Source organism: Mus musculus, chromosome 12 (assembly GCF_000001635.26).
Source record: "Mus musculus strain C57BL/6J chromosome 12, GRCm38.p6 C57BL/6J".
Taxonomy (NCBI): Eukaryota; Metazoa; Chordata; class Mammalia; order Rodentia; family Muridae; genus Mus; species Mus musculus.
Window position 1 is genome coordinate 49436398 of NC_000078.6, and position 72089 is coordinate 49508486.

General features: G+C 38.2%; 2 long non-coding RNA genes and 1 pseudogene across 3 annotated transcripts; 2 read left to right on the plus strand and 1 right to left on the minus strand.

Annotated features, from left to right (window-relative positions):
- The first annotated feature begins 16395 nt into the window (after positions 1–16395).
- On the plus strand, positions 16396–39640 carry Gm34381. Of its 2 annotated transcripts, XR_381577.3 has the most exons (3): positions 16396–17223; positions 30780–30905; positions 39185–39640. It is a non-coding gene; the product is annotated as a predicted gene, 34381 (long non-coding RNA). The 2 variants fall into 2 exon arrangements; XR_001780607.1 differs by lacking the exon at positions 16396–17223 and having other exon boundaries at positions 29491–30905.
- Positions 39641–40595: 955 nt separating this feature from the next.
- 1810007C17Rik (RIKEN cDNA 1810007C17 gene) lies at positions 40596–44465 on the minus strand. Its single transcript, NR_045472.1, has 3 exons — positions 44133–44465; positions 41613–41760; positions 40596–40822 (listed from the first exon to the last, which is right to left on the minus strand). It is a non-coding gene; the product is annotated as an RIKEN cDNA 1810007C17 gene (long non-coding RNA).
- Positions 62469–63150, plus strand: Gm19599 (predicted gene, 19599; annotated as a pseudogene).

Genomic DNA, 72089 nt, shown 5'->3' on the forward strand with positions numbered 1-72089 from the left:
CTTATATCTTGGGTATCCTAAGTTTTGGGCTAATATCCACTGATCAGTGAGTACATATTGTGTGAGTTCCTTTGTGATTGTGTTACCTCACTCAGGATGATGCCCTCCAGGTCCATCCATTTGGCTAGGAATTTCATAAATTCATTTTTTAAATAGCTGAGTAGTACTCCATTGTGCAAATGTACCACATTTTCTGTATCCATTCCTCTGTTGAGGGGCATCTGGGTTCTTTCCAGGTTCTGGCTATTATAAATAAGGCTGCTGTGAACATAGTGGAGCATGTGTCCTTCTTACCGGTTGCGACATCATCTGGATATATGCCCAGGAGAGGTATTGCTGGATCCTCCGGTAGTACTATATCCAATTTTCTAAGGAAACGCCAGACTGATTTCCAGAGTGGTTGTACAAGCTTGCAATCCCACCAACAATGGAGGAGTGTTCCTCTTTCTCCACATCCTTGCCAGCATCTGCTGTCACCTGAATTTTTGATCTTAGCCATTCTGACTGGTGTGAGGTGGAATCTCAGGGTTGTTTTGATTTGCATTTCCCTGATGATTAAGGATGTTGAACCTTTTTTCAGGTGCTTCTCTGCCATTCGGTATACCTCAGGTGAGAATTCTTTGTTCAGCTCTGAGCCCCACTTTTTAATGGGGTTATTTGATTTTCTGGAGTCCACCTTCTTAAGTTCTTTATATATATTAAATATTTGTCCCCTATCTGATTTAGGATAGGTACATATCCTTTCCAAATCTGTTGGTGGCATTTTGTCTTATTATCAGTGTCTTTTGCCTTACAGAAGCTTTGCAATTTTATGAGGTCCCATTTGTCAATTCTCTAGATTTTACAACACAAGCCATTGCTGTTCTATTCAGGAACTTTTCCCCTGTACCCATATCTTCGAGGCTTTTCCCTACTTTCTCCTCTATAAGTTTCAGTGTCTCTGGTTTTATGTGAAGTTACTTGATCCACTTAGATTTGACCTTAGTACAAGGAGATAGGAATGGATCAATGCACATTCTTCTACATGATAACCACCAGTTGTGCCAGCAGCATTTGTTGAAAATGCTGTCCTTTTTCTACTGGATGGTTTTGGCTCCCTTGTCGAAGATCAAGGGACCACAGGTGTGTGGGTCCATTTCTGGGTCTTCAATTCTATTCCATTAGTCTACTTGTCTGTCAGTATACAAGTACCATGCAGTTTTTATCACAATTGCTCTGTAGTAAAGCTTTAGGTCAGGCATGGTGATTCCACCAGAGGTTCTTTTATCCTTGAGAAGAGTTTTTACTATCCTAGGTTTTTTGTTATTCCAGATGAATTTGCAGATTTCTCTTTCTAATTCGTTGAAGAATTGAGTTGGAGTTTTGATAGGGATTGCATTGAATCTGTATATTGTTTTTGGCAAGATAGCCATTTTTACAATGTTGATCCTGCCAATCCATGAGCATGGGAGATCTTTCCATCTTCTGATATCTTCTTTAATTTCTTTCTTCAGAGACTTGAAGTTCTTATCATATAGATCTTTCACTTCCTTAGTTAGAGTCATGCCAAGGTATTTTATATTATTTGTGAGTACTGAGAAGGGTGTTGTTTCCCTAATTTCTTTCTCAGCCTGTTTATCCTTTGTATGGAGAAAGGCCATTGACTTGTTTGAGTTAATTTTATATCCAGCTACTTCATTGAAGCTGTTTATCAGGCTTAGGACTTCTCTGGTGGAATTTTTAGGGTCACTTGTACATACTATCATATCATCTGCAAAAAGTGATATTTTGACTTCTTCCTTTCCAATTTGTATCCCCTTGATCTCCTTTTGTTGTCTAATTGCTCTGGCTAGGACTTCAAGTACAATGTTGAATAGGTAGGGAGATAGTGGACAGCCTTGTCTAGTCCCTGATTTTAGTGGGATTGCTTCCAGCTTCCCACTATTTACTTTGATGTTGGCTACTGGTTTGCTGTAGATTGCTTTTATCATGGTTAGGTATGGGCCTTGAATTCCTAATGTTTCCACGACTTTTATCATGAACGGGTGTTGGATTTTGTAAAATGCTTTCTCAGCATCTAAGGAGATGATCATGTGGTTTATGTCTTTGAGTTTGTTTATATACTGGATTAAGTCGATGGATTTCCGTATATTGAACCATCCCTGCATCTCTGGGATGAATCCTACATGGTCAGGATGGATGATTGTTTTGATGTGTTCTTGGATTCGGTTAGCAAGAACTTTATTGAGGTTTTTTTTTGCAAAGATATTCATAAGGGAGATTGGTCTGAAGTTCTTTATCTTTGTTGGATCTTTTTGTGGTTTAGGTATCAGAGTAATTGTGGCTTCATAGAATAAGTTGGGTAGAGTATCTTTTGCTTCTATTTTGTGGAATAGTTTGTGAAGAACTGGGATTAGATCTTCTTTGAAGGTCTGGTAGAACTCTGCACTAAACCCATCTGGTCCTGGGCTTTTTTTTTTTGGTTGGGAGACTATTAATTGCTGCTTTTATTTCTTTAGGGGATATTGGACTGTTAAGATCAGCAACCTGATCTTGATTTAGCTTTGGTACCTGGTATCTGTATAGAAACTTGTCCATTTCATCCAGGTTTTCCAGTTTTGTTGAGTATAGCCTTTTGTAGAAGGATCTGTTGGTGTTTTGGATTTATTTGTGATCCGTTGTTATGTCTCCCTTTTCATTTCTGATTTTGTTAATTAGGATGCTTTCCCTGTGCCCTCTAGTGAGTCTGTCTAAGGGTTTATCTATCTTGTTAATTTTCTCAAAGAACCAGCTCCTTGTTTGGTTGATTCTTTGCATAGTTCTTGTTTCCACCTGGTTGATTTTGCCCCTGAGTTTGATTATTTCCTGCAGTCTACTCCTCTTGAGTGAATTTGCTTCCTTTTGTTCTAGAGCTTTTAGGTGTAATGTCAAGCTGCAAATGTGTGGTCTCTCTAGTTTCTTTTGGGAGGCACCCAGAGCTATGAGTTTTCCTCTTAGAAATGCTTTCATTGTGTCCCATAAGTTTGGGTATGTTGTATCTTAATTTTCATTAAACTCTTAAAAGTCCTTAATTTCTTTCTTTATTCCTTACTTGACCAAGTTATTGTTGAGAAGAGTGTTGTTCAGTTTCCATGTGAATGTTGGCTTTCTAACATTTATGTTGTTACTGAAGATCAGCCTTAGTTCATGGTGATCTGATAGGATGCATGGGGCAATTTCAATAGTTTTGTATCTGTTGAGGCTTGTTTTGTGACCAATTATGTGGTCAGTTTTGGAGAAGGTAACATGAGATGCTGAGAAGGTATATCCTTTTATTTTAGGATAAAATATTCTGTAGATATCTGTTAGATCCTTGTGTTTCATAACTTCTGTTAGTTTCACTGTGTCCCTGTTTAGTTTCTGTTTCCTTGATTTGTCCATTGGTGAAAGTGGTGTGTTGAAGTCTCCCACTATTATTGTGTGAGGTTCAATGTGTGCTTTGAGATTTACTAAAGTTTCTTTAAGGAATGTGTCTGCCCTTGTATTTGGAGAATAGATATTCAGAATTGAGAGTTCCTCTTGGAAGATTTTACCTTTGATGAGTATGAAGTGTCTCTCTTTGTCTTTTTTGATGACTGTGGGTTGGAAGTCGATCTTATTAGCTATTAGAATGGCTACTCCAGCTTGTGTCTTCAGACCATTTGCTTGGAAAATTGTTTTCCAGCCTTTCACTCTGAGGTAGTGTCTGTCTTTTTCCCTGAGATGGGTTTCCTGTAAGCAGCAAAATGTTGGGTCTTGTTTGTGTAGCCAGTCTGCTAGTCTATGTTTTTTTTATTGGGGGGTTGAGTCCATTGGTATTAAGAGATATTAAGGAAAAATAATTGTTGCTTCCTATTATTTTTGTTGTTAAAGTTGTCATTCTGTTCTTGTGGCTGTCTTCTTTTGGGCTTGTTGAAGAATTACTTTCTTGCTTTTTCCAAGATGTGGTTTCTGTTCTTGTATTTTTTTTTTTCTGTTATTATCCTTTGAAGGGCTGGATTTGTGGAAAGATAATGTGTGAATTTCGTTTTGTCATCAAATACTTTGGTTTCTCCCTCTAAGGTAATTGAAAGTTTGGCTGGGTATAGTAGCCTGGGTTGGCATTTTTGTTCTCTTAGTGTCTGTATAACATCTGTCCAGGATCTTTTGGCTTTCATAGTCTCTGGTGAAAAATCTGGTGTAATTCTGATAGGCTTGCTTTTATATGTTACTTGACCTTTTTCCCTTACTGCTTTTAATATTCTATATGTATTTAGAGCATTTGTTGTTGTGATTATTATGTGTCGGGAGGAATTTCTTTTCTGGTCCAGTCTATTTCGAGTTCTGTAGGCTCCTTGTATGTTCATGGGAATCTCTTTTTTTAGGTTTGGGATGTTTTCTTCTATAATTCTTTGAATGTATTTGCTGGCCCTTTAAGTTGAAAATGTTCATTCTCATCTACTCCTATTATCCGTAGGTTTGGTCTTCCCATTGTGTCCTGGATTTCCTGGATGCTTTGTGTTAGGATCTCTTTGCATTTTCCATTTTCTTTGATTGTTGTGCCGATGTTCTCTATGGAATCTTCTGCACCTGAGATTCTCTCTTTCCATCTCTTGTATTCTGTTGCTGATGCTCACATCTAGATTTCTTTCCTAGTGTTTCTATCTCCAGCTTTTCCTCACTTTGGGTTTTCTTTATTATGTCTACTTCCCTTTTTAAGTCTAGTATGGTTTTGTTCATTTCCATCACCTGTTTGGATGTGTTTTCCTGTTTTTCTATTATTACTTGCAACTCTTTAGCAGTGTTCTCCTGTATTTCTTTAAGTGAGTTATTAAAGTCCTTCTTGACGTCCTCTACCATCATCATGAGATATGCCTTTAAATCCGGGTCTAGGTTTTCGGGTGTGTTGGGGTGCCCTGGACTGGGAGAAGTGGGAGTGCTGGGTTCTGATGATGGTGAGTGGTCTTGCTTTCTGTTAGTAAGATTCTTATGTTTACCTTTAGCCATCTGGTAATCTCTGGAGTTAGTTGTTATAGTTGTCTCCGGTTAGAGCTTGTTCCTCACGTGATTCTGTTATTCTCTACCAGCAGACCTGGGAGACTAGCTCTCTCTTGAGTTTCAGTGGTCAGAGCACTCTCTGCAGGCAGGCTCTCCTCTTTAAGGAAAGTGCACAGATATCTGGTGTTCAGACTTGCCTTCTGGCAGAAGATGAAGGCCCAAAACAGGACCTGTCCCAGAAGCTGTTAGCTTCTGTAGTCCACACTCTACCTGTGCTGACTATTCTTGGTGGAGTCTGGGAACCAAGATGTCTTCCACAGATGCTCCGGCAAAGCCCTCCAGGGCCTGGCAGACACCTCTTCTCTGGCAGGAATGGTACCCAGATGTCTTGAGCCTGAAAAGAGGGGCTGCCTCAGAAGCTCTGTGGCTCCCGCCTGTCCCAGATGCTGTTAGCTTCTGTAGTCCACACTCACCTGTGCAGACTAGTCTTGGTGGAGTCTGGGCATCAAGACATCTCCTGTAGATGCTCTGGCAATTCCCTCCTGGGCTGGGTGGACACCTCTCCTCTGGCAAAGAAGGTACCCACGTATCTGGAGCCCAAAAAGGGTGCTGCCTCAGAAGCTCTGTGGCTCCAGCCTTTCCAGAAGCTGTTAGCTTCTGTAGTTCACACTCTCACCTGTGCAGACTAGTCTCGGTGGAGTCTGGGAACCAAGCTATCTCCTGCAAATCTAAAATAATCATTTTTAAATAAAGTAGTATATATATCTTTTATTTTGGAAATTTTTTTTTCAAATAGAATTAAATCACTTCTACCTTTACTTACTTCAGCACTAAATTTCTTATCTGCCAATTCAATGAGGTGGATGAATCTGTAGGACAGTGTGAAATAAGCAAAATGCAGGAAGACAGAAACTGTCTGATCTCATTTGCAAGCTCAAAAGCAAAACTCAAAGAAGCCAACAGAAGAGTGGAACCACCAGGGCTTTGAAGGAGAGGAAATGTGATAGCACTGACCAAGTTTACCGACTTTCAGTAAAAAGGACATTGAAGCACTAATGCACAGTGTGATGGTTGCGATAAAGACTCAGTATTGTGTCTTTGAGAGGTACCCATCACTTGTCTTCCCATCACTCATACACAGTGACCATGAAGTAGCGGATGAATTAATTTTCTTGACCAGTTTTAAATATGTACAGTCTCATGGCAATTATATACCAACAAATAGGATCATTTAAAATATGTAGCTATCCTAGTGTTGTCCTCTCCCTTCTCTTCCGTCCACCCACCCTTCTATGTATTTGTGTGTATCTACCCATATGTATACAAACATATATATGACATAGTTTGTGCTTCTGGGGCTTGAACCTAGGGAATCATACATGCTTGACAAGCATAGATTTTGCTAACTTATTCTTTAAGAATTACTTTTATCAACCTCTTTCTCCTTTTATAATTTCAGCAGACAGCATTTTACTTCTTAAGATTCATTCAATATTATTTAATAATTATTGAATGTAGATACATTTTAATTACAATATTGTATATTCATCTATAACCTTATTTACTTTGGTGCTCAAGCTGATTTCAACAGAGGAAAACCCTTTTTAGCTGAGTCTGTGTGCTTTCTACATTTGCCCATTATAGTTTTAGTTCTGTTTTGACAAATGTCTTACTATGTAGTCCAGGTTGTCCCGGATTTCAATATATAAATCAAGTTGGCCTCGAACTTGCAGAGATCTGTCTTCTCATCTTTTGATAGCCCAAATTAAAGTTGTGCACCAACACACTCAGCAGCCCCATTATATTTTGGAACACATTTTAATCACAATACGGTTTTTGGACTTATTTTGTACATTTTTTTGATCCTCTCTTGGTTTCTACTTTAGCAAATGATACTTAGAAATCAAGACCTGGGTTGCAGTAGTACTCTTTACTAATATGTAATAACTTCTAGACACTTTCCACCAGCTGATCTTTGATATGTGTGTAAGAAATTATGTGTATAAGATACCATATTTATATTTTCAACCAAAAAAAAATCGCTAATTCAGTGTTCTAATCTATTTGTATTGCTCTGTTTCCACAGTGAAAACCTAGGCTCAAAACACATTTGCTCAATATTCTATACCTTCCTCCCCCAAAACTTGCTAGTGAGGATTTGTTAAGAGTTGTTTCTCTTCCATGGTTTGAGGGGACATTGCTGTGTTCAAAGGTCACTTTATAATATTTGTTGTTGCATGCCCCCATCACTGTGTTTTGCATTTTAATAAAATGTGTAGTGATCATTATTTGCTTTCATTTACATTAAGTTTTAAATGCTTTTCCCTTGTTGTAAAATGTCTATTTAAAGTATTGAATATGTGGAATATTTCTATAATAAAACAACTTGGATAGACTTTGTGGACAATGCTGCTTTGACTCACATCCCATTTGATCCCTTCTACAATGCACATAGGTGGCTGATCTTAGTATTATCTGGTTTGAATTTCCTCTCTCTTTAAAAGCACAGCAAAATTTAATACCCTTTGTGCATATTATGTGTACTCTGTTAATCTCTGAAATATTACTTTCACTGGTGTGTGGTTTGTTTTTTTTTTTTTTTGTTCTGACTGGCCCCGAGGATGTTTGTCACTATTGGAAGGAACAGAGCTGTCTACTCTTTGTTCCATTTATATTTCCTTTCTTTCTTTCTTTCTTCCTTCCTTCCTTCCTTCCTTCCTTCCTTCCTTCCTTCCTTCCTTTCTTTCTTTTTTCTGAGACAGGGTTTCTCTGTATAGCCCTGGCTGTCCTGGAACTTACCTTGTAGATCAGACTGGCCTTGAACTCAGAAATCCGCCTGCCTCTGCCTCCCGAGTGCTGGGATTAAAGGAGTGCACCACCATGCCCAGCTCCCATTTATATTTTCTGATGATAGTGTCTCCTTGTTTTTTTCTTTCCTTTCCGTTTTTTTATTAGATACTGTTGTCCTACAGGTCACAGAGGCTCTGTTCTTTACTGTTTTTTAGACCTCTTTGTTTCTGATCTGATGTTTGAGTAGATTGTACTCCTGTCTTTGGTTTTATTGATATTCTTTCTAATGGATCTAGTATAGTATTAGTTTCATCTAATTCATCCCTTCATATTTAATAATTTCTCCTTATATTATCTACTTTTCTTTTACATTTTCGCATCATAGTTATGTTACTCTTTAAAGTCTTGGTCATTGCTAATAGCTTTTTTTTTCCCAAATTTTTATTAGGTATTTTCTTCGTATACATTTCAAATGCTATTCCAAAAGTCCCCTATACCCTTCCCACACCCTGCTCCACTACCCACCCACTCCCACTTCTTGGCCCTAGCATTCCCCTGTACTGGGGCATATAAAGTTTGCAAGACCAACGGGCCTCTCTTCCCAATGATGGCTGACTAGGCCATCTTCTGCTACATATGCTGCTAGAGACACAAGCTCTGGGGGTACTGGTTAGTTCATAATGTTGTTCCACCTATAGCGTTGCAGACACCTTCAGCTCCTTGGGTACTTTCTCTACCTCCTCTATTGGGGGCCCTGTGTGCTAATAGCTTATTAAAAAGAATTTTAGATTTTTAGGATGTGTTAATCTCCTTACTGTTGACATTGGTAGTCTGTTTCAAGTGATATTTTGCTCCTAGAAAATTTAGTATTTGATTGAGGGCTAGGAACTATACATTTTATGCTGCTTAGAGTTGAAAAATTTCTCCTTCCTTGAAAATGTGTTGGAATTGTTCATACAAATGGTTAAGTTATTTGTAATTCAGTTTTGTCTACTAATAGCACTTCTTGATGATAGGGTAGATGTAGAATATCTTCATTTCAGTCCAGGGTTTGTCCATTTGCTGTTTCCACAGACAATACAGAGTGCAGTGAGGAACCTGCTCTCTGGCTTTTGGAATTCTGCACTTCTTAAAGGCCTATGTGAGAACTCAATAGTGCTTAGTGTACAGCTTTCTTTGCTTTTGACTGCATACTCTACAGCATGACATAATGCCAAAAACCATCTTAGAGGGAGGTTTGAATGTTTATGGGTATGTGGTCTGCTTTTCTTTAGTTTTCCTTACAAGATATCATATAGCTGAGTTGTTAAAAGTGCTTGCCTAGTTGCAGAAAACTGGGTGTGATCGCATATACCTTTAATCCTAGCTCCCAGGAAGTGGAGACATAAGGATACAAAGTTTCAAGTTCACTTTGGTTACATTTTAAGTTCAAGACTAGCCTGAAATACAAGTCTCTAATGAACAAAAAAAGAAAAATTCACAATTGCAACGTAGACATTCTGAGCCCCCTGCCTCTGTCTCTATTTTAAAGTTCTGAGGTGTATTTTATCCAACTCCCATGCAAATCCGGCTTAGTGCTTTTCCAAACAGAAATACAGCTTAAATCTGAATTCGCCCATTTCTTCCTCTTCTCTTAGTGATTGATCATGGTGACATAGAATTGTTAGAACATGTCTGAAAATATTTTATATTATTCTTCTTGACTTTTATGAGTGGACAAGTCTTGATTCAGCCTCCATCATACACTCCTTAATTTGTCTGATTTATCTTGGCTGTCCTGCAATTTGTTCTGTAGACCAGGCTGGCCTCAAACTCAAAGATGCACCTAACTTTCCCTCTCACATGCTGGGATTAGAAGTGTGCACAGCCAACAGACAGTTTACCATTTAAAGAATGCAAGCTGAAAATTTTCATTATTTTATTTCTACTGCAATAATAATTTGTTTTAAATTATCTTTCTCTTTAAGTGTCTACATTTTAGTAATTTCCCTTTTAGTTTCTGTTATTTATAATAACCCACAATGAATAGCATACTATTTAGAGGTCTATTTTCAAGAGATTATTTTATGAAAGATAAAAAGTCACACGAGTACTGTTAGCTTGCTGGTCTTTACAATAGAACTCTTTGTTTAAGTGCCACAGAAAGGCAATATAGGACATGAGTGGATTATGTTACCTTCTGTATGTTCTTGGCCACTCTGTTCATGCACTTGGTGAGCTTACTTCAGTTTTTGTACTGACAGTAAAATCAGAATTGTTGACCTCAAATTTGACGTATCTATTCCAGTTGGAATTTGTTACACACACTGGAACATTGTTAGATTCAGTGTTTCCTATTCTCTGACTTCCCCTCTTTGCTGAAACTCTCCATTGCTTTTAGTTTTGCATTGTCAAATTTATTGATATTTAATCTACTTGGAAGCTATATATTCGAACTTTTGGTTTTGCACAAATTGAAGTTCTGAGGGTTTTTTCCCCCTTCTTATTGATATTCAATTATTTTCAAGGAGAGGTGTGCAAAATATTGACTTCTGAAGCCATGTTAGTACTGCAGTGGAAAGTGCAGTCTGGGACTCACTGGAACACATATCTCAGATACACTATGTAGATCCCTGATATGAGATTAAAATGATGGGCTCAGAGATTCCAGATGGAGGCCCATAATCATCTCCACAGCCAGGGTGAGCAGAGTCTCAAAAATAGGATGAATGTAAGCGGTGGTGCTCGAAGGGAAACAGAAGTATCAGGATCCAGTGACTGCTCAGAAACCCAGACACCTCAGAGGGCAGTTTTCCAGATCAGACAATGATGCTCTGCTGGGCAAGAATCATGGAGCTATGCCAGCAAAAAGGAGATCTTGGAGCTGAGAGACATCTGCAATTGGTCTTTTACTATTTTGTGGGTTCATCTTTATTCCCCGCCCCTTATCCTCCCAGTTTCACCCCATATTACTAGATAGGAAAGAAAGAAGGATACAGGGAGGGAGGAAGAGAGAGAGAAAGAGAGAGAGAGAGAGAGAGAGAGAGAGAGAGAGAGAGAGAGAGAGAGATCGAGATCTGAATTTAATTTCTCCTTGTTTTTCCTTTGAGTATGACTACTGACAAATTGGAACCCCTCTCTGATCCACAGCCCAATCCCCAACAATCACCTATGCTGGCTGGCTCTGAGGGCTCTAGCATTTACATTACCTCTGAAACATTCCCAGAATTCCAAATATCACACAATCATAGAAACTACCTGAAGATGGCAAAACTATGCCTCTGCTAGATCACAAAGAAAATCATTGTCAGCTGCTTTGAAACAGTCCCTTGTCCCCACACCTGGGATTAAAACAACAATATAATCTTATGATGTTACTGTTTTTTTTTTTGTTTGTTTGTTTTTCTTTTAAATTTTTTATTAGTTATTTTATTTATTTACATTTCAAATGTTATCCCCCTTCTAGGTTTCCCTCTGTAAACTCCCTATCCCACTCCTTCCCCTGCTTCTGTGAGGGTGCTCCCCCCACCCACCCATGAAGTCCCCCTTCATAGCCCTAGCATCATCCTACACTGGGGCATCAAGTCTTCACAGGACCAAAGGCCTCCACTCCCATTGATGCCAGACAAGACCATCCTCTGCTACATATGCAGCTGGAGACATGGGTCTCTCCATGTGTATTCTTTGGTTGGTGGTTTAGTCACTGGGAGCTCTGGGGGGGTCTGGTTGTTTTATATTGTTGTTCTTATGGGGTTGCAAATCCCTTCAGCCCCTTCAGTCCTTTCCCTAACTCCTCCATTGGGGTCCCTGTATTCAGTCCAATGTTTGGTTGCAAGCATTTGCATCTGTATTTATCAGGCTCTGACAGAGCCTCTCAGGAAACAGTTATATCAGGCTCCTGTCAGCAAGTACTCCTTTGCATCAGCAGTAGTGTCTGGGTTTGGTGTCTGCATATGGGGTAGATCCCCAGGTGGGGCAGTCTCTGGATGGCCTTTCCTTTAGTCTTTGCTCCACTATTTGTCCCTGTATTTCCTTTAAACAGGAACAAAATCTGTGTTAATATTTTTGAGATAGGTGGGTGGCCCCATCCCTCAAACTGGGGCTATGCCTAACCATTGGATATGGTCTCTACAAGTTCCATCTCCCCTTTGTTGGGTAGTTTAGTTAATGCCATCCATGTTGGGTCCTGGGATCCTTTTGCTTTCCTAACATGTTGTGACTTTCTAGTGTCTATCCCCAGTTTTCCATTCTCCACTGCTACACACCTTTTTTCAACTTCCTCACCCTCTGTACTTCTCCCCATCTCCTCCCATACCTAATCCTGCCCCCCCTTTCCCTCTCCTTCCTCTCTCCCTCCCAAGTCCCTCTCTCCCTCCCTCTCCCCGGATAATTTTGTTCCCTCTTCTAAGTAGGACTGAAGTATCCAAATTTTGATTCCTTCTTGAGCTTCGTTTGGTCTCTGAGTTGTATACGAAACCAAAATTCCAGAATTGTCACTACAGAAATCTTCTCTTGCTCTCCAAGAGTGAGATCCAGCAGGCAGTCTATTAGTGGGAAGCTATCATACACCTGTTTGAATTAATACAGAGCTGATGCTCTGAGAAACTATATTTTGTTAAGAGTGAGCCATGGAGACTTCAAAAAGCTGATCTATGCCTGTGTCCATAATGAGTAAAATTTTTACTTTTTAATTTATCCCTCTAAGATACCAATCCTGCTCTGTGGTATCAAAATGTTCTATCGGCAAGCATCAATGTAACTGCTTGATGGTGCAACTTCCAAATTTTTATTATTATGTAAAATTTTTAACTTTATGAAACTTTTCAGGAAGATTATTTGAAGTGAAAGACAAGAGCAACTTAAGCAGGACAGATGTCTTAAGATTTTATTTCAAAACCCAAAGGAACACCAACCAACTCAAATATAAAATTCTAAAAGGTGTGTGCCCATTATTTAAGAGACCAAAACACTCCTAAAAAAAACAAAGCACTATAGCATAAAATTTAGAAGGTTCGAGAAGAAGGTCTGTAATTTCAATGTGACTCCCTAATAATAGTACTTTACAGGACAAGTTTACAGTTCCCTTTAGTGATGTGAAGGGAGCTCACAAGCAGTCTCCTAAGAGATGACATTGAATAGATTCATTTTACTGAGTTTGAGTGCTTTATTTTTATTCATATGTAACTTGTCTTTTTTCATAAAGAAATATAGTTGAAACAAAACATCATGGGGATGTAGGAACCATTATAGCATTGCAACAAAGCAGGGTGCCTAATGCAAAATGGTGGGAGAGACAGTGTGAGGCTGTGCAAATATACAGTATGAGCCCACATACCATGAGAAGCTAACAGGCGGGGAAAGAAAAGTGGTGGTGGGGTCAGAGCATTTATTCCTGCTTGATAGTGGCATTCCTGCACTGAGAAAGTGAAAGAGCAGCCCCCACACTTCCAGCATGAGTCAGTTTTATGTCTCAAGCTGATTATAAACCATTCAAAGGAGACAGCCTCCCACAGCTGACTTTAGCTGTGATTAGAATAGAGAGAGGATGGTGGTTTACTTGGGCCACATGGCCTTGAAAGCCTCAAAGCCTGATCATCTGGTAAACCTGAAGTTTCTCCAGGACACCCCCCACCCCAAAAAAAGTCGTCGCCAAGGAAGTTTTCACATATATATTGTGGAAGTGAGTTCACTAGTCAAGCCAGCTACATGGAAGTTAGCCATACTTAACAAGAGGCACACATGCAAACATTTTATGAGCTAGGAGGCTTCATATTAATTTAATACCTCCAGGGATCAACTTTTTCTCCTTGGTAAGAGAAATGAATAACAGGTACTGAACTTCGGTCGTGGTTTTCTATATGAATTCCCAGTTTACTCATAATTAGAATTTTTATCAAATAATGTAAATTCAGGACTTCTTATCTATAAGGGGAGATTCTTTCCAATTAATGACATAGTCCTTGATGACCACATTCTAAGCAGAGATGCTTTGTAATGGTTGTAATGGAAGGTTTGGGAAGAAAATCCTTTCTTCACTCACACTTGTCAATGTGGAAACCAAATCAAAAGAGCACACAACCCAAAAGTTATAGAGTGACATCTAAAAGGAGATTAAAAAATTTGGAGATGTGGCTCATGTATAGGAGTTGTGTGGCCTAATTTTTCACAGCATCTTTGCAGTGTGGCTTGCGATGGCAAACATTTTAAAAGTAAGCAGAATTATTAAGGCTCCAGAGAGGCTTAAGATCCCATACACACCACTAACTTCACAATTCTGATGTCTACACGAATACAGCATCACTGTTCATTTTCCCTAACCTTGGAGGTTATGGCAAAATTAAGCTTATTTTCCATGCAAAGTAAAATGCAACAATGGCCACTACTCCATTCCACCTCCCACCTAATGTAAAACAAATAAAGCATATAATTAATACAGGAAGGTAATCCAGGATCCACGTAAGTGGCACTACACATTTCTTAAATGTCCTTCAAACCAAAGGTTTATAATGAGTGAGACAAGAAATTATAATTCACTCTATCAAAAAATCTGAAGAGGGAGGGAATATTTTTGCTATGCACAAGCTGAATCAAGTTAATGAGGCATCTAACATTGCAAAAAGAACGTTGTCTATAAATAAATTCAGTCTGATTGGGATGTATTAGTTGTCTGATAATATTCTGTAGCCTACAGATGCTTTGGGTAGAATGTAGATTTCTCAGAGGAGGCCAGTGAAATTATTCTGGCAAAGTGTCAGGACATTTCCTATAAATGGCATCAAAATAAAATTTCTTTTTAAAATAAGACTTTTTAATTCACGATAATATTTTAAAAATAGCAGTTAGTTTAAGACAAAATATGTTCTTCAAACAAAAAGCAACCGACCTCAGAATGTATTTTCCTTAGTATGGGTTTTGCCATTGATCCCTCTCTCTTCAAGTACTGCTGAGGGGTAATTCACCTAGACTCTAGGGTTTAGAAGATGCTATGGCTAGAAACTGAGCTGTTCTTATTCTTGAACTAGATCCTATGCAGATGCTATGGCTAATGTTGATGAAAGGGCTGGAATGTTATTAATTTATTACTTAACACTTGGTGTTTTTCACCAGCTACCAGATACTTCTGTATAGTGATGTGAATGTAATTTTTCCAACAGATTAAAAGTTCATGTTAACAGAGCTTGTTTTTAATCTTTGTTTTTGTTTTTAAGTAAAGCCTAGGAATCTAGCTGCAGAATATATTTTAACTTGGCTATTTCTCCTGGCACTCTTATATTTACATAATTACCCACCTTATAACTTAGAAGATATGTCTCTTTAAAAATGTTTTGCATATATTTAGTATATGTTTACTTTGATTATTTTTATCATAAGCATGGGATGTATGCATCTTCATTGAGAAATAAAACCTTGAAGAATAAACTATTAAGGGTAAAGTATGACTCCCCTCTCCCGATGCATCATCTTAAAATTTTCCACTAGTAACACATTTTCTTTCTGTGTGTGTGTTCCAAAAATATATCAAAAACTTTTGAAGCAAGAAATATTTTAAGAGTAATAAATTTAGCAGAAAATAAAATATGATCTTTAACTAAAATTTCTTCTTACTCATTTGGGTCGAAGAGCGTAAGTACTCTGAAAAGGGAGTTTGCATTCTAGTTATGACTGTCTCATGTCCTGCTTTTCCTGATTTAGTTCCGTCGCTTCACGTTCTTTCTTTGGCTTCCTTTTGGTGTCGTAATAGTCTTTCTGAATAAAAGTTAATTTATGAGATCTTTCTCTGTCAACACGAAATTAGGAGAAAAAATGTAATGACCTATAAATCATTTAATTTTACTGATTGATTTTACACATTTGATTTAAAATTCAAGGAGTCACTGAGAGCAGAGGATGATCTAGTTTAGTCATTCCTATGAAATACAGTGCTAAGCTCAATGAGAACTGGAGGGTGACACCCGTGAACGGAGGAGTGATCACAGTTAAGCTTCCTTGATGATTAAATAAGGTAGCATCTTTGAAATTTCTCATAGAAGTCAATGTGTTAAAAGCTTGGTCCCTGCTCTGTATTGTAGATTTTGGTGTACTTAGCAATTCTACTTGAAACCAGAAGTGACACCATCCTGCCATTGTACAATAGACTGCCATATCCAGGGATCCACCCCATAATCAGCTTCCAAACGCTGACACCATTGCATACACTAGCAAGATTTTATCGAAAGGACCCAGATGTAGCTGTCTCTTGTGAGACTATTCCGGGGCCTAGCAAACACAGAAGTGGATGCTCACAGTCAGCTATTGGATGGATCACAGGGCTCCCAATGGAGGAGCTAGAGAAAGTACCCAAGGAGCTAAAGGAATCTGCAACCCTATAGGTGGAACAACATTATGAACTAACCAGTACCCCGGAGCTCTTGACTCTAGCTGCATTGTATCAAAAGATGGCCTAGTTGGCCATCACTGGAAAGAGAGGCCCATTGGACACGCAAACTTTATATGCCCCAGTACAGGGGAACGCCAGGGCCAAAAAAATGGGAATGGGTGGGTAGGGAAGTGGGCGGGAGGGTATGGGAGACTTTTGGGATAGCATTGGAAATGTAATTGAGGAAAATATGTAACAAAAATATTTTTAAAAAATTGGACATAGTACTACCAGTAGATAAAAAAAATAAATAAATAAAGCTCCAAAAATTGTCAAATATCATCCAGTGCCAAAGTCACTGGCAGGCATTTTGAGCTAGAATCAAAGCCTATGGATCAAAAGAATCACAAGACTTTGTAAGTATGTCAGCAGATTTTAGGGACTAGATAATTATGAATGGCTTTTCATGTATTAAGACAAAGAATGTATTAGAGAAGACTCAGGACAATTTCACACTTTTGAAGAGCTTGGAAATGCAGTGCGGTGCCTTGGAGAGCTATCTCTAACAGCTGACTTGAGAGGCTGATTTCATAGGATTTACTTTCGGGATGAAGAAGAGATTTGAAATTATGAAGACTGGAAATTTGAGGCGGCTCTGTCATGTACAATCTATATTCTCATTTCCTAATATGTGACACAAGAAGCCACAAGCGTTCCTTCCACCCAGGGACTGATGTGAATAAAAGGAGGACCTACATATTAGAAAATACCTATGGTTGATTTCCTTTATAAGCTAGGTGAGAAAGGAAGGCTGGGCAATACTTTGATGGCCTTTATAATCTACAGGGGACATTGATAGTGGCTCATTAATTACGTACCCTAACAAACTCTGAAAATAAAAGAGATAGGTAGTCCACTAGATTGTTTCTTGGCTTACGGTAAAAACTAAATCTAGTATTATAAATCCTGACTTGAGTGATCATGAACTTTCTCATACCTTCAAGTGTTAGGCCCAGAGACCCTTGATGGGAAAAAAAAGCAGGACTTGTTGAACAAGATGTCAAACACTGCTGCAATGATACATAACACATCTTCCTGCAAGCCTCCTCCTGAAGAACAAAGCAGTAAGTAAATAAATGTGTACATGTATGTGTGTGTATGTGTGTGTGTACGTGTGTGTGTGTGTGTGTGTGTGTGTGTGTGTGCATGTTTATGTGTGTGTATGCTTGTCTATATTTTATGAAACTTTGTCCCTTGTGTTTGTAGCACTGAAGTAGCATTTCTTTTCTGGTTGTTGGTTGAGTCACTCCTCCAGGCCATCTACATTTGTCATTCTATTGCTCTCTCAGTCCCAAGCCCTGGCATGTACAGTTGATGATTCTCACACTACCTTCTTCTACACTGTTCTCTTCTTCAATGACAGGGAGTCTTGTACATTTTAGAGTTCAAGTCATTATGTTCTACTCACTTAAATAAGGGTCTGCTTTCTTATTTGAAGGTCTTTAATGTTAATCACATCTGAAAAAGATCTGCACATTATAAGTAGCACAGTCACATTGAGCTGATGCTGTCTCCCCGAGGTCAAACTTACCTTTCTCTTTTGGATATAGATTCTTTCAAGTGATTCTAAGATAACATACAAGTTATAGCAGATGAGTGATTTTCTGAACTCACATGTTTTTGCTCTTTGCTGAGCATATGGCAAAGGAGTAAAGCCAAACTCCTAGTCAGGTGGCGGAGCAGATATTTACAGCAGGTGATGCCTCAGAATGCTAATGCTATACAGACCTTTGATTTCAAGTTCTTCTAGAAGTGTGACATTAGAGATTAAAAAACCTGAATGAAAAACAAAATGTGGAAGAGATAATTGGCCTATCTCAAGAATGCAAAGAAGAAACATTGTATTTTGGCAACTATGCACTTAGTCTACAAACAGTGAGTCCAAACTGGAATGGAAGTCAGTGAAATGAAAAGAATACTTTTCAAAAGGACACATTTATACCAAATCATATGACTGAAAAACTGTGGATGTCCTTAGGAATGGTGTGAAGGCATAGGATTCTGTTGACAATGAAAAAGAATGAATCAGAAGCTCCTGGAAAAAATAAAATGCTTTGAAAAGTAATTGCTTGAATGTGCAATGAAATAGAACGTACTGTACCTTGAGCAATTATTGTTATTGTATCCCTTCATTACATACACAGGATACCTTGAATTGCTGAGCATTTGAGGACAGCATCCTATTCAGCATAGGAAAGCAACATAAACGCCTTTAAATTTTCTTTCTATACTACTCGATTTTCCTAAAGTGACTTTATCAATTGAAGTGTTAATCTTTTAAAATGTTAAGTATAGGGTTAAACAGATGGATTATTGAATAAAAAATTTACCACACAAGTGGTGAACCTTGGTTTGGATTGTAAGAACACACATTGCGCTGGATGTCCTAGCATCCATCTGTAACCCCGGTGCTTTTATGGAAGGCAAAGACAGGAAGATCCCCAGAAGCTTGTGTCATACCTATGGGCTAGCATGAGACCTTGCCTCAAAGAAGGTGGAAACCACGAGATGAAGCCCTTCTGAGGTTATCTTTGCACTTACACACATGCATGTATACCTTCACATACATCACATCACATGCAGACACATATACAATGCATACAAAGAGGTTTAATGAAAAACCTTAAAATTTTAATGAAGTAAAATTATAAGATATATAAATGTTTTCAAGTTTGTGTTCCATATATTTACTCCTAAATAATTTGATATTTAAAGTGTTCAGTTAAAATATTGGAAGGTATGTATAAAATGGTTACAATTTCAATTTGTTCAGATTTAAGGTATACCATTTTAAATATATATCTATGATTTAGATTCTGATTATTCTTTATAAAAGAGTGTGATTTTTTCTTTGAACATGGTTACTTGTATTAGGTCAACTAAATAGAATGATGTCATGGGTACGTGGTTTATTGCATGAGCAGTGGTGCCCATGGCTTACAAGCCCCGCAGACTCAAGCTGTGCTGTGTGGATCTGGTGACTTCTACAACACTCTTCATTTCAAACCCATGCATCCCCAAGGACAACTGCTTATTGACAACAAAAAAAAATGTCTTTTGTTTAGTTCTTGTTCTAACATTTGTCATTGCATCTTTAGTGTCTCAAAGATGATAATGATCTGTAATTTTGCCGGTTTTCCTGGAAGCTTCCTCCATGGTTGCAATGTGAGTGAGTTCGTGAATATATTTCTGCCCCTTCTGCTTCAGCAGAACTTATGCTGTGGAGGTGGGACTGAAAAATTAAGGGGAGAACCCAACCCCTAGTCATTCGGATGTCTGTCTTCCTCTCATCAGGAATTTAGTCTGAGAGCAGGATGAGTTGTGTTTCAGAGCTTTGGGATTTCATCACAGCTTTGCACTATTTGTTGGTTCACAGAGCCACAATGACTAGACCTTCAGATTAACTTTTCTTTCTTGAGTTACACAAATTTCTTCATTAAAAAAATTTAAGTAGGTTTAGGGTTTTTTCTTACATTTAAAAAAGTTGCTTGATGTGCTCCTGTCTCAAATAAATGGTCCATCTGTCCTATAGACGCTCTGGTTGGATAGTCTGGATGGAAAATCGTTGCAGGTCATGTTATATGTCCCTTCATTATTCTCCATGGTGACTATCAAAGCCTAGATTAGGAGAAGTCATTAAAGTCGTCTCTGGATATAACTGGTGAGGAGAAAATGGACTTAAACTGTGACAGGAAATGGGATGACATTAGTCCATGACTATAGAACACCACAGTCAAGGCATGCTTTAAAGAAGATTTAGACGAGGAGAGGAAAGAGGAAGAGGAAGAGGGAGAGGGAGAGGGAGAGGGAGAGGGAGAGGGAGAGGGAGAGAACATGAATCAATGTGTATGACTCAAATATCTGTAACCTGTCTCTCCTTTGGTCTCTCTCCCTCCTCTTATAGAGATTTGACCCTTAGCAATCTCACCCTAATAAATTTATCTAATTCTACATACCTCCAAAACCTCACCTATAAACAATGTAGCTAAATTTCCACCTTCTTTTTAAAAAATTATTTTATTTGTTTGATGTATGAATGCTCTGCTGCTTGCACACATGCATGCCAGAAGAGGACATGGAGATCCCTCTATAGATGGTTGTAACCCACCATGTTAGTGCTAAGAATTGAACTAAGGACCCCTAGAAGAGCAACCAGTGTTCTTAATTGCTGAGCCATGCCTCCAACCCAATTTCCACCTTCTTAATATCTCACAATTGAGATGGATATGTTTTGGGGGAGCAAACTATATAAATTATAATTTATGGAGAAATTTTGACAGAAAGGATGGAAGAATGTAGATGAGGATATCCTAGGCAGTTTTTGATTGTAGCATTAACTTTCGGCCACAATGTTATCAGGTACACAATGTTCATCTTTACTCCTGTAAGACTGGCTTCCTCAAAATAGGCAGTATACAAGGCATGGTGGCCATTCTTGTAATCTGCAACACCCAGGAAGCTGAAACAGGAGGATAATAGGTCAAAAGTCAAGCTAGATTACATAGTGAGACTGTCTCAGCAAGTAAAACAAATAAAAAGAAAAAAAAAAAAAACAGAAAGCAACAAGATAATGTGTTGACTCTGAATGTTTATACCACTTCCTGATAATTTCTGCTACTGTCAGGGTGAGCTTCACTCATGAGCTTCAGAGGTTTTGGGTTTGTTTGTTTGTTTGTTTGTTTGTTTGGTGTTGGTTTTCAGATGGTCCCTGAATTATTTCAGTTTCCTTCTACTTTCGTTTTTTCTGTCTTCTGCTCAAGAAAGAATACACATTATAGGACAACACTTTCAGAGGTATCTCCATCATTGTTTTCTTCTCCCCATTTTCCTCCATGCTCATGTAGTTTCTCACAGAGTCTGGCATGTTAGAAAGATTCTAACCAGAGCGATGGTTTGAGCAACATCACACTTGAGGATAAACTTCTATTAATGTCAGAATCCAGACCAGTTTTTGTTTAATATTGTTTTCCCTGGTCAAGGCCTGTTTTCTTTATTTCCCCCACCTTTTTTTATTAGATATTTTCTTCATTTACATTTTAAATGCTATGCCAAAAGTCCCCTATACACTCCCCTCACCCTGTTCCACTACCCACTCACTCCTACTTCTTGGCCCTGGAGTTCCCCTGTACTGGGGCATATAAAGTTTGCTAGACCAAGGGGCCTCTCTTCCCAATGATGGCCGACTAGGCCATCTTCTGCTACATATGCAGCTAGCGACACGAACTCTGGAGGTACTGATTAGTTCATATTGTTGTTCCACCTAAAGGGTTGCAGACCCCTTCAGCTCTTGGGTACTTTTTCTAGCTCCTATATTGGGGGCTCTGTGTTCCATCCTATAGATGACTCTGAGCATACACCTCTGTATTTGCCAGGCACTGAAATTCTTGGGCAAATGGATGTATCTGAAGGCCTGCTTTCTAGTGATTGCACAAACCCCTCCATGGAGCCCAGGATCAACATGGAGAGGAAATACATTTGGAAAAAGAAGGTCAACCAAAGAGAAGTGATCCCAGTGTGGGCCTGAGGATATTGAAGCACTCAGTATTTAACTCAAGATGTAGGGACTCTTAATTGAGTAATTCACAAACTACTGAAACCTCTAACTATAACTTCTCCAGGAAAGTTTTTTTTTTCCCCAGTTTATATGGTGCACATGTTATAACATTCAGTTTTGGTAGTTCTGTCGATTTGATCAATATTAATTAATCTATACCAAGCACATGAGTTTGTACAACAGCTAAAACATAGGTAAGAGTTGATTTTAAAAAGAATTTTATTAGTTATTTTGCTTATTTACATTTCAAATGTTATCCCCCTTCCAAGTTTACCCTCTGCAAACCCCCTATCCCATCCATTCCCAATCCCCATGATTCTATTAGGGTGATACCCACCCACTCACTCCCACCTCAACTACCTAGTATTCTCCTACACTGAGACATCAGGTCTCCACAAGACCAATGGGTTCCTCTCCCAGTGATGTCAGATGAGGCCATGTGCTATTTATTTATTTATTTATTTATTTATTTATTTATTTTTTTTGGTTGGTGTTTGGTTGGTGGTTTAGATCCTGAGAGCTCTGGGTGGGGGTCTGATTGGTTGATATTATTGTTCTTCCTATGGGGTTGGAGAGATGGGTCAGCCATTAAAGGCTATGCTCACAACTAAGAATATAAGAGGAGATATTTTTAAAAAACTATTTTCAATGTTAATAGATTATTTTCTCATACAATACATGCCAACCACATTTTCCACTCTCTCCATTTCTTCTAGTTCTCTCCCACTTCTCCTCTCCCCCAGATCAAGTGCTCCTCAGTCTCCCTTCAGGAAAGAGCAAGCCTCCAAGACAACAGCCAAATAGTACAATGCAAGATACAAGACAAGGTGACAGCCTTCACAAGGCTAGACAAGGAAACCCAACAGGTGGTAAACAGTCTCTAAAATCAGGCAAAAGAGTCAGAGATACACATGCTCATACTGTTAGGAGTCTCACAAAACACCAAGCTGACAACCATAGCCTATAGGCAGAGGATCTGATGCAAGCCTCATGCTTGCTATTTCAGTCTCAGTGAGCCTATAAGAATTGTGCTTAGTTGATTTAGTGGACTATATTCTCCTGGTTTTCTTCATCTCTTCTTATTCCTACAGTCTTTCCACATCATCTTTGTCAGGGGTCCCTGAGCCTTGATGAAAGGGATTGAATGGAGGCCTCCAATTTAGACTTTCTTTGTATAATGTCTGGCTGTGAGTCTCTTTTGCACTAGCTGTCATTTGTTGCCAGAGAAAGTCTCTCTGATGACTACTGGAAAAAGCACCAATCTATGAGGATAGCTGAATATCATTAGGGATCATTTCAATGATTAAAAAATATTTTAAGACTAGTTTTGTTCTACCATAGGTATCTGTGCTATTCAGTCTCTGATTCCTGGCCATTCAAACAGTGATGGACACAGGCTTCTCATAGAGTAAGCCTTAAAGTCAATTGGATATTGGTTGGCTACTCTTGCAAGTTCTGCATCACTGTTTCTCCAGGACATCTTGTAGGCAGGATAGATTGTAGGTTGAATATTTTGTAGCTAGGTAATTGTCCATGTTTCCCTTTTTGTACCCTGCAGAGTGACTTCCCCACTAGAGTGTGGGGAGAAGGCTCCAAGCAGGCACCTGCTCAGCCTTTGTACATTCAAAAGACTGCATGGATGTTATTCTGCAATGGAGTCTCACTTATCTCTTTGTGGAGAGCAACCATCTGTACAGGCATCAGCCTGGATTCTTTGGGGATCTCAATGGAACCCCTTGGACAACAACTCAACCGAATGCAGCCCAGTCCTAACACTGGCAGCCTTGTCTGGCTGTAAAATATTATCAGCTCAGACTCCATACCTCTCATTACTAGAAGTCATCAATAGTATACCCACCTAGAATCTAGAAAGTTTCCACTGCACTACATTTCCACACCACCAACCCAGAAGCCCCTCATTTCAGCCACCTCTCTCTGCATTCTCTACCTCCTTTCTATCGTTTCTACTTCAACTCCCCTACCTCCACCCCTCCTACCTAATCCCTCCTGCTACACTCCCTACCTAACCCGAGTCCCCCAGCAACATATATTATATTTCAACTTCCCTGGGAGATCCATGCATCTCTCTCAATCCCTTCTCTTTACGTAACCTCTCTAGACCTACAGATTGTAGCTTGGTTATCATTTACTTAATGGCTAATATTCACTTATAAGTAAATATATACCCTATTTCTCTTTCTGGGTCTAGGTTGCTTCATGCAGGGATGGCTTTCTCTTGTTCATTTATTTGCCTGAAAACTCCCTGAAGCCATTTTTTAAAGAGCTGAGTAATACTCTGCTGTGTAAATGTACCACATTTTCTGTATACATTCTTCAGTTGGGGACATGTGGGTTCTTTTCCAGTTTTTGGCTATTATGAATAAAGACACAGTGAATAGGATTGAGAAATTGTCCTTGTGGTAGGATGGAGTGTGCCTTTTGGTATATGCCCATGAATCATGTAGCTGGGTTTTGGGATAGATCAACTTTCTGAGGAACCATCATATTGATTTTCATAGTGGCTGTACTAGTTTGCACACTCACCATCAATGGAGGAGTGCTCCCCTTCTCTACATCATGACAGCATGAGCTGTTACTTGTGTTATTGATCTTAGACATTCTGACAAATATAAGATGGAATCTTAGAGAAGTTTTGATTTGCATTTCCCTGATGGCTAAAGATGTTAAACATTTTAAGTGCTTCTCAGCTATTTGAGATTTCTCTTTTGACAATTCTCTGTTTAGTTCCATATCCCATTTTAAAAATTGGATTATTTGCTTTTTTGATATCTAGTTTCTTGAGTTCTTTACATATTTTGAGTATTAGTGTATTTCTGGCTTCCTTACCAAAACGTAAGTGTCCATAGATGTGGATTTATTGGGTCTTCAATCTGATCCCATTGATCAGTGTGTCTATTTTGATGCCAATGCCATGAAGTTTTTGTTTTTGTTGTTTGTTTGTTTTTTTTTTTTTCACTGTAGTACAACTTGAAATCATAGTTTGAGATACCCCTAGTAGTTCTCTTATTGTTCAGGATTGTTTCAGCTATTTTTTTTTCCGTATGAAGTTGAGATGTCCTTTCAAGATCTATAAAGAATTGTGTTGGAATTTTGATGGAATGTGTTGAACCTGTAGATTGCTTTTTGGAGAATGACCATTTTTACTGTTATTTCTACCAATACATGAACATGATTTGGGAGATCTTTCCATAGTCTGATAACTTTGTCAGTCTGTTTCTTAGATTAATCTTTTATCTAGCCACTTTGCTGAAAATGTTTATCAGCTGTAGGAGTTTCTTGGCGGAATTTTTTGGGTCACATGCATGCTATCATATCATCTACAAATAAAACTTTTACTTCTTTCTTTCCCACTTATATCCCCATTGATCTTCTTAAGTTGTCTTATTTATCTAGTCAGAACCTCAAGTACTATATTGAATAATAATTCAATATCTATGGAGACGGTGGAAAACCTTGTCTTCTTTCTGATCTTCATGGAATTGGTTGGCTTTCGTGGAACCCTTGCCCTTTTATTTGATGTTGCTATAGGCTTGCTATATATTGCCTTTAGTATGTGAAGTCATTATGTTTTCAGGGAATAGTTAACCTCCTTAGGTGGGAGTATTTCTCCTAGCACTTTCTGTAGGTAGACACTGTTTAGATTTGATTCTTTTCATGGAGTATCTCATTTTCTGTTTCTGGTGATTGTAAGTTTTGCTGGATCTAGCAGTCTGGGTTGGATCTGTGGTCTGTTAGAGTCTGCAGTTCTTCTCTCAAGGCTCTTCTCCATTTTGTGTCTCCCTTGAGAAGTTAGGTATGATTTTAAGAGTTCTGCCTTAATATATTACTTGGTCTTTTATCCAGCAGTTTTAAAGTTCTTTGTTCTGTATGTTTAGTGTTTTGATTATTCTATGATGAGGTGACTTTTTTTTTTTTTTTTTTTTAGTCCAATCTATTTGGTGTTCTTTATGTTTCTGGTAACTTTCTAGGCATTTTTTTTTGTAGGTTAGAAAATTTGTCTTCTATGATTTTGTTGAAAATATTTTCTGGGCCTTTAAGATGGAATGGAATTCTCCTTCCTCTATGCATAATATTTTCAAGTTTGGTCTTTTCATTGTGTCCTATATTTCTTCAATATTCTGTGACCGGAGAGTTTTAGATTTAGCAGTTTCTGGGACTGATGTATGCAATTCTATTATATCGTCAATGGCAGAAACTCTCCTACAACTTTTGTAGTCTGTTGGTGAAGCTTGCAAATGTAGTTCTTGTTTGAGTTACTAACTTTTCATTTCCAGCATTCCCTCCGTTTGTGTTTTTTTCATTACTTCTATTTCTATTTTCTGGTCTTCAACAGTTTTATTAATTTTCTTTAACTTTTTCTTGGTTTTCTTCAAGGGATTTGTTTTACTTTTATCTAATTGTTCATGTTTCCTTGGCTTTATTTGAGGGATTTATTCACTTTTCCTCAGTTGTTTGTGTTTTCTTGGATTATGTTAAGTATTTATTAATTTCCTCTTTAAGGAACTTAATCATCTTCATATAGTTGGGTTTACCATTTGTGATGATTTGTATATCCTTGGACCAGGGAGTGGCACCATCTGAAGGTGTGGCCTTGTTGGAATAGGTGTGACCTGGTTGGAATGGGTGTGTCACTGTGGGTGTGGGTATAAGATCTTCATCCTAGTTGCCTGGAAGTCAGTCTTCCACTAGCAGCCTTTGGATGAAGACATAGAACTCTCAGCTTCTCCTGTGCCATGCCTGCCTGGATACTGCCATGCTCCCACCTTGATGATAATGGACTGAACCTCTGAACCTGTAAGCCAGCCCCAATTAAATGTTGTTTTTTATAAGACCTGCCTTGGTCATGGTGTCTGTTCACAGCAGTAAAACCCTAACTAAGACACCATCATTTTCTTGAACTTCAGCTATGTTGGAATATTCAGGACTTTCTGTGGTAGGATATGTGGGCTCTAGTGGAGTCATATTATCCTGGCTATTATTGATTTTGTTTATATGCTTGCATCTAGGCATCTGTATTTGGGTTGATTATAGGTTTAACTGCTAATTTCTAAGATGTCAAGAGAGGATAGTCTTTGGGATCCACAGTAGGCATTGATGGGGAAAGAAAGACTGAAGCTAGGATGAGTCTGAGGAATTCTGTCTGCGGAGGGAACAGAGAGCACAGAGAATTGAAGTAGGTTATCTGGTTTTCTAGCATGTGGGACCTGGGATTGAACAGGGATGTCCACCTTATCTTGGGGCTGGAGCAGAGTAACAACTGGAGAGATGGAGGCCAGGAGGGATGGCATATGAGGTTCACAGAGTTGTGAACTGGAGGGGGAGGGAGAATGAATCTGGTGTTGTGTGCAGCACTTGGGATGAGCCTAAAAGACTGAATTTTCTGGGAGAATAAATAGAAGAAGGAGATATTTTTCCATGACTTTCGAAACATTTACTGAGCAGTAATTGATATGCAACAAAGTGCATATATTTACTGTGATTGTTTCTAATAAATTTTAACATAGATAATTACCCATTAAGGTGTTATCACCAAACAAAACTGATCATGCCCACAAGTGATCATCAAGTGATGTAGAAATATCACTCCAATCCTTCAATCACTTCCTTGTGCCTCTTGTTAAAGTTACCTCTTTAGGTCTGAGCACAGTAGTGCAACCTTTTAATTAAGTTTTTGTGAGGCAGAGGCAGGTGTAACTCTGTGAGTTCAGGGCCAGCCTAATCTACATAGCAATTTGAGGCCACATAGAGCTTAATGATATGACAATGTCTCAAAACAAGTTAACTCTTCAACAGTTTTCATAAATTCCTATGCAAGTCTACTTTATTCCAGATAATTTTGATGTGTGAGAAGAGCCGCCTGACTTGTGTCTTGGACTGTATCTTCTGTTTTGCTTGTTCTGTTTTCTTAAATCTTTTTTCTTTATTTCCCCCTCCTCTTTCTCTTCTTTTCTTTCTCTTCTTATACTTTTCCATATTTTTACTTGGTGATCTTCCTTATTGGCCTTTTCCCTGCCCACTCCTACATACCTTAGTTTTGACAAGTTAAGTCTGCTTTATTAATTTATATTGTGTGAACATCTGATACTCAAATGTATTTGAAAAATCAAAGAAGCCCCTTCCTTCTTTGAAACAGTACTTGTAATACTATTTTGAACAAATGATCTCATGCTCTCTATATATACATCTGCAATAAGCTTTGCTTTCCATACTATGTCTACTGTGATGAATATATTCTATGCCAGGAAAAATATAACCATGTTAGCTATAATTTTTAGATAGTCAAAGACCATTTCATCAATCTTCTGTTAAATAGCATATATAGTATCAAACAAATCTGATACAAATGCACATAAGCATGCTTGCATCTGGATCCACCATGTCCATCTCAATTGTACTGAAGCAGAAGTGTTACAAATATGGTTTTTTATAAGTATATTTAACTATATTCAGAAATGGAAATCTTGATATTCTAACAAAAATATTCTTGAATAATATAACGTATTTTTGTCTTTTTGAAAATAATAAATATTGAAATATCTATGGTGGCTATACCATAAAATTTCAGTTAGTATAAAATATTTTAAATAATAGAAAAACTTAAAAGATTTGCAAATTTATGTTGTCTCTCAATGCCACTTCAATAAGGGTTATGGTTTTGAAAATATAGATGAAACATGGGCAAATACTTTTCAATATAGGCTTGTATTAAAGAGGGATAAGTGTGTGTGTGTGTATGAGAGAGAGAGAGAGAGAGAGAGAGAGAGAGAGAGAGAGAGAAGATACATACATAAAGGCATTTTTTTTCCAATGATTATTTTTGTAGAAATATAAGGTTTTGTTGGTAGAACTTAAGACTTGGGTTTGGGAACATAGCTTAAATAGCGTGCTTTCTGAACATGCTCAAGGCCTTGGGGTTCATTCTCAGTTCTGTGCATGTTCCCCAAAAGGTTATAGTGGATAACAATAGCTGAATGAAAACTTAAAAATGAGAATTTGTTTCATTAGCAAGCACAATATCTTCACATATCTTTGTAGGTAGGTTTCTCTTTTTCTACCCCCCCTTTGCAAATGTTTATAAATTCATATACAGAACAAAAAGAAGTTGAAAGGCCTGTAGTTTCCTAAGAGAGGGAATGAAGTTATCCAAACAGCACTTAAGGAAGATTACACGAGCAGCTGTGTTAGGCTTCTGTAGTTGCCTTGCTGTTTATTGCCTGATTGCAAGTGGCATTTGAAACTATGGCAGAAGAAACATTTTGTGAGCTGTTCCAAGTATCTCTACTGTCATAAGCCATAGCATACATTATATACACTCAAATGAATTAATAATACACTTTCAGATAATGTAAGCTAATCAAAATATCCATGTCCCACACAACAGAAGAATATCCTAGGCAGGATTTACACAAGATTTTTAAAATTTTATTTCTTTAATAATGAAAACAAGTTTTGCTATTCAATACAGTTCAAACGTTGAACAGGTTCCCAGTGTGCAACTTGTCTAAATTTTCAACGAAGTTTAAATTTCTTTTAATGAATTATTTTGAAGAAAAACAACTATAAAAATAACAACTATAAGAGTATTGCTTTCCTTCACTGAGTTTGCAATTTATGGGATGATATTTGATTAAATGTATTCCCATTTTAAAAATACTCATGCCAGGCAATGGTGGCACATGCCTTTGATCCCAGCACTTGGAAGGCAGAGGCAGGCAGATTTCTGAGTTCGAGGCCATCCTGGTCTACAGAGTGAGTTCCAGGACAGCTAGGGCTATACAGAGAAACCCTGGAAAATTCCTGAAGAGGTGCTGTTTATAGTCAGCATTGGGAAGTGGGAAAACTATATTCTGATCAGTACCACCACCAGCAGCAGGAATTGCATAGACATACCAGCCAGAAGCATAAGTAGGTGGCAGGCAGGCGTAGGCAAGCAGAACAGCTTTATCCTCTGATTTCTTTGCTTGGTATGGGCCTTTTCACTTCAGATACACATTCCTCAAAATGACCTCACAGACCCACCCAGAAGCTCTCCTCTTAGCTGATTTCAGATCCAGTCAAGATGACTATCACTATTTAGTATCTCTCTCTCCAAAATTTTACATGTTGAAATTATAAAACAGAACTTTAGGAATAGGAAAACATTGCCTGGGTATTGGAAACCTATGAAGGTTTTATGTGAAGGTACTAGAGTTATATCATAAGAGTTACATCTAGAATAGGAATCATGGCCATATTCTCAGTACTCACATAATATTCTGGGTTTGGAAATTCGTGTCAAAGTGAACAATCACCAGGACCTTCACAGTGCTCACTGGAGTGAAGACACTGAGGACTGTACCACAAGAACTGTGCAGACCTTGACAGTCTCTTCCCTCTTGGCTTGCTAAGAGTATTTCTGGGGTTGGGACCTTAGTGTTTCTGGACCACTTGACTTGGACTCAGAAGTGAGTAGGTTTATCAGACTCCAGTTATAGAATGGTTACTACTTGACACTTTTATTTGATACTCATTGCCAAACAGGGCAAAATGTTAGTCAAGATACTGGAAGAATAGGGAGAAATTACTCTGCCCACCCTTGCACTCAGCATATAGGCATTAGAAGGACTAGACCTGTTAGATGGTAATATCATCTAACAAGCAGTGCAGGAACCCAGATCTGCTACTTACAATGGGTCTAATATGCAGCATACTTAGACCATGAGAGAGAATATGGAGTTTGGCAATGAGGTACATGTAAACTAAGCTCAGTAGGCCAGCATCTCACTAATGACCTCTCTTAGCATGGTGAAGCAGGACATCAGGCTAGTAAGGCCTTCTGTGCCCATAAGAATGCTGAGATAGAAAAACTCTTGGAACAGGGTCTGAGCCATGTGATTAATCTGTATAGTGTGCTCTGGACCACAAGAAACTCCCAGACAACCTTGAGATCTCTTGTGTTGCCACTTTCTTTCCCCCATCTTAATAGTAAGGCTGCTTATAGTGTTGGGTGTGGCTGATCTGATGTGGTGTTCCGTTGTTGCTGGAGATGCCTCTTTCTGATTTCAGATGCCATGCAGCTGCCACTGAACAAGAGGAAACTGTAACTCGCAGTGGCTTACTCAGATCATGTGACTGTTAAGGTTTAGACCTTCAATGAGGAGGCAATCTCTGTTCCACTTTGTACTTTATCAGGTATGTATGCTCTTGTTTTTTTTTTTTCTTAATATCACCCTAAGATTTGTAATAATCAAATAATTAATGTACATTATCTTCTGCTACTTCAGAGCTCCTTGAAACTATACCACCAATCAAAGAAAACATATGGTAGAACTTGTGGCTCTAGCAATAAATGTAGTAGAGGATGGCCTAGTTGGTCATCAATGAGAGGAGAGGTCCTTGGTTCAGTGAACTCTCTATGCCCCAGTATAGGGGAATGCCAGGAATGGGGGTGGGTAGGTTGAGAAGCAGAGGGGGGTGGATAGGGGATTTTCGGAGGGGAAACTAGGAAAGGGGATAACATTTGAAATGTAAATAAAGAAAATATCTAAAAAATATTTTTTAAATATGTACTGGCAAAAATCAACTGTTTTGTTTAGCTGTTAATTAAATTTTTACTGCTGTATATCATAAGAACAGTATTTACACATTTCTCTTAATCTACTTGTGCATACCAAAGTACTAGTCAGAGGTATTAGCCATAGGAGTAACTGATGTTCTCAAAGGTGGATGTTCTATTCTGTGTACCACAGGCTAGCACCATAAATGATTGAGGTTTATATTGTGAATGTACTATTTAGAAACCATAGGCTAGCCATAAAAATGAGTGAAGTTTCCATAGGTAAATGTTCCAACTACAGTCCTAATGACAAGCCATGAAAATGAGTAACTTAATATATGAATGCTGCTGCCCAAGTGTCACCATGCAAGATAGTTTGTGTTCTGGAAAGTTTGATCAACTTCAGAGCTTTCAAAATTTTAAAATATAATTATATAGCTCCGATGAGGTTCCTCCTGCACACAAGCTGAAAGTACTACCAGAACTCCTCATGACTCTATCTTGGTTTGTCTAGTCCTAGTAGTACTATTCCCTGGGCAAACCAAGCCACACTTCAGCTTTTGCCAGTACTATGGATTATCTCCAACTCCACATCCCATCTGTTCTTAGTCTGTGGCAGTAACACCAAAGCCTGTAGTTGTCTAAGAAGCTCTTCAGTTATCTTCCTTCTCCCCAACTCCCCAATGTTACAGGGCATTTTCCATGCCATGAAGAAGCTGAGAATGATTGGTGTCACTTCTTTTTTTCTAATAAGTGCCACAAAGATGTTTTCTTCCTTAGTTCTTCCTTCCTTCCTTCCTTCCTTCCTTCCTTCCTTCCTTCCTTCCTTCCTTCCTTCCTTCCTTCCTTCCTCTCTCTCTCTCTCTCTCTCTCTCTCTCTCTCTCTCTCTCTCTCTCTCTTTCTTTCTTTCTTTTGGTGGGCACTTCCATATTGGCATAGTGCCACTTATTCTCAAACTGGATGCTGGGTACAAGCTCTAAGTAGTCCAAGTTATTAATAATGTCCATCCAATCCATAACTCAATATTTCATTTAGTAATAGTACAGGATTTAATAGTCTTAAATGTCATAATATGATTTTCTCAGTTTATATTGTTATTGGATTATTCCCCAAAACAAGAAAGAAAATGAATGTCAGAATATATGTTTGCTCCTGCTCTGTTTTCTTTATCCTACAATCTGCTTGTGGTAGAAGAGGCTAATCTATCCATAGTCATTCTATGGAAACTTCCTTTGTATTAAATTCTTTGGCCCAGCTTATATTTCTAACAGTCAAAATAGAAAAAAATGAAAAAAAATCATTGCAATCACATCTTAAAACTTGAATATACTTTTCAAACCTATTTTGGAATTCATATTTTATTTAAGAACTCAGAATTTAGCTTAGTGGTAGAGTTTGTGTTTAGATCCTATACATTCTACACATCATGTATTAAAGCAATATCTTTGTATTTTTATTTCTGCTAATTCAAATTCTTATTTATGGGCCTGGAGAGTTGGCTTGATGGTTAAGCATTCTTTCTTCTCCCACAGAGGTCTAGAGTTCAGTTCTCTGCATGAAACCAGAGTGGTTGGCTCAGTAACTCAGTATGCACAGAATCCGATGCCATCCTTTGTCCTTCTTTAAAGTCCTTACACTCATCTCTCTCTCTCTCTCTCTCTCTCTCTCTCTCTCTCTCTCTCTCTCTCTCTCTCACACACACACACACACACTCACACATTCACACACACAGACACAAGTAATAACAATAATAAATAATACAGCCATAAACAATTAAAGTTATTGTTTCTTAGTCTTCCTTTCCATTAACTCACCTCTTCTCCTTCCTGGAGCTAGATATCTTTATTATATTGAAAAGAGATCATTTCTAGAAATGATCAAATGAGGGATGCTAATGTATTTTTAATGCACCCTTTCTGTAAATTATTTGGACAAAATGTGAAAATTTTATTTCCCATAGATATTTTTAACTACTACTCACAGTCTATGTAGCTAATGTTAGGTAAAGTGAACTGTGGTCACAGAATCACATAGTCTTACATTATTGGTGAATGAATGCTTTTATTCCCCCAAATAGGCATAGATCACCTTGTCATGTCTTAGTGCAGAATGAAACAAATCACAGGCTTTATAAAAAGGATTTTTCTAACTGCAGGAGGAAGCTTCTATGATGATTGCTAAGCAATGTACAGATCTATGAGCATAGAGGAATGTTGAGGGGGATCATTTTATTGCTATGTTCCTTTAGCATAAGAGTAGACTTTGATTTTTTTTCTAGATCCCTGTGCTATTTAGTTACAGGTCCTTGACTACCAAAGTCTTGTTGAGGATGGGCTTTAAATCCAATCAGATCTTGGTTTGTTACTACTACAAACTTTGTGCCACCGCAGCCCTAGTGCATCTTGTAGGGAGGTCATCATTGTAGACTGAAGAGTTTATAGCCACAGCTGGACAATGTGATGAGGGAGAGGGAGAGGGAGAGGGAGAGAGACAGAGAGACCTTGGAATATTCAGTCCTGAAAAGGATGTCTACGTCAAATACCTCACAGACATGGGGGGAGCACGCAAAAGCCTTCTCAGATCTGTTCTAGATGAGGTCCCATTGCTGAGAGGAGAGGAAGACAACAAGCTCCTATCACCTAGAAGATATCTCTAAGTGATGACCACTTGCAAATTAAAAAATTAGTTTTACTCAATAAAATCTCATCATGGATCCAGGTCACTCTTAAGGGTAGGCCTCATGCCCAGCAGCAGATGGACAATACAAAACTAAACCAGTAGTATCTTTGGAGGTTCGTGTTTCATAATGTTTTGTTAGAACATTTATTCTTTTTTTTTTTTTTAAACCTACCAGTTCTTTGTACATATATTAGGTCTTCCAATTTGGCGTTTTATGGGATTCCTGTGTGCACGATCATGTGAGTCTCTGTGTCTATATGCTTTTTCTTTGGCATTTTTGTTTTGTTTTGTTTTGTTTGTTTGTTTTGTTTTATTTATTTGTTTGTTTTGCTCTATTCCAGTTTTTTTTTTGTTCTTGTTGTTTTATTTTATCATTTTTCTTTAGATGCATGATTGTTGTTTAAGGAGAGATTGAAAATGTGTGTACTTGGTTGGGCAGGAAAATGGGGAGGATCTTGGAGGAGTTGAGGGTGGGAGATACCATAATCAGAATATATTGAATGAAATGAAATCTCTTTTAAATTTTAAAGAGATAGAAACAATTTTAAGTAAACATTATTGTCAACAAAACAATCCATAGAGTGGGAGAAAGTCATTATTCTCCAAATTTTGCCAAATAGGAAGCAAAAATAGAAATAGAAACTAATACATTATGGAGGCAAAAATATGTGGGGATAATTCCTAGCATTGTCTGGTTTAGACTTCTCTTGACCTTTGATTTATCATGGGAAAAGATGAGAATAATTTGAAAGAATTATGAGATTGTATTAGAGCTATTCTACTCAGTGGTGGCTTGTGTCCTTAATATCATCATTTGGGAGGTTGAGGCATAGCTGGAATGTCAAGACCTACCTGAGCACAGGGTAAGATCTTATCTCAACAAAACAGAGAGAAATGGAGAGTTAGGGACCAGAGAATAATCTTTATAACCTTATTACTTCCATTCACTTTGGAACTAGTATTATTATTAGACTTGAGAAAATATTGTCAACAATGAAAATATGCCCATATGAGCACAATAGATTTTAAGGTGTTTCTATTAAAAATTATAAAGTGTTTCTTTAACTTCTAATATACAAATACATCTAATTTTAATTAATATAAAATTAGATTATTCAACTCTTAGCTGTAGGTTTTAGACATTTTTTTTCCTTTTTCAAGACAGGGTTTCTCTGTGTAGCCCTGGCTGTCCTGGAACTCACTCTGTAGACCAGGCTGGCCTTGAACTCAGAAATCCGCCTGCTTCTGCCTCAATAATGCTGGGATTAAAGGCATGTGCCACCATTGCCCGGCTAGACATTCTTTCTTTCTTTCTTTTTTTTTTTTTCATAATCGAAATTTTATTTCTTTTTTTCCCTTTTTTAAAATTAGGTATTTATTTCATTTACATTTGCAATGCTATCCCAAAAATCCCCCACACGCTCCCCCACCCACTCCCCCACCCACCCACTCCAACTTCTTGGCCCTGGCATTCCCCTGTACTGAGGCCTATAAAATTTGCACAACCAATGGGCCTCTCTTTCCATATGCAGCTAGAGACGCGAACTCTGGGGGGTACTGGTTAGTTCATATTGTTGTTCCATCTATTGGGTTGTAGATCCGTTTAGCTCCTTGGTTACTTTCTCTAGCTCCTCCATTGGGGACCCTGTGATCCATCCAATTGCTAACTGTGAGCATCCACTTCTATGTTTGCTAGGCCCCGGTGTCTTAGTCAGGGTTTCTATTCCTGCACAAACATCATGACCAAGAAGCAAGTTGGGGAGGAAAGGGTTTATTCGGCTTACACTTCCATACTGCTGTTCATCACCAAGGAAGTCAGGACTGGAACTCAAGCAGGTCAGAAAGCAGGAGCCGATGCAGAGGCCATGGAGAGATGTTCTTGACTGGCTTGCCTCCCTGGCTTGCTCAGCCTGCTCTCTTATAGAACCCAAGACTACCAGCCCAGAGATGGTCCCACCCACAAGGGGCCTTTCCCCCTTGATCACTAATTGAGAAAATGCCTTGGAGTTGGATCTCATGGAGGCATTTCCTCAACTGAAGCTCCTTTCTCTGTGATAACCCCAGCTGTGTCAAGTTGACACAAAACTAGCCAGTACACCCGGAATAGTCAGTCTCACAAGAGACAGCTACATCTGGGTCCTTTCAGCAAAATCTTGCTAGTGTATGCAATGGTGTCAGCGTTTGGAAGCTGATTATGGGATGGATCCACAGATATGGAAGTCTCTAGATGGTCCATCCTTTGGTCTCAGCTCCAAACTTTGTCTCTGTAACTTCTTCAATGGGTGTTTTGTTCCCAATTATAAGAAGGGGCAAAGTGTCCACACTTTGGTCTTCATTCTTCTTGAGTTTCATGTGTTTAGCAAATTGTATCTTATATCTTGGGTATTCTAAGTTTCTGGGCTAATATCCACTTATCAGTGAGTACATATCATGTAAGTTCTTTTGTGATTGGGTTACCTCACTCAGGATGATGCCCTCCAGGTCCATCCATTTGCCTAGGAATTTCACAAATTCATTCTTTTAAATAGCTGAGTAGTACTTCATTGTGTAAATGCATCACATTTTCTGTATCCATTCCTCTGTTGAGGGGCATCTGGATTCTTTCCAGCTTACTTCCTGTTTAGTCACATCCATGGGTACTAAGTAACAAATTCAGGGTAGAACACTGCGACTAAGTACTGGTCTGTGATTGGCAGAGCTACGTTCAACTTAAGTTTCTGTTTAGGTAATTTTGAAGAAGGTTATTAACCTTCCTGAGTCTAACATTTGTTACTCACACAACATAAATAACTATGAACCTCACTTCTCAAAAATGGTGTATAAAATCGTTTATTAAAGCCTAACTCTTAAGGCAGATATTTATGTTGAATACTACATTAATTGTAACGACAAAATAATAAAATTTCATCAAAGACAAGAAGTGAAAAGCTATTTTTTAGTTGCTGTACAAATCCATATTAAGCTGATGGAGAAACTACTAGATCCATGTATATAACAGTAGTAGCAAAGCTGTCATACAGGAACACAGTTTAGTTCATTCATGTCATAAACTCATGTGGCCAATTTTACCTGCATAGTATGACCGGGCTCCCAGACATAAGATTCAGTTTTTATTTAGCTTCCTGAAGCAGGAGCCTAGCCCAGCTGGCGTTCTGGGACTCCTTCCATCTTTGGTTTGACTAGATGATTCAGGGAAGTACGTGCTGTTCTTGCATCAGAAGTAGCACTGTTATTCCTTTATGCCAAATACTTTTGCAGGAACTCAGGCTGTTTTCCCTGGATGATTGCTTATTGCAAAGTCACTGAAGCAGCTGGTGGAAAAGTCCACATGAATCCCCTTGAGGCCTCCTGACTTTAGAAAACATCTGAGTTTTCCTGTTTTTCATAGGAGCAACTTAAAATGATACAAAACTATAAGAAAATCCACATTCATCTGGCTTGAGGAAACTCCATGGATGGTTCCTGAACATATAGTTTACTGTAAAGTTGAGTATACACTTTTCCATATAAATTTTTTGTCAAAGACTCCTTTTGAGATAGGAATCCTGATTAATAATGAGGCTGAAGTTATAATCTAAAACTATCCTGAGTAAATTAGCTTGTTTCCTTTACTAGAGTCTATAGTACCTGATTCTATGATTTCTTTCTAATTAGATTTCAAACCTTGAAAGCAGTGCTGAACTGGCTTTTGCTTTCTTGATCCAACACTGCTTTCACTACCATAGGAGTGTTAAAGAAAAAGTGGGTTCTTATCAGCTTGTCCAAAAGGGGTGCCTTAGTTAAAAAAAACAAAACTGTGTTATCAACACCTTTACATCTATTCTTATCAATTTCCCAGCAAGTATTGACTGAGTTCTTTATTGAGCAAGAGGTTGTTTTGTGTCAGGGAAATTAGAATGCAAAGGGCTAATAATGTACAGACACAGGGTGCTTATTTTCTTGTGGACAGGTGTGTTACTAGAAGGGCTGGTCGCTGAAGACCTGAGATAAGGAGACAACTTTATGGGTGCAGCTTTCTAGGGGAGGGCAAAGAGCGAATCCATAGGCACTCAGACAGGAGTGATCTCAAACCATTTCCAAAATAGCAGTGTGCCAATATGAGATAAAGTGAAGAGTAGTGGCTTCAATTATCCAACAATTTTAGGCACACAAATAGCACACTTTGATTTCTACTCTCTAAAAAGATATTGTGGTTGTGAGGAAAAGACAACATTATGAGGAAAACAGTGAAGGATAATGAAATGTGGTACTACTGTAGTGACTCTGCTGGCAGGTCTCACAGGTCTAGGCTGCAGGACAGTAATGGAGAGATAACAAAGAGTTATCTTCAAGGTAGTCTGCAAGAAGAGATAACTTCAAGAAATACATCAGAAGGCAAGCTTTAATAAAATGCTGCCGCGAGGATGAGAGTGGTTACAAAAGTAATAAATGATGAATTTTCTAATATTTTAATTTGGGTAAATGGAGTTCCTATTAGTTAAGATATGGAAAGTTGGTAGTGTGTGTGTGTGTGTGTGTGTGTGTGTGTGTGTGTGTGTACTGACTAGAGGGATGTTCAATGAACTGCAATGTTTATATTTTTCTATCCATCTTTTCTGAGCAGGCTATCCTAGTCACTTACAAAATTTACCAATTATAAAACCAAAGAGTCAAATAATTGCCTTCCTATTCAAAAGTTTTCACGTATACAGCAAGCTCCTGGTTGACAGTTAAATAAATGCAAATCTAGATTTCTCTCTCTCTCTCTCTCTCTCTCTCTCTCTCTCTCTCTCTCTCTCTCTCTCTCTCTTCCTCTCTCCCTCTCCCTCCCCCTCATCTCCCTCTCCCCCCCATCTCCATCCCTCCCTCAAACCCCTTTCTTTCCCCTCCTCCTCTGCCTCAAGTACATGAACCTGAGCTGCACATTTTCATTCATAATAAAGTCTGTGAAAGCTCCTTCAGGCGATCTCTTATGTTTACCACTTCAAAAACCTACAAACGGTTATTTGAACTGAAGTGTCTCTGTTGTTTAATTCCACAGTCTCATGTCCAAGCAAGCATATTTTACAAACGTATCTGAGTAGATTTACCCTGCTACAGTGGGTAAGACAGTCCCTGTTAGTTATTGCATTTGCACCACCAGAGAGCTTCAGAAGCACTCGCTGACCTGCGTTGAGTGCTTGTTGAATAAGAACGTATTTTTCCTATTTTACCCACTGTGTGTCCTACATTCATCTCTCCTTTCTCCCTACACAGATCTGCTTGGTTGGTGCTGGCAAAGAAACAGAAAAACTGCAAGAGCTTCTCTTGAAGTCATGGCCCAGAATGGACCAAAGTGGTGTCACAGGATGTTCCGGGGAGAGTTTCCCATAGACGCTTTTCAGAAAGTCCAGGTTCATCTTACTACTTTCCTGTCGTCTGTCTTGTGGCCTGGAATACAGTTTCAATGCTGTACTGTGCATTGAAGACTCTGATTGGCTTCTAGATCTTCATGCTATGATTCATGGAGAAGAAAGAGAGAACCACAACACCGATGGTATTTGGAGTTCCTGATTCATAGCTTCAGAACACCGACTGTTTCAAGCTGATGTGTATGCTCTGAAGATCATCTGGCACCTGATTTTTGTATTCTAGTTTTTCTTATAAAAATTAATTGCCAGTCTTCTATATGGAGTCTTTGTATGAATAAATAAAAACCTTTTCATTATGTTACAATAATGAAATCCATTCTTAATTATTTCAAAACTCAGCTTAAAATAATTTAAAAATTATTTGAGTGGTCTCATTTGTATTTGTTTGTGTCCCCAATTTGTGGTTGTTTGTTTTGGCTTTTTTGTTTGTTTTTTGTTTTGTATGTTTCCAAATCTGGTTAATGAATGTATTCCTCTATGTGTTCTTGATATATGGCCCAGATCTCCAATAAAGTATGATGCTTTGGAAACAGAAATCCTAAAATCTCTATACCAATTATTATACTATTTGTATATAATATCTATAATCATAGAATAACTCAGTATTCTATTATAATTTATAAGCCTAATTAATATTGTTGACCAAATTGGGTAGACACTAGTACATCTGTCCTTTCATAATTTTCTCCCTTCAGAAAGAGCGCCCTCTAAAAATCAACTAGTCAAGCCGGGCGTGGTGGCGCACGCCTTTAATCTCAGCACTCTGGATGCAGAGGCAGGCGGATTTCTGAGTTCGAGGCCAGCCTGGTCTACAAAGTGAGTTCCAGGACAGCCAGGGCTATTCAGAGAAACCCTGTCTTGAAAAACAAACAACAACAACAAAAAATCAACTAGTCAGATAATCATATTTTTCAATTTCCAAGTAAGTCTTCAAAAAAGACAATCTGTGATTGGTGAACAAAGAGGTAGTTTCAATTTAAGTACCTTATCTGTGGCATTATGCTTGACCATGAGATACACATAAACATACCACATGTAAATATTTATTCTTCTCTTGTTATTGTAATTATCAAATTTCCCTGGATACATCACCTGCACTAATGACACCTTTGCTAATTGGATGCATATCCTTTGTATAAATGTTAAAAAAAAAAACCCAGCCTGAATAGAGTCATGTGTTTAGTATTCAGGAATAAAGGAACTTTTTAAAAAGCGGGAGAAGCTTGAGAATGAGATGAAAAAGCACAGATCATTCACTTTATTCAGTGTCTTCACAAAACACTGTGATCGGCAACATTCTTTATTCATAGACAATCAATCATTAACTTATTTTTAACTTTCAGAGGTTGTTTGAACTCAGGGCAGCTCCTCTTCAGTACATTACAGCATGTATCTTCAGTACATTACAGCATGTATCTTCAGTACATTACAGCACGTATCTTCAGTACATTACAGCATGTATCTGACTCACTGGATTGAATGTCTTTGGGAGAAAAGGTGCAGTATGATTCAGAATAAAGGAAATTGAGGGAACAAAGCATCATTTCCACTTAAGGAAAAGGTAAAGGTTACATGGATGAAACTTAGTCCTGGATTTGTTTCCCAGGACACTGTCTTATTAATCAACATAAATTTGGAACCACCATTTAATGGCAGAGAAGTTAACAAAGATTTCACTCATTAATTATTCTAAAGAAACAGCACTTTTTAAAGTGTCTGGTTGACACCTCTAGCATAAATTTTGTTATCTTAGGAATTTGCTTCATTCTTTTTATACAGCTATGAATCATTTAATGCCCATTCTTTTAGTATTTAATATCTGAGAGCAGACACTGACAAGGAAATGACCAAAAATCCAAACCTGTGACTAGTACAAAGTAAACAAGGGAAGATTTTGTGTGTGTTCATCTAGTCTGAATGTGAAAAATATTTGTTCTTTTGTCAACTAAGATTCTCTTTGCAAGTTGAAACATTTAGCTCTTTTTAACTGGCTAACCTCTAGAGTAGTGTCAAGGTGTGTTTGAATAAGTCATATGTATCTCCATCTTCTCTTGGTATAAATTTCTATGGCAAATATAAGGTCTCTATGTTTACCTACTCAAATCAAGCAGCTGCAAAATTTAAACATTATATTTTTATATGCAATTTCTAATGAACGATGTGGCTGATTAATGTTCTCATAAATCTATAGCAATCATTCCTTATAGCATTCTTCTTGTATTTATGCTCATGTTTATTAATATTTCATAGGGATCTATATTTTATCGACTTACCAAGACAACAAAAGAGGGTCATGCTTAGAATTTCCAACATTTTTCCCATTCTTTTAATATTAAGCTCCTTTTACAAAAGTATCGTAGCATTTTAAAATGATATGGAGACAGTACTTTCTGGCTTTTAATTCCTATTGATATTATTTCCCTTTAGAAAATGCAATAAATAAAATCAGTGATAATTTGCAATTATAATTAACACTTACCTGAAGAGGAACACCTTTACTATATAGGTAAAGAATTGATAAAAACCTGTAAAGGCAACATTGATAGACAACATATATATTGAATGACTAAATAATTCAATTTAATGAGCACATACTGAGTTGTCAACGTGTGCTGAGTGGTCAAAGGTTGATTGAAAGTCATACAAGAGACTTATCCCGTGAACAAGAGTCAACAACCTAGCCAATAAAACTTTGATAATCACATAAGTATTTAGAAGTCCTGGAATTAAAAACTTTCAGTGTGAACTATTGATACCAAAGAATACTGACTTTTAATTGTTGTTAAATTAATATTCTTGTTGTGAATTGTTTGTTCACTCATAAAATAACACTATTTTTTATTTAATGTGATACACATAACAACTTAAAAATGTTAACCAAGATATATGTGTCTCTTTGAAAATAAAAATGTGCAAAAGGGTTCATAGAGAGATGGCTCAGTGGTTAAGAGCACTTGGTGTTCTTGCAAGAAACACGATTAGGTTCCAAGTACCCACATGGAGGCTAATCATCTGTAATTCCAGTTCCAGGAGATCCATTACCTTTCTATGACCTTTGTAGGTATCAGGCATGCACATTGTACACATGTATACACATAGGCAAAACACCTACACAATTCAGTAAAAAGAACAAGTCTTTTAAGAATGTATGTTTGTGTACTCAAAGAATTAAATTTAAAGATACAACATCAAATCATATGTTTTGAATTCATTTAAAATGATATCTATGTACAAATTATCCATAGCGCTATGCATGGAAGTCATTATTATAGGCTTTAGGTCATAAGAAACATGTTATATGCAATAATGATGCAACCATCAGTGTTCACAACTGAAGGAAATACTGCCTACCATGTGGCCAAAATGTTTTTCACTGAGTCATGGTCGTAAGGGAAATCTTACAAAAACATTGAAAGAAATACTATAGATAGAAATAACTATGCTGCCATTAGGTATGGACGTGAAATATAATAGCACAACTCAAGGGATGAAACTCATCAGGGAATGATGCAGCTGTATCCACTGAACCATCCGTGGTGTGTTCATTCTAATTATTAACGCTGGAGACACATTCTACTCTGAGAACAAATTTGCTTGCAGATTATGTGGCCCTTCAGTACAAAGCAGTGGCTGCCATTGTAACATGATGCATGGTCTCCTTGTGTAGCTGTGCCTGACACACAGTACCACATGATGTCAGTCGGACATGTTGAAATACATGATCATATTAACAATTATTTTGTTATTGCTATTATGGACACTGTTGATGGAAAACACAAAGCAAAAGATTTTGTTGGTAGAAACAGAAAGAGGTAGCACACGAGGGATAGAGTGTGTTTTTCTTGGCTGGTCTTTCACTGCTGTTTTGATTTCATTTTTAGTTTTTGAGGACAACAAGGTAGCTCTATTCTCTATTTAGAATCAAATATGGGATAAATGTCTGTGGATATAGGAAACTAGAAACACAACTTCTGTAAGCTTCTTCATTCCACTCAATTTGACATCAGTGACACTACTAATAAAGTGTGGGTGAAAGTGTGAGGAGGGATTTTGACACAGGGGGCTGTACATTTAAACCTTTACATTTGCATGTTCTGAATTTATAGCATTTGAAACTATGTTAAATATGCGTTTTTGTGTTGAATATTAGAATTCTGCATTTGTCTTCAAAATAGAAGAAAAGGGGAAGGAATAGACATTCCTCAATGAGCATAAGAGATGGAGGAGGAGGCTAAAAAGTTCTCAGTTCCTAAGCATATTTGTTTTATTATAGATAATTGCACATTACTAAAACTTTTAGTTTTAAAAAATATCAAATAGATTTAATTTGTTGTAAAACAAACATTTTGTGGTATATTTTACACTTTTCTAAAGTTTGCATATGTCACATGGCAAGTCTTGTTAGACATATAGCATCCACCAATTAAATTAATATGTCCAGTGTTACACAACTCGTCAGAACAGAAAGTATATATTCATGTCATTAATATTTTTAATAAGAAAATTACATTTTGATGTCCGTAAAATGTTACCTTTTCTTAAATAAAATATGTAAACTGGATATTTCTCCAACACACTGGTCCATAGAACTTTTACTGAAACTCACTGAAATTTAAACCACTGTGTCTCTATTTGCTCTGTGCAACCAAGGAACTAAGACACTCTTGACTTTGAGGAAGAGTAGTAAATGACTATAAGGGTGAGATATGAAATAAATAATAAGTAAATTAGCAAATGTTTAATAAAACAATTAGCTCTGCCCCAGGGTTCTGCAGTAGCTTATGAATCCTTACCAGTAGTAGTTTACAGCTGTAACTTTCAGATATAATAGGAAGCTGAATCTTCTACAGGCAATGAAACAGATGATCAAATTCACAAGGGATTGCGTCAGGCTTTTTCCAGTACTAAAGAAACATATTAATCCTTGTCACTGTTTTCAGAAACGCTGTGACAGAAATAAACCTGTACTGTAACTTGGCCCTTTTAATGAGCTTCTGCAGTGTGGGCTTTTCACTCAGCACCTGAAAAACACAACAAAACACCTTTTATATTAAAGATGTGAGGTTTGCTGCTGGCTAAATTTGTACACACAAGTCTATAAACCAGTGCTCAGCCAGCTGGGAAGCAAGAAAGCAAATTCAGATTCTGCCATGAACTTCACAGACCAATTATCTACTTGGAATCATGGGAGTTTAACAAACAAATACCAGCCCCCGCTGAGCCTTTTCAGGCCAGCAGCTTATGGGTGATTCAGTAGCATCTGAGGCTTTTAGACTGATCAATTCTTAATCACAAAGCGCAAAAATTATTCTCAGACTCATGTCAGTTTCTTTGGACACCTTTGTTAACAATCTGCTTCAAATCATTTTTTTTTTAAGAAACTGCAGACACTGTTTTTATTGACTCCCCACTTGTAAAATGTTTATAGCTTGTTAATTTATATTTACCCCTTTACTTTTGCCTGCAAATCAACATCACTTAGCACAGTTTGGTTACACTTTGTCCAAAGGAAATTACAGAAGCCTGCTATGGGGCTAAAATGAAGGAAAGCTGCGGGAAAATCAATGCACTGCTGATTAAACAGATCGTAGCAAATTCACGGCTGTATGCTACAGCATGGAGACAGACAGTGTGATGCCTATCTAGCAGTTAATGCGCTCTGCGTCAGGTGAAGACAATTTCAGAACAAGGCAAAATCACCCAGAGAAGCAAGAACTGCCTCACCCAAGAACGCGAGTGTTTGGACGAAACTTACATTCCTTTTAAGCCAGTGCTTCACTGGGGAAATTAAAGTCACTTGGATGTTTGAAGAAATAAAACATTGTGGTGTGGTGTATCTTTAACTGTGATATTTTTACCATGAAAAGAATCATGTCATGGCAAAATACTCCCTCTGATCACAAGTCAGACTGTTTTTCCCTTTTCTCTTTTTATGGAATTTTAAGATTATTGACATTTTCTTTGTAGAATATCAATTAAAAATTTGTCTCTGGCCAAAATGAGATTGTTTATAGAGCATATCTGTATTAGTCATTGTATCTAATGAACATGTTCTAAAGAACTGAAATGCATGACTATTTTCTTATATTAAAATACAAGAATAAACAGAGAATCAGCCAGGTGTAAAAAGAAAATGCAGTTCATACATAATTAATTAAAATATATTGGGAATGCACAATATGAACGCAGGCTGGATACAAAGATAGCATATGTTTTCAAATCATTGTCAAGAGATAACCTTGGGATTACAAAGAGCTGTGTGCTGTTGTGGTTGTAGGTAAGGAACTCTGAGTTGTGGAAATCTGTTTAGGTTTCTGTGAGGCCAGGCTTTAGGTTATGTAGAAAAGTATGTGTGTCCTAAGTCAAGATCAGAGGTAGTGCCCTGTTTTAAACCAGTGTGAACTGCTCTGTGGCAAACTGAGTGTAAATGAAAGAAATTGGAAAAAATAACAAAAAAACCCAATGTTAAATATAATTATGTAATATAAATGTAAAATGTAAAATGAAAAATGTAATGAGAAGATATGATATCTCCACTCTTTTTCATTTTATATGAACATTTATGTAGCAACCTGCCATCTCTTCTTTGCCACAATTTGGTCCCATATTTTATCTTGTGACACCAGGGTAAAGTCTGTGGCACTACTGGCTGTTATTTATTTGCAATAACTAGGGCTTTGATAGGTTATGTTATTCTGGCAGATACGTTTCACTAGTAAGTCTTCACATTAAAATTCATACTTGGGAAATTTTTGTTCTAGACATCGGAGCCAACTTATTCTCAATCGTTGATGTTTTTAATCTTCTTCTTTTCAAAATATCAAAGTCTTTCAAATGGTAGCATGGTTATGCTCGTTGCCAAATTCCATGTGTTAAAATGAAGGTGTTTTTGAGTCATCAAAGCTTATAAAAAGACCTTTAACAAGTAAACAGCTTTCCTCCTTAAAAAAAAAAAAAACCTGGAAGATGTGGTATAAGAAAACACATTCATGGACACCATATGTGAACCAAGTTTTATGTCAAGATTTTGAGATTTATTTTGAGGATTCCTAGAAAATTAGGGACTTAACATTACTGATTGAAGAGGTCTACTCTGTATCACTCTTTTCACTTGTGTGCATGTGTCGAGTGTCATGTGTGTGTTGTGTATGTGTTGTGTATGTGTTGTGTGTGTGTCTATTTGTTGTGTATGTTGGGTATGTGTTGGTGTGTTGTATATGTATTGTGTGTATTGTGTTGTGTTTGTGTGTTTTGTGTGCATGTGTGCACGAGTATGTGCAAACGTACATGCATGTATAAAACTGAAGGCCTCTTGCTTTGATTATTCTATTGAAAATATCAATAGACAAACTTGTTTAGAAGAAGAAAGTGCAAAAGGTGTTCAGTAGCTTCAGAATGTGAAGAGCAACCATCAGTTCAGCATTTCCTTGTCAGCTCATCACTTTCTCGTGTTGCAGATCAACATTTTTTATGTGAAAAGTTCAAAATGAAGAGCTCATTCAATACAGAGTAGAAAATGCCTTTGTTATACCACAATAACAAAGCAATGAGCATCAAAGAAAAAGAATGCATTGTAGATAATACCTAAAAATTCTTTTGTTTGAAACTCATATTGGTTTAGTGGGTTGCATATTTTTAGATTATTCTGTTCTTTGTGGAAATCAAAAACTTAAATTGAAGAAATATTAGGACAAGAGGTAATGGGCAAAGTCTGAATATTATAACTATAAATGTCTTAATTGAAATAATTAACCAAGATTCAAAATTTCAGTAGATATTTTTAAGATTTTTACAGTTCCAGTAAGTTAACAACTGTTGTTTGTAAACACACATTACTTTATTCAAAATCTATAGACTACATGAATCTGATAGTTGGCAGGGGTTTGAGTTCCCATTGGTAGAAACCTAAGTTTTCTTATTAATACATGGTAATTTATCACCATTAAGTATATGATCCCTCTGGAAAAAATTGATGCACATTGCTCTCTAGACTATAATTTCAGAGCTCATGATATTAATCTTTAATTAAATTATAGTTATTTTAGAAATATATGTCCTTAATTAAATTATAGCATGCATATGAAGAAGAAATGACTATGGTATGATTAAAACATGGTTTAAAATATACTACTGTAATTTGAATGCTGTCTGTCATCACTGAAGTATGACTAACAAGGCTTTAGAAATGACTAGAAAGTCAACTGAAAAGATGCCAAGTAAAACTATTGTGCTCTTTAAAACAGTGCATTAAATTTTTTGGACAGTTTCTTTATTAAATCTAAATATACTTCTTATAGGGCATACAGTATTACATTTCTAAATTAATTGCCATATTCTCATTTGTTAAAGAATTCACTCCATGTGAAAAGCAAAGTCTCACTAGATGTGAATTTTACACTGCGCTAGATCAATCCCAATACCAGTAAATGGATATTATTAAACAGCATGGGGTAGTGCAAACTGGGAAAGAAAACTTGTAGTGTGCTGCCTTTGAGCAGACCTGGCTTGCATGCTGTGACAGGGCAATTGTCGACATGCTTTTTCATGCCAATCTGCAGCTTTTTCAACTCTAGATGCTATGGCAACCAGGGTTTAACAGACTAAGCAGCTAACAAGCTTCCCTGATGGAATTGTCTGGTTGTGTGATTGCCTTGTCTTAGGGAAAATATAAAATAGAATGAAGACGTTTGTGGACATTTGTCAAACTGATTATAATTTGGACAGTTGAATCATAATTGTCTGTTGTGTGCTGTACAGTAGTGACATATGCTATTTTCCACGTTCCATGCAGAGCACACCAGTGCATTCCCAGATAGGATTCATCTCCTTTGGGAACAATGGATCTGGGATGCTGTTGGTTCCCTGAAACATGGCAGTCCACATCTCCCTCCAGATCACCTGCAAAACAAAGTACATAGAACAGTGTGTATACACACACACATACACACACACACACACATACACATATATATATATATGTACTATTTGAGAAGCTTATGTTTAATTTGAGCTATATTTGTATGAAATATAATGAATACAACTTGATGCAAAAAGATATTTCTCTTCTAGCATAAGTTGTAGATCAAAATATGCAAGTGAATTAATTTTTATTTATGATTGGGCATAATTTTAGTTCTTTGGGAATATTGATTTTTTAAATTTGCAACCACTTAAACATGTATTTGTGTCACCCATCGTATGCATAATTTAAAACACTGAGAACATAATCAAGCTCCTTTGATGGAATGGTCTGGCTTTAATGTGGCCTTGTCCTGCTGAAAATGAAGCAGATATTCCTTTCTGCTTTAAATGATCAAAAGTCTACTAGTAGAATTGATTTCTTCAGTCAAAGGCATTGTACTTTCAAGATCATCTCAGGCTTAGGTTTTACTTTATTCTGAGGAGTTTTTAAAATTGGAATTATTAAAACATTTCAAAGTGAATTACCATGACATAAGAACTGTGTTTCAATTTTACAAATACCCATCCCTTAGAATCTTTTTTTGTTAAGACTTCAGTAATTATTTTAGAGAATATTATGATATATATGTGTCTTGTTGTAGAAGATACATTGTGCTTGTGTATTGAAGATTAAAATCTTGAAGATAGTTTCAGAAGAATTCACTGAAGTTTTATAACTAAAAGCTAAATGAGAAAAAATAATAAAAAATAACCACTGCTTGAACTGTAAGGGTGTCTGGTGCATCACCCCGAGTACATCCTACTGTCTATATTCTTCACTTACTTTTACTTCTTCTGCTCTTTTTCAATTTTTCTTCCTTCTTACTTTCTTTTTTTCTTTGTTTTTCTTTTTTCTTTTTCTGTTTTTTTTCTTTTCTTTGTGTGTGTGTGTGTGTGTGTGTGTGTGTGTGTGTGTGTGTGTGTGTGAGTGTGAGTGTATTCCCTGAATGTATGTCTGAAGCCATGTGTGTGTAGTGCCCTCAGAGCCTTAGAGTGCCTAGACTCTCTGGGACTAGAGTTACAGCTAGTGGTGTGCCAACACATGGGTGTTGTAAATTGAACCATAGGTCTTCTGGAAGAAAAATCAGTGTTCTTAACTACCAAGCCATCTCCCTAGTCCCTATCATTTACAGTTTGCAATATTTTGTCTTTATGCCCTTGATTTGAGTCAAGTACTCATACAAAGCAGAAATTCCCCTGTCCTTCCTCTCAGAGGTGGGTCCACAGCTCAGGATCCCCAGGTTGCCTGTGAAGAATTCTTCAGTCCTGTATGGTGACTATCAACTAGATGATTGGATCAGGTCCTTGTAGTTTAGATGGCCTATACATTTTCTTTGTTTTTTTTTTTAATTTATTTTATTTTACTTTTTTATTATTAGGTATTTATTTCATTTACATTTCCAATGCTATCCCAAAAGTCGCCCAACCCTCCCACACCCACTCCCCCACTCCCCCACTCCCACCTCTTGGCCCTGGCATTCCCCTGTACTGAGGCTTATATGGTCTGCATGACCAATGTGCCTCTCTTTCCACTGATGGCCGACCAGGCCATCTTCTGATACATATGCAGCAAGAGACACAAGCTCCGGGGGATACTGGTTAGTTCATATTGTTGTTCCACCTATTGGGTTGCAAATCCCCCCAGCTCCCTGAGTACTTCCTCTAGCTCCTCCATTGGGACCCTTGTGATCCATCCAATAGCTGACTGTGAGCATCCACTCTGTGTTTTCTAGGCCCGGGCATAGTCTCACAAGAGACAGCTATATCAGGGTTCTTTCAGCAAAATCTTGCTAGTGTATACAATGGTGTCAGCCTTTGGAGGCTGATTATGGGATGGATCCCCCGGTATGGCAGTCTCTAGATGGTCCATTCTTTAGTCTCAGCTCCAAACTTTGTCTCTGTAGCTCCTTTCATGGGAGCCTTGCTCCCAATTCCAAGAAGGGGCAAAGTTTCCACACCTTGGTCTTTGTTCTTCCTGAGCTTCATGTGTTTCGCAAATTGTATCTTAAATCTTGGGTATTCTAAGTTTCTGGGCTAATATCCACTTATCAGTGAGAACATATCATGTGAGTTCTTTTGTGATTGAGTTACCTCACTCAGGATGATGCCCTCCAGGTCCATCCATTTGCCTAGGAATTTCATAAATTCATTGTTTTAATAGCTTAGTAGTACTCCATTGTGTAAATGTACCACATTTTCTGTATCCATTCCTCTGTTGAGGGGCATCTGGTTTCTTTCCAGCTTCTGGCTATTATAAATAAGGCTGCTATGAACATAGTGGAGCATGTTTCCTTCTTACCAGTTGGAACATCTTCTGGATATATGCCCCGGAGAGGTATTGCAGGATCCTCCAGTAGTACTATGTCCAATTTTTTGAGGAACCACCAGACTGATTTCCAGAGTGGTTGTAAAAGCTTGCAATCCCACCAATAATGGAGGAGTGTTCCTCTTTCTCCACATCATCACCAGTGTCTGCTGTCACCTGAATTTTTGATCTTAGCCTTTCTGACTGATGTGAGGTGGAATCTCAGGGTTGTTTTGATTTGCCTTTCCCTGATGATTAAGGATGCTGAACATTTTTTCAGGTGCTTCTCAGCCATTCGGTATTCCTCAGGTGAGAATTCTTTGTTTAGCTCTGAGCCCCATTTTTTTTCCTTTTTTTAAAAATATTTTTACTAGGTATTTTCCTCATTTACATTTCCAACGCTATCCCAAAAGTCCCCCATACCCTCCCCCCCGACTCCCCTACCCAACCACTCCCACTTTTTGGCCCTAGCGTTCCCCTGTACTGGGGCATATAAAGTTTGCATGACCAATGGTCCTCTCTTTCCAGTGATGGCCAACTAGGCCATCTTTTGATACATATGCAGCTAGAGACAAGAGCTCTGGGGGGTACTGGTTAGTTCATATTGTTGTTCCACCTATAGGATTGCAGATCCCTTTAGCTCCTTGGGTAGTTCCTCTAGCTCATCCATTGGGGGCCCTGTGATCCATCCATTAGCTGACTGTGAGCATCCACTTCTGTGTTCGCTAGGCCCCAGCATAGTCTCACAAGAGACAGCTATATCAGGGTCTTTTCAGCAAAATCTTGCTAGTATATGCAATGGTGTCAGCCTTTGAAGGCTGATTATGGGATGGATCCCTGGATTTGGCAGTCTCTAGATGTTCCATTCTTTCGTCTCAGCTCCAAACTTTGTCTCTGTAAATCCTTCCATGGATGTTTTGTTCCCAATTCTAAGAAGGCGCAAAGTGTCCACACTTTGCTCTTCGTTCTTCTTCAGTTTGATGAGTTTTGCAAATTGTATCTTAAATCTTGGGTATTCTAAGTTTCTGAGCTAATATCCACTTATCAGTGAGAACATATTATTTGTGTTCTTTTGTGATTGGTTTACCTCACTCAGGATGATGCCCTCCATGTCCAACCGTTTGCCTAGAAATTTCATAAATTCATTCTTTTTAATAGCTGAGTAGTACTCCATTGTGTAAATGTACCACATTTTCTGTATCCATTCCTCTGTTGAGGGGCATCTGGGTTCTTTCCAGCTTCTGGCTATTATAAATAAGGCTTCTATGAACATAATTGAGCATGTGTCTTTCTTACCAGTTGGATTATCTTCTGGATATATGACCAGGAGAGGTATTGCGGGATTCTCCATTGGTACAATGTCCAATTTTCTGAGGAATCACCAGACTGATTCCCAGAGTGGTTGTACAAGCTTGAAATCCCACCAACAATGGAGGAGTGTTCCTCTTTCTCCACATCCTCGCCAGCGTCTGCTGTCACTTGAATATTTGATCTTAGCCATTCTGACTGATGTGAGGTGGAATCTCAGGGTTGTTTTGATTTGTCTTTCCCTGATGATTAAGGATCCTGAACATTTTTTCACGTGCTTCTCAGCCATTAAGTTTTCCTCAGGTGAGAATTCTTTGTTTAGCTCTGAGCCCCAATTTCTAATGGGGTTATTTGATTTTCTGGAGTCCACCTTCTTGAGTTCTTTATATATATTGGATATTAGTCCCATATCTGATTTAGGATAGGTAAAGATTCTTTCCCAATCTGTTGGTGGCCTTTTTGTCTTATTGACGGTGTCTTTTGCCTTACAGAAATATTTCCAAGTGAGAATATCTTTGCTCAGTTGCACACATCAGGACAGTGAGAAATGAAAAGAAAACCTCTTGTTCACCACAAAGGGAACCTTCCCTAGACTAAATTGAAAAGGGTCCTTAATGCAGAGATTTTAGTAAACTGATAAGGTAGGAGCTAATACCCCCAAACCTTTATTCTTTTACATCAACATGAATGAATTTTCAGTGCTGATTTCTGGACCATATTTTTGAATTCTTCTTTTGGAGTTGATTCCCTTGATATCGCCACTAAATCAGCTTTCTATTCCTCCAGTGATACCTCTATGCCTTTAATTCTCTTGAGGACTGACAAGAGTGTCTTCCTCTCTCTCTGCCAGTGAATCTCAGATTTACTGAGTCACATTATAAATCCTTCCTTCTGAAGTTAGCAAGTCACACTTCTGTGAGAATAAGAATACATACTTAGTTTATTCTTTTTAATCATCAAGCCTACATATTAGAGCAGGCAGATTTTCAGCATTCAATTAATTGAAAAAATATAATTTAATTAATAAACTCTAACTTAGAGCACACCAGCCTTTGAGTTTTAAGTATGATCGCTAACAAACCACAGAGCAGAGCAGGGTAGAGAACCAGGGTGCTTCCTATTTGTTAAATGCAAGGAGATAACCACCCATGATGCAAAATTCCCCTTCCTATTTAATAGCACATATTAAAAAATGCAACAATACTGATTCAATTACTTAAGTAGGTCCAGTGGAATTGAGAGGTTCTGTGTCTTTATTATCTTGAATCTAACAGGCAAATATTGATAATCCCATCTTCAAGCATGAGGTAAAATAAAAACTTTTAGTTTATGGTTTCCTTAACAAGATTTCCTAATATCATAAGTGTTTACTTGATATCCAGAATTTCCTGCCTTTATCTCCAAAGTGCTGGGACATAGGCATGTTGTCCATGCTAGGCAAGCACTCTACAACTAAGATACATGTCATCTGCCTCTTTACATTACTTTCTTTTGCCAAGGCATATAGCAGGACCTCGGTTCTGCAACATTGAGATTGATTATCCATTTTGAAAGGCACCATAATGTGACACCATGAACACAACCTTCTGAAGTGGCTTTTCAGAGAAAAATGTCACTATTTCTCTATGGGATTGACTTAAAGTACTGAATTGCTGAATTTACAATGACACTATTATTTGGAAGCGATTAATATTTTAGTGAAAATTAGTTTAAAGCATTAATACTTTGACAATATTACCAGAGTTCCACCTGGAATTGGGCAAAAGACTATTCCTAAGTCCCTATCCAGATACAGATGTCTGTGCAAAATGAAGATCATGAAGGATTGGTGAGGAGTGATAGATAAAGGCAACTGTAATGGTGTTGCCATCTTGTGGGACTGTTGTATGAGCACTTGATTGCTATGAGGTGAGCAAAGATTATAAATGAAATCCAAACTTCTCTCTTGAAAATAATAGTCAGGTGGTGGTGGCACTTGCCTTTAATCCCAGTACTTGGGAGGCAGAGGAAGGAGGATTTCTGAGTTTGAGGCCAGCCTGGTTTACAAAGTGGGTTCCAGGACAGCCAGAGATATACAGAGAAACCCTGTCTCGATAAAACAAAATCAAAACAAAAAACAAAAACAAAAAAACCCCAAAAACAATAATAATAATATTTCTGAGGTGGGTAGGTGGCCCCATATCTCAACTCAACCAGGGGCTGTGTCTAACCTTTGAATATGGTCTCTTCAAGTTCTCTCTCTCTCATTTGTTGGGTATTTCAGCAAATGTCATTCCAGTTGGGTCCTGGGAAGCTCTTGCTCCAACCAAACATCTCAAAAATATTAACCCAGAATTGTGCCTGTCTAGAGGAAATACAGGGACAAAGAGTGGAGCAGAGACTGAAGGAAATGCCATCCAGAGGCACCACCTGGGGTCTATCCCATATGTAGCCACCAAACCCAGACACTATTGCTGAGGCCAAGTATTGACATATCAAATAAAGCAATGATACTAATTTAATTACTTGCTGACAGGAGCCTGATATAGCTGTCTCCTGAGAGGCTCTGCCAGAGCCTAACCAATACAAATGCGGATGCTTGCAGCCAACCATTGGACTGAACACAGAGATCCCAATGGAGGAGTTAGGGGAAGTACTGAAGGAGCTGAAGGGGTTTGCAACCCCATAGGAAGAACAACAATATTGACCAACCAGACCGCCCAGAACTCCCAAGGACTAAATCTCCAACCAAAGAGTACACATGGAGAGACCCATGGCTCCAGCTGCATAAGTAGCAGTGGATGTCCTTCTCTGGCATCAATGAAAGTGGGGGGCCTTGTCTCGTGAAGACTTAATGCATCAGTGTAGGGGAATGCTAGGTCGGTGAGTCAGGAGTGGGTGCTGTGGGGGAGCACCCTCATAGAAACAGATGGAGGGGGATGGTATAGGGGGTTTACAGAGAGGAGACTGGAAAGGGGGAATAACATTTGAAATATAAATAAATAACATAACTAATAAAAATTTTTAAACAAAAAGAACAATAAAACTCCTCAGAGCAGCATGGTTACAAGAGGGACAATACATGCATCATTGTATCCATGCTTTCCATGACCTCTGTCCTCTTCCATTTTATGTCATCAAAGCTGTCAAACTACCATCTATGCCATGGCTATGTGCTAAAGAAAAGGAGAGGGCTCATCTTTCCTTCCTTTAACAACAAGAAAACTTCTCTCTGGGCCCACAAACTGAAGATGTTTGTCTTACTCTGGAACTGTGCCTCTAGTCACAGAGGTAGGTTGGTGAACACCACTACTCAGTTTCTGGCTTGTTTTCCTATATGGTGCTGTTGGATGGAGGAGATAAGCTCACCCAACCTCTCCATCCACCATTGCATTGTGTAATTTTAACTTCTAAATTTCTTGCTTAAGTTCCACATTTTCTCAGTAATAGTGGCAGCCCATATTTTAATCTGATTTTGTTTCCATGTAAAATTCTCAGTTGAGACAAGCTTTCTAAAAAATATTGTGTAGAGGAAAATCACTGTTCATTTTCTTGAGTTTGTAGTAATTACTTGCAGGGTGTCTGAGCTTCCCTGGCTGTGAAGGGCTCTGCTTTTGCAAAGGTTGTCAGGTACAGAAACTTCAGAACATCGCTGCTAAGTCATTAGGTAATGAGCCGTGGAGGATGCAGGAGACATATTTGGAGTGATCTTGAGGGAGGTAGCAGAGGATGAGAAGCCTTGAAGATGGAGGCAGAGAGCCAGGCACGGTAACTACTTCTGCAAGAAAACAAAATGCATTCTGAGCCTTTTTTATTTTATTTTATTTTATTTTATTTTATTTTATTTTATTTTATTTTATTTTATTTTATTTATTTACTTTTTAATCTTTACCCTCAAGAGTTTTAATTCAGAGTAGACACAAAGTGATAAGCAATTACACATCTTTCTCTAAGTTCAGAATAATTAAACATGTCTTTAAATGCTAGAATTCTCTTTATTTACATATATTTATACATTTAAAAGCACATTGTGTGTATAGTGTGTGTGTGTGGGTGTGGGTGTGTGGGTGGGTGTGGGCGTTTGTGTGTGCACACATGTGCCCACATGCTTGCATTTATGGGCAGAGAAAGACAATGAGTTTCTTCTCTTACAACTTCCCATGTTAGTTTTTGATACCAGCTGTCTTGCTGAACGTTAAGCTAGCCATTTCAGCTACAGCTATGTTGGATAACCAGTATTCTTTTGTGTTTTACCTGTTTCAGCCATTTACCACTGCGGTTAGAGATATACGTAGGGATGTCTGGCTTTTAAGTAGATTTGAGGATTTGAACTCAGGTCCTGTTGCTTTCACTGCAAATGTTCTTGGTGTGGTATGCTCTACCTCCATGAAATAGTTTTGACATCTTTAGTTCTGAATTCACATACAAATTGATTCTTTTGAGATCTTTATTTTTTTAAGAGACTGAATTTTGAAAAAGTCCTTTGATTACTTATAAAATATCCCTCAAGTATCATAAAAACAATTAGAATATCATCTGGAGTAAATTATACTATTGAAAAAATGTCAGTGTTCTCCAAACCCCCTTTGATTCTTACCAAGCACAAAAGCAAATATATTAACAGAATATCTAACAGACATTACATAGTAGTACTAGTAATACTGATGTTGGTTTGTGTGTAGTAACTTTGATGTGTTAACTTACTCTCTCGTCAACCCTAAGAAGTAGTTACTGTTGCTTATTTTAGAATAATGGTATAACTGAGGACAGAGATGTAACACAGTGTTAAATTTCTAACGCATTGCAACATTAGCTTTGTAAAGCTAATGTCTTTTCTTGGTGCTTTTAAAGCTGAAGTCTCTTGCCAGGTATTAATGGAGAGACTCCATTGTTTCTATTTATTCCAATACTATGTTTGGTTGCATCTTTTAGTATCTAAAAGTATGTCCTTGATACCTGTCCTTATATGTAACATCCTACATAAAGTAAACAAAGAACCCAGAAATGTTTCCTTATTAGCATCGCTAGTACACAGGTGGTTCTGCATCATGGAGAAGTGATAGACTCAGTAACACTTTGGAGCTGAGTTTATTTAAACATCTGTTTTCTAGTATGAAGACTGCAGCATGGAGAAATGTAGAGAAATTTTAACCTAACAACAGCTGCTCTGGCAAAGGATCACATCCAAAAACCTTCTAGTTCTGTGTGATCCAGTTGGAATAACACATCTTTAATACCTCTGGCTAGAATACAGACACACCCTTAGTAAACACCTTTAATCCCCAAACAATGAATCTAAAATTAGATTGTAGAAGGTAGTAGTCATGTTTGAAAGTGACATCTAAATGGTTGGCAAACGAATTGTCAAATCAGAGAAAGATTTGACAGAATGAGTCAGAGATAGGATAGGCCCAACTCTTACCAGAGTAGACTGGAAAGGGATGACTTAAGAGAGTGGTGCAGAGAGAGATAGTGGGAGGAGAGAGCGAGAGCGAGAGCGAGAGAGCGAGAGAGCGAGAGAGAGAGAGAGAGAGAGAGAGAGAGAGAGAGAGAGAGAGAGAGAGTTAGTTTTCCTAGAACAGTTTTACAGAGGAAAGTTGAAAGTGCACACAGAACGAGCCAGAGAATAAGAAGGAGTCACAAGATTAGAACAAATTTCCACAGTCAGTGAGTTGATGAGAGAAGCCAGTTTGAATCAGTCAGCTAGGAGAATTTGAGCCAGCACAGCTGATTTAAACTAGCCAGCCAGAGTTCAGAAAGAACTAAAAAGGGTGAGCTTTCCCAGGAGGAGTGAGCCTCCAAGAAGACAATTCCATCTGGTGAATAAAAGTTACTTTTACTAATCAAATCAAGGTAATAAGCAAAGTCAAATAAAATTATACACTAAATTTATAGTAAAAATATTTTAGATCAAACTATAAAGTCAAAGAATGGTTAAATCAGAATACATTAGTAGACACTTTATGTGTAAATATTTTTTGATAATAGGCTCAAATTAAACATAAAATTTTTATTGATTTAGAGTAAAACTTTTCATTGAATTGTTAGTATATAAGTACCTATATCTTATATGTAGTTTAGTAGACATTTCTGTATTTTGCCTGAATATTATCTATTTATTTAAAAATAAATGTTTAAAATATGATTTGATGTAATAGAACATTTAAAAATATAATTTGAGAAAAATAAAAAAAGGAGAGAGAATAGCCTCCCACACTCCTTTTCAAACAAACAGGAGAAAAGAAAACCTTATGTAATAAGAGGGTGACTCGTTGATGGCTGTAAGCTTTCTTATGGGGCTTTTAACCTATCAAATGCTGGAACTGTGGCTCAGGATTACAGCTTTAGGTCTGTAATAGAAGCTTTTACTGTGAGAGTCATGAAGCTTTCCTTTGGGATCAGATACTGCTGGTGCAATGCCTGTGCCTGAGATAAGAACAGCTTACCTTTCTCCTTTTAGAAAAGGTTTTGAAGACATTATGTATGCTATGGCACGAGCCCATCATTCATTCCTTACAACTTTGCTTGATTTGGAAAAGGCACAGCTCAATGGACTGAGATGAAGCACTAATAAAGACTGGCAGATTTGGAGCCATGACATAACTGTTGGCTGGAGACATGGACCGTGGAAAGTCTTCTATGAAAATCGAACACTTTTTGATGAATTATTCTCATCTTTTTAATGGTATTTTAAGGTTGTAGTTATTTTCTGGTAAAGTTTGGTTGTTGCCATTCAATTTTACCAATATTTGTAATTGCAATTTAATAAATGATTGTAAACTTTTGGAATCATTTAAAATAAAGTTACTTTTACAAGGAAACTTACACAGAACACTAGTGAGTAACTAGAAACTAGGGTGCAACCGTGGTCTACCAGTGCCCATTGTTTTCTCCTAAGATTCTCACTCTTCTGAAGATTTAATTTTATTTTATGTGTGTTGATATTATCCATGCATGTATGTCTGCATACCATGCCAATACATATGGAGACTAGACGACAGTGTTAAATCTGGTTTTTGGAGTTATAGGTGTTTGTGCACTACCGTCTGGGTTCTGGGAATTGAACCTGGACCCTCTGCAAGAATAGTATATATGTTTAACAATACTTTCTTTCCCCTCCCCCAAATTAATTTCTACTCTGAAAATATTTTATACTGTAAAAATACAGGAAAATAGAAATAATAATTGGAAACTTCCTTCAGAATTACTGGTGGTAATTGGAAAGGAATGTTATGCCAACAGTCACTTCACTGAGATGGTATAAATTTTATCTTTTAAAAGTCATTGCAAGCCGGGCGGTGGTGGCACATGCCTTTAATCCTAGCACTCAAGAGGCAGAGGCAGGAGGATTTCTGAGTTAGAGGCCAGCCTGGTCTACAAAGTGAGTTCCAGGACAGTCAGGGCTATACAGAGAAACCCTGTACCCTGTCTCGAAAAAGAAAAAAAAAAGTCATTGCAAAATGTGTATTTATTTTTAGCATTTCAACTCAGTGTTCTGCATTCCCCTTTCAATAGGTTCATGACCTATAGCTTATATTTAAAAAAGTAATTTTCTTCTTTATATACAGATCTTGTTCTGAAGTATAAACTGTACAGATGAAAATTTCAAGAACAAGTAGTTTATTTTAAACTGGCACGATGCTCCACTATGTTCATAGCAGCCTTATTTATAATAGCCAGAAGCTGGAAAGAACCCAGATGCCCCTCAACAGAGGAATGGATACAGAAAATGTGGTACATTTACACAATAGAGTACTACTCAGCTATTAAAAAAAATGAATTTATGAAATTCCTAGGTAAATGGATGGACCTGGAGGGCATCATCCTGAGTGAGGTAACCCAATCACAAAGGAACTCCCACAATATGTACTCACTGATAAGTGGATATTAACCCAGAAACTTAGGATACCCAAGATATAAGATACAACTTGCCAAACGCATGAAATTCAAGAAGAACGAAGACCAAAGTGTGCACACCTTGCCCCTTCTTAGAAATGGGAACAAAACACCCATGGAAGGAGTTACAGAGACAAAATTTGGAGCTGTGATGAAAGGATGGACCATCTAGTGATTGCCATATGCAGGGATCCATCCCATAATCAGCTTCCAAACGCTGACACCATTGCATACACTAGCAAGATTTTGCTGAAAGGACACAGATATAGCTGTCTCTTGTGAGACTATGCTGGGCCCTATCAAACACAGAAGTGGATGATCACAGTCAGCTATTGGATGGATCACAAGGGTCCCAATGGAGGAGCTAGAGGAAGTACTCAGGGAGCTGGGGGGATTTGCAACCCAATAGGTGGAACAACAATATGAACTAACCAGTATCCCCCGGAGCTCTTGTCTCTAGCTGCATATGTATCAAAAGATGGCCTAGTTGGCCATCACTGCAAAGAGAGGCCCATTGGACTTGCAAACTTTATATGCCCCAGTACAGGGGAACCCCAGGGCCAAAAAGGGGGAGTGGGTGGGTAGGGGACTGGGGGGGTGGGTATGGGGGACTTTTGGGATAGCATTGAAAATGTAAAAGAGGAAAATACCTAATTAAAAAAAAAAGAAAGCATCTCCTGTATTGACTGATAATTCTTCCTTTAGAAATTAACAACTCTTCTGCACATATGTAGCAGATCTGCAGCTTGGTGTTCATGTGGGTCCCAGACAAATGGAGTAGGGACTCTCCCCAAAACTGTTGCCTGTACATGGGATATATTCTAGCTGAGTTGCCTTGTCTGGACTAAGTCAGAGAAGTGCCTAGGCTTACAGAGACTTGAAAAAGCTGAGGTGTTACTGTTAATTCTTTCAATTTTCTTACTATAATGGAGTGAAACTGTGAGCCAAAATCAACGTTCCTCTCTCAAGTATCTCTTTCAGGTTTTTTGTCATTGCTTCAAGATAACTAATATAAATCAGACATAGAAAGGCTACAGGGCACTTACCATCTTATGTATGCTTTCTTGTCTCCAATGCTGTTACATGGTATATGAGTCCATGTGTCTTTTCAGTAGTGAAAATATTTGCAAGAAGAATAAAATAGAAACTAATGAATTTATTCCATGTGTAGGAGGGTGAAAAGGGAACTATGGAGGGAAGATGGACAGCAAGTGCTGGGAAAATACATTTATTCAGCACCTTTTGTAGAGATGGTTTCATGTAATTCCCAAATGAATAATTAAAATATATCAAGATGTGAGGAGAACCCAAATTAAGAACAAAAAGAAAATGAAATTAATTGTGAAAATAAATAATATAACCCATGCCAGTGAGGGTGGGGATAGAGAGAAATGCAAATAACACAGCCACCAGTTCTTTCTTTTCCTTTTTTTGGTGGTGGGATAGAACAGGAACAAGGAAATTACAAGAGAAGATTGGAGCAAGAGTAGCTGAAAAGTTCTCAGGAAAGGGGGGTGGGAAGAGGGAAATTAACTGCACTAGGAATATGGCCTGAGGATGAGGAAGAAGTGGCGCTCTGTAATTGTGAATCGTCATGCACTTTCTTCCTAGGCTGTGATGGTTAAGGGAATGTCACTGATCAGCTCACAGCTATTGGTTGGGTATGTTTCTGTTTTTTTTTCTCAGGACCACTTTTCCTTGACAGTGAGAAGCATGGTTATTGTTACTCATATTTATTTATTTAAATGATAGGCTCATATTAGTGTTAAAAATACACAAGAAAAAAATTTGAAGAGATTTTGATGGCCAGAACTAGATTAATTTGGAACCATGGCAAAAATGACATCTTTTTCAACATGATAATCATGAATTCATGTGGAACTAAAGTTGCAGACAAAAAGCGTATAAAACAAGAGAAAGTTTGTCTAGGGTTAGAAAATATAGACGTGTATATTATGAGTACTAGAGATGTTAAGCCACCATATGCCTCAATGTGACAGAAGAAGGACAAGGCAGCACCTGATTTGGTTTGCTACCCCCCCCCCCCCCGAAAAGAAGAGACACAGTAACAAAGTGTGATATAAGGTCTTAGAATAGACTTTGGGCCAGAAAAAAAGAGAGTTAATAGAAATCTGGGATGATTCTAATGTAGTGTATACAGCAGGTAATTATGTTCTCATTGTTGTATTCTCTGGCTTTAATAAGGGTGCTGTCTCTAAATGATACAAGAATTATGGGAAGTGAGAAAGGTAGTATTTTGTAGCTCGTGCATTTCCAAAAATATTAGTAGAAGTAAGACCCTAATGAACTTCCCTTACCTTAATCCTGTTGGTTTTTTTGAGAAAATTCCTCTGTACATCAAGGATAGCTCCAGTGGCTTGAAAGCCAATGTAAAGGGGGCTAGCTAGAGAGATGGCTCAGCTAGTCAGCGAATTAGTTGATCTCTCAGGGGACCTAGCACCCACATGGCAGCTCACACCTGTCTCTAGCTCCACTCCCAGAAGATCCAACAAAAGCACAGTATATAAACAGTCGGGAAACAGAGAGATAGAGATAGAGATAGAGATAGAGATAGAGATAGAGAGAGAGAGAGAGAGAGAGAGAGAGAGAGAGAGAGAGAGAGAGAGAGGATGAGAACTTAGGAAACACGAATTAAAGAAAACCCAGAACCAGTATTAATGGAAGAGGCTGCTTTCGGAAAACAGCAGAAGTGGTGGCGAGGACCAGACTCCCAAAGCTGCTTATGAATCTGAGCCCCAGGATTTCCGGATGGCCTGTACCCTGTACTTTCAGCTCCAAAGAGTACTGGACTATCCCTTAGGATCACCACAAACATCACCCTTGAAGACCTGGAACAGCTCAAGTCAGCCTGCAAGGAGGATATTCCCAGCAAAAACAGTGAGGCAATCACTACAGAGAGTGCCCAATTTAACTTCCCGCAGAGTCAAAGCAAGCTAGACAAAGACAACATCTCTTACATTGAGCACATCTTCAGATGTCTCCCCGTTCTGACCTACTCAGATAGTGGTTGACTACTGAGTCCGGGTGCTGAAGATCCCTAAGGAGAATAAACTGCACACCAAGCTAACCAGAATCTTCAGAGCTAAGGAGTACGAAGACAGTATCTGTCAGCCCTCTGAGGAAGAAATCATCAAATTGGCTCCTCCACCAAAGAAGTCCTGAACAATGGGGAGGAAGAGGAGGAAGGTTGGATTTTTATCAGACCACTTCTTTCATTCAAAGGGAAGACCTAGGGCAACACCCTGCCCTGTACCTACTTACTAACTAGGTCTTTGTCTTTCTGTCTTTCTGTCTGTCTGTCTTTCTGTTTGTCTAGCTCATCTAGTTCCTCCTCCTCACGAAGTGTGTGTGTGTGTGTGTGTGTGTGTGTGTGTGTGTGTGTGTAGGGGATTTAATTTGGGATGGTGGAGGCTATTTTTGTGTAAATAGAAACTGGCACTCCTCCTCTTCCATTGTTCCAGTCTTCCCCTATATCTTTAAACTATGGAAGCAGAAAAGACCTGCATTTTCCTACTCTGAGGATCATGAAGGTAAAATACGGAGTTAAGAAAAGCAGTGAGCAAGGAAAGTAAAAGAGCTACTAACCTTCATCTGGAAGGGAAATATAAACACCAGGATTCAGAGTTTGAACCTATACCAAACCGGCTAGAATCCAGTTTCCTGCTGTCCTTAGGTTGAATTCCTGAATACCTGGGTGCCTTCTTTTATGTACTTGTCATGAGTTTGGGATGGGTATGTGAAAAAAAAATCTGAATGAGAAACTGCTAGATCTTTTCCTGGTTCTAACCTCAAAAATTAAACCCCATGAAGAAGCCAGGATTTGCTATTCCTAACTTCTGCTCTGAAGAGATCATGCTGGGAACATGTACTACCCTAAGAAAGAAATGTAAGCAGACTGCCAGTGCCTAGCAAATACAGAAGTGGATGCTCACAATCATCCATTGGATGGAGCACACGGTCCCCAGTGAAGGAGCCAGAGAAAGTACCCAAGGAGTTGAAGAGGTTTGAAGCCCCATAGGAGGAACATCAATATGATCTAACCTGTGCCCCCAGAGCTCCTTGGAACTAAAGCACCAATCAAAGAAAATACATGGTGGAACTTGTGGCTCTAGCTGCATATGTAGCAGAGGATGGCCTAGTCGGTTATCAATGGGAGAAGAGACCCTAGGTCCTGTGAAGGTTCAATGCCCCAGTATAGGGGAATGCCAAGACAAGAAAGTGGGAGTGGGGGGGGGTTGGGGAGCAGGGGTAGGCGGGAGGGGATAGGGGACTTTTGGAGGGGAAACTAGGAAAGGGGATAATATTTGAAATGTAAATAAAGAAAATATCTAATAAAAAAAAGAAAGAAATGCAAGTAGAGACTGTCTAATACTGTATTCTTTTTTTTTAATTTTTTATTAGGTATTTAGCTCATTTACATTTCCAATGCTATACCAAAAGTCCCCCATACCCACTCACCCCCACTCCCCTACCCACCCACTCCCCCTTTTTGGTCCTGGCCTTCCCCTGTACTGGGGCATATAAAGTTTGCATGTCCAATGGGCCTCTCTTTCCAGTGATGGCCGACTAGGCCATCTTTTGATACAAATGCAGCTAGAGTCAAGAGCTCCGGGGTACTGGTTAGTTCATAATGTTGTTCCACCTATAGGGTTGCAGATCCCTTTAGCTCCTTGGCTACTTTCTCTAGCTCCTCCATTGGGAGCCCTGTGATCCATCCATTAGCTGACTGTGAGCATCCACTTCTGTGTTTGCTAGGCCCCGGCATAGTCTCACAAGAGACAGCTACATCTGGGTCCTTTCGATAAAATCTTACTAGTGTATGCAATGGTGTCAGCGTTTGGATGCTGATTATGGGGTGGATCCCTGGATATAGCAGTTTCTACATGGTCCATCCTTTCATCTCAGCTCCAAACTTTGTCTCTGTAACTCCTTCCAAGGGTGTTTTGTTCCCACTTCTAAGGAGGGGCATAGTGTCCACACTTCAGTCTTCATTTTTCTTGAGTTTCATGTGTTTAGGAAATTGTATCTTATATCTTGGGTATCCTAGGTTTTGGGCTAATATCCACTTATCAGTGAGTACATATTGTGTGAGTTCCTTTGTGAATGTGTTACCTCACTCAGGATGATGCCCTCCAGGTCCATCCATTTGCCTAGGAATTTCATAAATTCATTCTTTTTCATAGCTGAGTAGTACTCCATTGTGTAGATGTACCACATTTTCTGTATCCATTCCTCTGTTGAGGGGCATCTGGGTTCTTTTCAGCTTCTGGCTATTATAAATAAGGCTGCTATGAACATAGTGGAGCATGTGTCCTTCTTACCAGTTGGGGCATCTTCTGGATATATGCCCAGGAGCGGTATTGCTGGATCCTCCGGTAGTACTATGTCCAATTTTCTGAGGAACCGCCAGACTGATTTCCAGAGTGGTTGTACAAGCCTGCAATCCCACCAACAATGGAGGAGTGTTCCTCTTTCTCCACATCCACGCCAGCATCTGCTGTCACCTGAATTTTTGATCTTAGCCATTCTGACTGGTGTGAGGTGGAATCTCAGGGTTGTTTTGATTTGCATTTCCCTGATGATTAAGGATGTTGAACATTTTTTCAGGTGCTTCTCTGCCATTCGGTATTCCTCAGGTGAGAATTCTTTGTTCAGTTCTGAGCCCCATTTTTTAATGGGGTTATTTGATTTTCTGAAGTCCACCTTCTTGAGTTCTTTATATATGTTGGATATTAGTCCCCTATCTGATTTAGGATAGGTAAAGATCCTTTCCCAATCTGTTGGTGGTCGTTTTGTCTTATTGACGGTGTCTTTTGCCTTGCAGAAACTTTGGAGTTTCATTAGGTCCCATTTGTCAATTCTCGATCTTACAGCACAAGCCATTGCTGTTCTGTTCAGGAATTTTTCCCCTGTGCCCATATCTTCAAGGCTTTTCCCCACTTTCTCCTCTATAAGTTTCAGTGTCTCTGGTTTTAAGTGAAGTTCCTTGATCCACTTAGATTTGACCTTAGTACAAGGAGATAAGTATGGATCGATTCGCATTCGCATTCTTCTACATGATAACAACCAGTTGTGCCAGCACCAATTGTTGAAAATGCTGTCTTTCTTCCACTGGATGGTTTTAGCTCCCTTGTCGAAGATCAAGTGACCATAGGTGTGTGGGTTCATTTCTGGGTCTTCAATTCTATTCCATTGGTCTACTTGTCTGTCTCTATACCAGTACCATGCAGTTTTTATCACAATTGCTCTGTAGTAAAGCTTTAGGTCAGGCATGGTGATTCCACCAGAGGTTCTTTTATCCTTGAGAAGTTTTTGCTATCCTAGGTTTTTTGTTATTCCAGATGAATTTGCAAATTGCTCCTTCTAATTCGTTGAAGAATTGAGTTGGAATTTTGATGGGGATTACATTGAATCTGTAGATTGCTTTTGGCAAGATAGCCATTTTTACAATGTTGATCCTGCCAATCCATGAGCATGGGAGATCCTTCCATCTTCTGAGATCTTCTTTAATTCCTGTATTCTTAAATACGAATTGTTTAATAAACTGACCCTGAGCCTAGGGAGGTTGGAGAATGAGATTCTTTGATTTTAACCCCAACCTGCCCACACTAAAGGATCCCAAAATGCATATTGTAAGTAACCTTCCCACTATGCAATTTCAAATATCCCAAACAAGAAAAAGGTAATGTCAGTGGTTCTTTTTGCACTATTACACAACAGTTCAATCCAGGAAAGGACTCTGTAGCCTTTCTCTCTTGGGTTTGTGGATGACTCATAGCCAAGTCACTAGAATACAGTGAGTGAACTCAGTCTCCTACCTTCTTCATCTCAACTGTGCCATGTGTGTGTGTGTGTGTGTGTGTATGTAATATATCTGTGTGTTATCTTACATATAGTATGTGTAATATGTACATACAATAATGTATATTAAACTTTAACTGTCACGTAAAATAATGAATATTAAGTCAGATGAATTTGTTTATAACTTTAGACAAACTATGTTCTTTCCAAATTAAAATGAATACTCAATGTGACTCAACACAAACATATACTCAAGTAGGTGTGCTTACATATGCATGACTCAAGTCTACATCATACTCTTTGGAAATGAGAGATTGTTATCTTAGGACAATCCAGGTGTGACCTTTGCTTTGGATCTAGATTTTCCTCCTAATATTTCTTACCAGGCCTGGATAGGATTTTTGTACCCGACCTGGAAGGGTTTTGTATAGTTTGTCTTCTATTTCCTTAATCAAACATAAGTTTATCTTCCATGGAAAAACAGCAGAAGTGTTGTAGGTAAAGAAACTCATATAAGATGTCCCCAAGATGCATGGAGACATTAAAATATCACTCTTGATTTTATTTATTTCAGAGCCTGTTCCAGTTGGCCTTTTAATCTCTCAACACAAGCTAGCATTATCTTGGAAAAAGAAGTCATAATTGAAAAAATCCCTTTATAGGATTGGAATATAGGAAAATATGTAGAGATCTATCTTTCCCTCTCTCTCTCTCTCTCTCTCTCTCTCTCTCTCTCTCTCTCTCTCTCTTTCTTTCTTTCATTCATTTTGTATTGTTAAAAATTCATACAATATATTCTGATCATATTGCTCTCTCTTCAAGTTTTGTCATATCCTTCCACATCCTTACCCACCCAACTTCATGTATTTTCTCTCCCTCAAAAACAAAACAGCTCCCCAAAGAGCAGCAGCAATAAAAGCAAAAATATAAGCAGACAAAACAGAATGAAAACTTCAAATCACAAAAACAACAAACAAACAAACCCCCACAATTTGTATTAGTCAACTATCTCTGAGCATGAGGCCTATCCTAGAGTGTAATTAATTTATGTAGTGTCTATTATAGAGAGCTAAATTTCTTCTTCCAGCAACTACCACTTGTAAAGCAGTGTCTTGATTGGGGTTGGTCCTTTGTGGCCAGTTTCCCTTCTCTGTGCTGGAACTTTTGTTTTCATTGTCTTTGCTTTTTTAAAGGCATATGGTAGGAACCAATGTTAATATATTTTTAATACACACAAGAAAGGAAACAAAGCTTGAGTCTGAGACCATAATACTTACAACTATTTATCCAATCTCATTTGTATATTTTATGTACCCACAGGAGTTCCAGTAGAAGTTACTAGATCAATCTTTTCAGAGTGAGTTTTTTCATTAATTAATTTATTTATTATTTCCCATTCATAGCCCTGCCTCCTCTCTTTGCAGCCCTACCCTTACACTCCCCTTTCCCATTCCCCTTCCCCTTCTCCTGGGAGAATGTGAGGTCCCCCATAGGTGCTAACCCACCTTGGCACATCACGCACATAGAGTTACAGCAGGACTAAGCACATTCTCTCCTGCTGAGGCCAGACAAGGACACCTAGTTAGGGGAAAGGGATCCAAAGTCAGGCAACAGAGTAAGAGACAATCCCTGCTTCAACTGTTAGAAGACCCACATTAAGAACAAATTACACATCTACATAGGTGTAAGGGTTCTAGGTCCGGTTCATGCATGCTCTTTGGTGATGATTCAGTATTTGTGAGCCTCTGTGGGCCCAGGGTAGTTGATTTTGTAGGTTTTCTTGTGGTGTCCTTGACCACTTGGGCTTCCTCCATTCTTCCCCCACTACTCTTTCACAAGACTTCCCAAGATAAACTTAATGTGTGGCTGTGAGTCTCTGCATCTGTTTCCATCAGTTGATGGATGAAGACTGTTATGTTATGCTCCTTTCTGCAAGCATACCAGAATATCATTAATATTGTCAGCGGTTGGCTCTCTCCCATGGAGTAAGTCTCATATTGGGTCAGTTAGTGTTTGGCCATTCTCTCAGTCTCTGCTGCATCTTCATCTCTATGCATGTTGTAGAAAGGACAAATTTTGGGTGAAAGACTTTGTGGGTGGATTGGTGTCCTCTTGCTTCCATTACAAGTGCTGACTGGCTACAGCAGGTGGTCACTTCAGGCTCCATACTTCCCAATGCTAGGAGTCTTAGCTAGGGTAACCCCCCATAGACTTCCCAGAGCCTTCCGTCTCCCAATTCTTTGACTCATTCCAGAGATGACCCTATATTGATTTCCGCTCTCTTTCCTATCCCTTCCCTCCAAATGACCCCTTGCCTTCATGACACCTGATCCCCACTTTTGTTCCCCTCACCACTCCATCTCCCACCCAGTCTTCTCCCTTCATCCATCTCTAATGTCTATTTTGTCTGGCTTGACTTTGTATAGGTTTTATGCATGCTGTATAGTCTTTGTCAGTTCAAATATGCATTAGACCTATTGTGCTTGGAATACGCTCTTTCCTTGGAGTCATTCACTACCTCCATCCTTGGCAATCTTTGTGCCTTCCCTTCTGTATAGATCTTCAAGTCTTCAGGTATTGGAGTTGATATAGATACTACATTTAGAGCTGAATGCTCAAAAGTCTCTCATGGTTTGCACATTTTCCACTTGTGGACTCAGAGTTATATACCATCTACCAAAAGAGGAAACTTCTTTGATGACAGTTAATCAATGCATGGGCCTATAGGTATAGAAATATGTCGTTAGGAGTTGTTACACTGCTATTTTCATTTAGCAGAATAATAGTAGTAAGGTATGCCCATGGTCTATCTTGTATCAGTTTCTTGATCTCATTATCAGGGTTAGGAATTTGTTCCATCTCATGGAGTAGGCCTTAAGTCTAATTTAAATAGTTGTTGGTTATTCCCATAATATCTTGTGATACTGTTGCCCCAGTATATTATGCAGGCAGGCTGACATTGTAGGTTACAGGGATCAGGGTCATAGGTAGGTATGGTTAAGGCTTCCTTTTCTCTTCTGGTGCCACCTTCCAGGCACCATTTATATTATTTAGTAGGGATGGAACTTCTAGTTTGATCTCAGCTTGATCTTTCCATATTCAGTGGCAGAAATAAATTTTGGCTTCAGCTATAAGGCCTTACCATCAGCTTGTGAAGGGTAACGGATAGCATTGGCAATTATCTATATTGTTGGGAAGGGAGTGTATGTAGCTTTTGACATCTTGTTGATTGATGATTTATATGGAAGGAAGGACCCAGCGTGCTGGGGATGGTGACACTCCTGCATAGGTGGGTTTAGATGGTGTGAGAATGAAGCAGGTGCTTCTGCTTCCGCTTCAGTTCTTCCTCCAGGTTTCTGCCTTGAGTCCTTGCTTCAACTTCTCTTTCTTTATGGTGGAGCTGGAAGGGTAAGTTAAAGTAAACTCTGCTCACAATGTAGCTTTGCCTCATAGTGTTTTATCTCAGCAATAGAATCTAACTAAGGCCATGCATGCCTTTTTAGCTTTCCAACCGTTTCCCCAGTAGTTAGTATTCTGAGTTACACTGAGATAAACTATCACTTGGGTGAGTTCAAAATGAAGACCTTAGTGCCCTAGCTGGGATGCTAGGATAGCATACATGTATCACTAGTCCTATCTGTGAGATTGATAGCCCAGGGACTGTTTGTATCTCTGTAGCAAATAGAAGTAAACACCTATGAGTTGATGTATATCATGTGATGTGTGGAGTGAATTAAATGGAATTCACATTGAATACTGTATTTTTAGAAGTGAGCAAAATAACCTCTGAAAAACTCAGGCCATGGTTTTCTTTCATATTTGTTTTGAAAGACTTTCAATTTTAGGAAACACTGCCCATTGGCAAACTGAAATTTGCTACTTGGCCTTTTAATACCATAAAATTTCACACTTACACAAAATAATTTTATCTACCCACTACTTGAAAATTAATGCACATTATAAAGAATTTTGAAGATCTGCTGTGGATGATATCAACATAACTTGGACCCTTGGGAGCTTCCAGAGATTAAGCCATCAACCAAAGAGCATACATGGGCTGGTCTGAGGCACCCAGGAACATATATACCAGAGGGCTGACCTGTTTGGCTGCAGTGGAGAAAGATGTACCTAATCCTGTAGAGTCTTGATATCCCAGTGAAGGGAGATGCTCGGGAATGGGTGCACCCTCTCAGAGGCAAAGGGGAGGGAGCATGGGGTAAAGAACTCTGGGAGGGGTGACTCGGAGGGGGCAACATTCATGATGTAAATAATAAAATAATTAATTAAAATTAATAAAAATAAATAAAAGTGAGATGTGATCAAAAGGTGAGTTTGAATAAGTAGGGCCATATATATAATGATTTGATAGTGGAATATAAGTCATACAATGGTGAGGTTGCTGAGAAATTAAAAACAATCTAGACTATCAATGACATCTATATCTGCATTTTAGCAATGATTACTACAGTAGTTACATTCTTTATAATTTTGAAACTTGTTTAATTTTATGTGTTTACTCATAAAGCCTTGAACTTAAAGGATTTGAATGTTGTCTTTAGTTGTACTTTTAATATTTTTTCTACTAGATTAATGTCATACTATTTATTTTGTAGTATATATTATTATAAATGTTTATAATTATCTAATAATTATCTTGAAATTTTCTGAAGTAAAATATACTCTTGAATAATAATTTGAAACATAACACTTGTAATTTGAACATCATTTTATAATATTGCAAAATATTTTACTTTCAAATAATATTATGTTCCCTTATTATCTTCTCAGCTGGATGTATTTTCTGCTGATTTTGTGAGCAGTACCAAAAATGTACTGAGTTGAGTTTTGAGTTTCTGCAATAAACACTGACTTAAAAATGAGGATCTGAACTACTTACTATAACATAAATATAATAACCAGCTTTCCTGGATCTGGGAGCAATACTTGAGGGTATTTATTTAACATGTGTAAGGAAGGCATTATTCAGAACATTTAATATGAATGAGACCTACCGAATTTAGTATTTTATCCATGGCAATTGAGATCTTAAGCACTTTTTCCCAAGGCCACACATAGCAGAAATACCACGGAAGGATTCAAACACAGGCATTCAGGCTCCATGGTATATTCATATGGATAAGTTAACAGTCATTCTAGGGTTTTAAAGATATGGCAGTCTTGGCTTGTATTACTTGATGGGAGAGGTGAAATTAAGGTATGGGTAGATCCTAACATGAACTAATTTTGAATAAAATACAGTGTCTCAGAAAATCAAATCAAGTCAAATTAACCAGCTTCTTTGTAAGACTTGAGCCACCTGCAGTAGATCAGCAATGGTCAATCTTCGGAAAAACCTTTACCTACCTTAATTCAGGATGAATCTCCTGACATTATGGTTGTTTCTCCTCTGAACTGTTTTATTTAGTTCTTCAGATTTCCTTGCCTAAAACTGGTTGATGTGTGTCTTGGTAACACAAAC